The 72,089-nt window shown below is 45.2% G+C and overlaps 1 non-coding gene and 1 pseudogene across 1 annotated transcript; both read left to right on the forward strand.

Annotated features, from left to right (window-relative positions):
• The first annotated feature begins 14,242 nt into the window (after nucleotides 1-14,242).
• On the forward strand, nucleotides 14,243-14,646 carry LOC100966181 (annotated as a pseudogene).
• Nucleotides 14,647-67,722: 53,076 nt separating this feature from the next.
• Nucleotides 67,723-67,824, forward strand: LOC111724559. The gene has a single exon (XR_002772838.1). It is a non-coding gene; the product is annotated as a U6 spliceosomal RNA (small nuclear RNA).
• Nucleotides 67,825-72,089: the final 4,265 nt, after the last annotated feature.

Raw genomic sequence — 72,089 nt, forward strand, 5'->3', positions numbered from 1 at the left:
AAAAAAAAAAAAAAGAAGAAGAAGAAAAGAAAACCAGCCTTATGCAACCCCTCATGAATCAATGCATCTAACGACCATCGGTATTAAAAGGAGTAGATGTCAAGGAAACTATACAGCAGGGATATCAGCTGACCGACTGAAATCCACGGATCATCAGTCATGCTTGCCTCCTGGTATGATCAAAAAGGAAATGCTCAGTCCTACTTATAAAATTTTACACCCGAAACAACTGAATCTAAATTTAATCAAGAGTCCAGTTCTATTGAGGAGGTTAAAGGGAACTGGCAGAATAGAAAACATGTGAAATGATATTCTGAGTATACAATCAGCCAAATCCACACTGTGAGAAATTCTACAGGAAAACCCAGTTTTCATAATAAATTAATGAAAAATTAAAAGAAGAAAGGGAGATTAAACGACACTTAGGAGGCATATCAACCAGGTATGTACTTTATTTGGCTATCAATTCAAACAAACCAAAGAGAAGGAGAAAACCACATTTTTAGAACAATTAGGGAAGCTAGGAAACAGAATATTACAAGAGAGTGTTCTTTATGTTTTCAAAATATTTTTGCCTGATAGAAATACAGGGTCAAATACTATGGTGAAAAATATGATCTCTGGTATTTGCTGGATTATTTCAGAAAAGAAAATTTGGGGGCTGTAGGGAAAGAGGTAAATAAAACAAAATTGGCTCTTCCGCTTGTTTCTTGCCCGCTATGACATAAGGAAGTTGGGAGGGGTGAGGACAGGGATTCATTTGTTCAACACATTCCTGAGTCCACTGGCTGAGGAGCTAGAGGCGGAGAGATGAACAAGGAACACCCTGGGCCCTCACAGAGCTCACTGAGTAAGGAGCATGGAGGTGAGGGACAGGTGAGCAGAGAGATAATCACCACACAGCATGGGCGAGTGCTATGGCTTCCCTCGGAAAACAAACCAGGGCTCTAACCCAGACTCTGGAAGCCAGAGAGGCTGGGGCAGGTGATGGCTCAGTTGATATTTGAGGAACCAGTTGGAGTTTGTCAATGAAATGAGGGAGGGGTTAGAAATCTATAAGGGGGCCAATAAGTACAAGGTTCAGGGGAACAGACAGCACAAGCTGAGCTGAGAGGTGGACAGTGTGGTGAGAGGAGGCTGAGAGCTGGGTGGGCTGGCCCATGATGGGCTCCAGTGCCAGGGGATGGGGGGAAGCAGTTAGATTTGAGACATTTGGGTGAATGTCTAGACATCTAACCTCATTCATGTGCTGTGATTAATCTTTGGTGAACGATGACGGGGAAGGAGGAGCCGAGAATAACTCCCAGTTTTCCAGCTTGGGCATATGGAAAGGTGTGGATGGGTGGTGTGGAATAGGTCTTAGCAGGTGGAGGTAAGGGGGGGTGTGAAATTTGACTTGGAATGTGTGGAGTTGAGGTGTGTGTGGGGTCTTACCTGATGAGGGGACCGGGGAGCCATGGACAGGGATTCAGCTGCTCAAAGAAGAGCGAGGAGCATGAAGATAAGAGGATGGGGTTGCAGTGCTGCAGAAGACATGTTTAAACAGTAGACAGAAGAAGCGGGGTTCACAAAGACACAGAACAAAGCAGGAAAAAAGAAAGAAAAGGTGACATCATGGAAACCATAGTAGGGGCATGGGTTTCAGGACAAGGTGGCCACTTGGACTTAGCAAGTATGGCAATTTGTAAATATAACCTGGAGAAAGACGTGTCAGTGGGTGGTAGGAGTGAGTGGCTCTGACAGTGGCTTGAGGAGTGAGTGGCAAGTGGAAAGTTGGTGACAGCAAGTAATGAGAATTCATCTGAGGAGTTCGGTGTCATGGGGGTGGAGAATTGAGTGTAGCTGTAGAAGGATGAAGGACCGAGAAAGAGTCCTTTCGCCCACTGGAGAAGGTCCCAATATCTTAGCACCGCCCTGCACACCACCTCTTACCTTACAGCCTCATCTCCTGCCTCTCCCCTCCCCCGGCCTCACTGAACCACGCGAGGCTTCCTACACAGGCTGTGCTGCCCACACCACTCTCCCTTTGTACACGTTGTCCCTCCATCTCGAATGTCTGACCCTTCTTCCTATCCTTGCAAGAACCCCTATTTATTCTTTATGAATTAGTTCAAATATAACTCTTCTATAAATCCTTTCTCAAGTGTCCCAGCCATTTAGGGAGCCAATATTTATTCAACACCTACTGTGTGCCAGGCTCTGAGCAAGGTACATATTCACCTGTCCCTCCCCTGTCATCCCATCCACTCCTCCTGGGCCTGCCAGCAGAGCTGAGACGGGCTCAGTGGCAAGGCCCCTAGACTGGGCTTACTAATCACCAAACGTGAGAGTCGGGCTCCACCGGAATGTCGTCAACAGGAAGCACTGGGCAGGTTTCTTCCCATTTCCTCGCCTTAACCCCAACCTCAGCAGCTTCTGCAGCTATGAACAACAAAGGACACTCAGTGTGTGATCCTCACTGGTTCGCGAAGCATATTCTATTTTGTGATCAGCTGTTATTGTAGCACATGGTTCATATTTTGACTTCTGGGTAGCTGAGCACATGGTCCTGTCTCTATCTGGACACTGGATGATTTTCCACCAGGAGTCATTTGTTTTGCTATAAGCAGAATGGAAATAACTGAGAGAATCTCTTTGGGGACTTTCCTCTTGGGGTAGAGATTATGTATTAGTGGCATGAGCACCCAATTAGGGGCCAATATTTAGTAAACAAACGTTTCTTGAGATGAGCACTGTGGCAGGTTAGGAGCGAGGCACTGGAGTGCAAAGACGAACGTGGTCCCTGCCCTCTGGACTGTCAGAGCTTCTGTTTGACCAGCAACAGAGCTCTTTTCCTTGTCTTCATCTCAGACTTGCCACTCTCATTCATCTTTCTGTGTCAGCTAAGCTTCTTTTCTCTGGAAAGCCTCTGATGGGCCCCAGCAGGTACAGCAAGTTATTTTTTCAACACCATCTTTTCCTTCTTCTTTATGAATAAACTCTGGATATAGGGCACATTCTGGGTGGCATTATATACGTAGCTGATATATTTAATTTCTCAATCTTCTTTGCACTTAGGGGTGACCATTGAAATGTAAGAAGACGAAGTTGATCAAAGTTTTTGGTAAAGTGCCTTGAAAAGAGATGACTCAGCTGAGCAGTTCCCCCTATTTACTCTCACTCATTTTCTTACTTTTAATATATGATGGCTGGAGCTTTCACAGCTATCGTGAATCATGAGGCAATCTTGATGATGTAAGACACATCATCAGAGAAAAAAGAGAGAGGGAGGCTTTGGACCTTGAAACTACTTTAAAAGTCCTGCAATCTTGATGATGTAAGACACATCGCAGAGAAAAAAGAGAGAGGGAGGCTTTGGACCTTGAAACTACTTTAAAAGTCCTGACCTATCTACCTTTGGATTTCTCTGTGGCAGAGAAACAAACCTGACATTAAGTCACCTTTAGTTTACATTGCCTGTCCTATGCAATTGAAGCTAATCCTAACCAATATAACACAGAGTATTCTATCCCTCCACCTTGGGCCTTATCATGATTGATTTTTTTCATTGCACTTACCACTATCTAACATGTTTATTGGTCTGTGTCTCCCATTAGAATGTAAACTCCATGGGGATAGTGATTTCTCATGGCATGCAGTATAATGTCAGTAAAAACATAGCACGTGTTGTTATTGCTATACACACACAGCACATTTCTTCGCACGCCTTCCGTCACAATCCCAGTCATATGCATACCCACATGTTTAACCTCTGCCTTCCTAGCAGTCTCTATGCTCCACAGTGACAGGGAACGTGTATATCTCACTCTCTGTTGTATCACCAGCATCTAGCTAATGCCAGCACGTAAGTGACCGATAAAAATGCAACAAGGTCAGGGTGGGAGGTGAGAACTGGAATATGTCTCCCAGAGAGCTGGAGGAAATAAAGAGGTTCTCTTAGGGAGATTCTGGGTTGGAAACCAGCCAAGTTTCTGGAAGAGATGGAGTGAGAAAGATGGCAGATGCTTAATGGCATCTTTCCATGTATCCAGCTCCCCAGCTGGTGAAGTTGCTAACTGCATGAAATTCCCGAACTTATTGGATTAAATTTTGAAAATATTGAAGACACACACTTACGGGGGCCATGTGTTGGAACTAGAACAGCTTGTGGGAACACAGGAGAGGGACTAGATAGAAATGGGACTCTGGTCTCAGCCTCTTCATTCGTAAAATGAGGATAAAGATGACAACTAGTCACTGGCTTGTTGGAAGCATCAGGTGAATGCGTGAAGTGATCTGAGAAGTGCCCGTTACAGAGCATGTGCCACCTGACTGCTGTGACGTGTGTGAGAGGGCATCTGCACAGGGCTGCAGAGCTGCAGAGACCAGGGTCACTCATGCCCCCCAGAAGGATTTGGGAAAGGAGAGGAGATGGAACCTAAAAGGCACATGGGAGCCTGTCACATGACAAATAGGAGGAACGGCATTCCCAGCAAGGGGAACAGAGTGTGCTAAAGCTTGAAGAAATGAAGGCCGCTGCGTGTTAGGGGATGGTGAGGAGCTGAACCATCAGGTTTGCCTGGAAGAGGTGAAGATATAAGTGTGACAGTTGAGGACAAAAGCTAAAGATCTGAGAACTGAAGGAGTGGCAGCGTCACTGGATCCGACCCGTCAAGAGACAGCTGCGGTGAGCGTGTGTGGAGGAGGAAACCACGTGCAGAAAGACCCAGGAGAAGGGAAGCAATCAGCTGGGGCCAGGGCTAGGGCGGCATTTGTAAACACGGAGAGTGAGAAACAGATGTGAGCGGCGTTCCTGAGCTGGAATGGACAGAATCTGATGCCTGGATGTGGGAGGTGAGGAAATGAGAATTGAGGAGGAGTAAAAGACAACAAATACCGTTCATTTAGACAGGGTTCAGGGAGGGGAGTGGATTTAGACTTACAGGTTGTTTTTAGGCAAAAGGCCTAGAAGTGATTAGGCTTAAATTGGGCTTTGAGTATGCTGGATGAGAGATGCTTTTCAGCCGTCTAATGAGGCAGAAGTTTGCAGAAGCAGCTACAACAACGAGTCTGGAGTCTGGAAAGGGAAAGGGAAGCACGATACTGATTGGGGGACCAGAGACATGTAAATGGTGACTAAGCCTGCGGAATTGGGAGCCAGGAAGTGTGTACCACGAGAAGAGGAGGCCATGCCACGCCTCCCACACAGGGCTGGGTCTCTGAATTTGGCTCATTCACTGAAATCTACTTCCAGAATGGGAATGTGGAACTTGGCAAGAGGTTTTTTTTTTTTTTTTTTTTTTTTTACTTTCAGTATTTGAAGGGAAAGAACAGGTCTGCGTTTTGGGTATGAGAAGTCCAGGAACCAAGCTGCTTAGTACCTGGTAGGGGATGGTGAGGAGTTGAAGCATCAGGTTTGGGAAGGGAATGAAAGGGAAGGAAAAGCAATACATAATCATTATTATAATATATTTGAGAACTGAATATACTTATGAACACCTGGCATTTATGAACCATCCTTTCTCCACAAAACTGGAATCTCTGCCCAGACACCATGAATCTTCGCGGGAAGTTTGGAAGGTCTGTAAGAGGCAGAGAAAATTATACTAACTTGTGGCACACACAAACAACAGGGTCGTCAAAAGACTAGAATTCTCTCTGGGTACAGAGGACAGAGAGTCCCTCATTCTAAGCCCCCTCCTTGTGGCCAGCTGATCTGACAACACAATTATATGCAGTCCTGGTGCTGCCAAGTCCTCAAGCTCAAGTCCTATCCCAAATCAGCCCAGGTGTAGGGACTGTGTATGTTGCCAAAGAGGACTCAATCGCAACAAGGCATCCCTGATGGAGAAAGTATAAAATTTAAATCAGAAAAACCTAAGTTCAAGGGCTACAGCTGCTATGTGATAGCTGTGGGGTGCTGGCCTACTTGTTTTATATCTCTGGGCCTCAGTTTCCCCAACTTCAAAATGAAGATAATGTTACCTCCCTCAGGGTTCTATGAAGATGCATTTAGTCGACAAATTTTTATTGAGCATCTACTATGTGCCAAACATTGTCCTAATCTGTTGGGATATATTATGAAACAAAAACAGATATCCTTGCCTTCAGGCCCCTACCTTCCATGGAGGTAAGGATGGGAGGGAAGGAAAGATAGAAGATAAATATTGAAATAATGTACCAAACTGTCTGCTGTGTTAGAAGGATACGTGAGAGCACCAGGGCAAGGAGAGATCAGGGGTGTCTGGCACCAAGCCCCCGCCTTGCTGGCACACAGTAGGCACTCCCAGAATTGGTGCCACTGTTGCTGTAATTAAGGAGCGAATGAAGAGCCTGAGGCAGCATGACAGGCTGCAAATTTTTGTGAAAATGTGTCTATCTCTGAAACTTCAATCAGGAGTAAGCAGAAAAGTTGCCAGGGAAGGATAAGGGTAGAAGATTACAAAGTGAAAAAAATAGCCCTGAAATGCTTTTAAGTGATGTGTAATCAGCTGCATCTATTCTAATGACCACCAATTAAGCTGTCTCATGCAAGCTTCCAGAGAAAATCACTTGCCCAAACAGGTAGACTGTAAAATGCACATTATAAGACCTGCAGCATTAAACTGAGCTTTTTTTTTTTTTTTTTTTAAACCATAACTCAGGGAGCAGTTTAGCAAATTTAGCTTATTTTCTTCTAACAGGCATCCTCCACCAGGGGCCATTTATTTTTAGCTATATGTTTATTTACAGAGTGGGGATCGTGCTAATGACATTTCCTCTATGCTCCATTCATGGTGCTGTCTTCAGTCAGCATAAAGAGCTGTGCTCAGAGGTGTAGGTCATTCCTTTATTAGTTTGGCCAGTGAACACTTATCCAAGTAATGATAAAAAGGAAAGTTAGAACTTCCTCAGCGTAGACCTGTTACCATGTTGCTAATGACTAATTTAATTTTCTCAACAACCCCTAGAGGTAGATATCTTTTAAGCAGGGAAACTAAAGCTTAGAGAGATTAAGTAACTTCTTACATTCAAATAGGTCGTCGAGAGGTGAAGTCAAGGTTTGAACCCAGGTCTGACCGGCTGCTGAGCACTCCTATTTGACTATCGTCTATGACAGACCTCATTGTCATATATGAACAGAAGTAAAGATGTGGCTCTGGCCGTGGAGGGATGATGATATTCAATGGGGGACACATACAAGTAAACAAATAATTGTGACAATATGGCAAGTGCTAAACTATATATGATAGATATGCTCTGAGAACCCACAAAAAATAACCACCTGCTTAGATGGGCTGTGTTGGTGACTATTTTCCAGAAGTGATATTTAAGGTGGGTGTTGATGGATGAGTAGGAGTTTCTCTGGAAGCAAACGGCAGGTCATGAATGCAAGAGCGCATTGCGCAAGTTTCTCTGGTTCTAAAGCCCATGCTCTGAACACTGCACTAAACTACATTCATATCACGATTAGTCAGATGTTCCCTGAGTGTTCCTTTGTACACTCAGATATTTGAGGGAGACAAAAAGGTAAAAAAGGAAACTGACTTCAGAGCAATAATCAGCCCAGAGAATTCAGTCTTACCAACACATATTCTCCTGGGAGATTTTTCCCTTGAAGATTTCAAAATGAGTCATTTATCTGAACTGTGCCCAACGTGACAAAGCTGCTCGGATGGGCAGAGTGCACACAGCCCCAGGCACGTGGCTGTATACCCCAGGAACTGTTCACAAAGGGCTCCAACTCTGAAGCTTCTGAGCAGGTACCTGGTAAACTCTAGGCACAGAAAGTTAGCAAGCTTAAAGCAACGTTGATGCAGAAATCTTGGAACATGTGGTCAACGGGAACATGGTGAAATTCACCTTGTGATTGGACTTGGAGTTGCATGGGATAAAAATGATTGCAGTGGGGACTGTTTAGCCTTGTCTTCCTAAGGGGCTGACTTAGTACGGAAGAGTTTTTCTGTCTATGAGAAATGTATGTGTATTTGCATTCCCCTTGAATCTTACCCATCACCTAGCAGAAATAGGCTCCACCATGGACATTCCTGTACAAAGGGCTATAATCAAAATGAAAGTCTTACGTAAACCTTGTTGCAGTCGGCTTAGATTTGAAAGCTGAACAAGCAAAACATAACATCTAACATGGACTTGGAAACATGGTTAGGTTTCAATGAACGTTTGCTGAGTTAAATAAATTAAATATTAAATAAATAAAAAAAAAGAATAAATTCATTCAATTTTCCCTTGGTGTATATCTATGGCTTATCTCTGATTAATAGATTGACTTACCTTAGAATACTCCAAACCTTTAGACAAAGCTTCATGTCCTTAACCAGTAACAAATCAAAGAATCTTTAAACTATATTTCTCCCCCCTCTTTGAGATGCTCTCCTTTTGGGGGCCAAACCAATGTATGCCTTCCACATATGGATTTATGACTTTCTGTGTAATTCCTGTCTCTCTGAAATGTAGGAAACCAACGTGTAACCCAACTGCGGGGAGACCACTTGCTCAAGGCTCCTTGGGTGTGACTCTGGGCCGTGGTCACTCATACTCGCTCAGAATAAAACTCTTTAAATTATTTTACAGCCTTTGGGTTCTTTTCTGTGAACATCAGCAAAAATAGAACCTTGTATCCTACTATACATGTATATAGCATCCTGTTCTTTTGATTTAAACTATTTCTTGTACATATTTCTCTGATAAGCTGTATAGAATTCCCTCATTCTTATAAATGGCTGACTGTATTCCATGACATAAACACAGCATTTTTTATTGACATCTTAAAATTATGAAATATTTTTAAAAAACCCAGAAAAATACAGAATATATAGCATGCATCCATACACCTAACATTTGATGTTAACATTTTGACATGTGAGTCTTGGGTTTAATAGATGTTAGCATTTGACGTATTAATTTCAAATCTTTTTGTTTCGGATTTAAAGACAATGAATAGTTCAGATTCAGGTAAGCCCCTGCTCCCGTCTCTCTCCCTCTTTTCCTTATTCCTTCCATCCTTCTCCAGATCTTGAAAACTACCCTGAAGTTGCTGTGCATGGTTTCTGGGCGTGATTTTGTACTTTCTAATATGTGTTTGCTTCTGTAAAGAATAGTAATACAGCTTTATTCTAAAACTCCCATACGTTGCGTCACACAGTTCCATATCCTTTTGTAACCTGTTCTTTTCACTCAATATTACATTTTTGATGTTTATCCATCTTTCAAAGAAAAGAAGTCCTCTATCAATGACCACTTTAATTCCATTTTTAATCTGTAGTGTTTCAAAATGAACATAGGGTGGCTTAACATGAATACAACTTCAGGGCATAGCCTCTCTTTAACTATGTGCCATCCATGAACTTTGGCAGGAGAGACACGTGTTTATTTCCTGAGCTTACTACTAGAACACCGGCCTTGATATTACTCAGAGACACCTGCGGCAGCTGCCCCATGCAAGCAGGGGTTGTGTAATGCTGCATTCTGCTCAGAGTGCCCTAGAAGCTGCCTTGTCATCACATCAGCTCAGAAGAGGAACAAAGCTGTGAATGAGAAGCGCAGAGCAGGGCCTGGGCGGTTTCTTCTGGGCTGGGTGTTGATGGAGCTACTGGCAGGGGTTGCTCTACTCTTAATCTTTGCCCTTTTCTACTTAATTGCCCGACTCTGGAGCAGACCAGCCAGTTCCTACATCAAACACTTAACTCTCCGTCTTCAAGACCTTTCTTCTTCTTTTCCTCCTCCTCCTGGTTTTCTTTTCAATGTATACCCAGCACCTTTCAGCTTTAAAGAAAAACTTCTGAATGCTTTCAGTCTCAAACAAAGCTTTATAGATTTGTTGGCAGGAAATCCAGAATGGAATTTGCCATTAAATGGTAGGAAAGCAACTCTTCAAACATCACGTACCGAACAATCAAACACTTTTAAATGTCAATCTCCAAGAAAAGCATGCATTGTCCCTGGAGAGGCCACAGACGCACTAACCTTCTTAGAAGGAGAACTTTCCACAATCCGTCAAAATAAAGCATCCTGATAGCACATTTCAACTCAAGTAGCTTCTTAATGAGTTTTTCTCCTCTTAGAGAAAAGCACTAGAATTTTTATTATTAATTGCAAAAGAAGTTTGTCATGATGACAAAGTCAGGTAGAAAGTTCAGTTTTGTTCCAACACTCATACCCTCAGCTTCTGGAATGTAATAGCTATATTTATTGAGCACTTATCGTGTGTTGGAGACTGTTAACGCAATTATTGCCACTCTCTCTACCTCCCAGGTAAGGGAAGTGGGGCATAGCAAAGCTAATGAACATGTCAAGCTTCCAGGGCTTCCGAAAGAGGGAAACAGGTCTTAAGCTTAAAGGAGTAGAGCTTGGAAGCCCATATTCCAAAGTTACTGTATTGATTTAATGAATTCTAAAAAAGCTTCCAACTTTTCATGGTGATTGCACCCACGTGGGGTGCAGAGACTTAGTCTCTCAACACACTCATGAATGCGGTGTTAGCATCCCTGACTTAATTATGTACAGGCAGAGGCTTCCAGGGCTCACCTTGGACAGACAGTACGTGGTTTGTTTACGATCTGAGCCCAGGAGTAGATCTACTCTCAATCTTTGCCCTTTCCCTACTTCTCTTAGTTGCCCGACTCTGGAGCAGACCAGCCAATTCCTACATCAAACACTCTCCATCTACAAGACCTTTCTTGTAGGGCCCAATAATGAAAGAGGTGGAAAGAGGTAGCCCACCCTGCCCTAGAAAAGGATTGAGCTCGTAGTAATGTGATTTTCAGGTCTTCTCCCTCTTTCTAATGCAAGGGACATGCTTATGTTGAAGGGGACAAAGTCTGCCTCTGAGAGTTTGTAAACGTGTTTAAATAAGGAAAGTATTAATGTATGACCCAAATGTAAGAACCTGCAAATAAATCAAAATGTCTGGCTCGGCGCCTGTGGCTCAAGTGGCTGGGGCGCCAGCCACATACACCTAAGGTGGTGGGTTTGAATCCAGCCCCGGCCGCCAGGCAACAATGATGGCTACAACCAAAAAAAAAAAAAAAAATGGCCGGGCCTTGTGGGCGCCTGTGGTCCCAGCTACTTGGGAGGCGGAGGCAGGAGACTCGCTTGAGCCCAGGCATTGGAGGTTGCTGTGAGCTGCGATGCCACAGTACTCTACCCAGGGGGACAGCTTGAGGCTCTGTCTCAAGGAAAAAAAAAATCAAAATGTCTTGTTATGAAAGGTAATAAGAGACCCGCTGGCAGAGAAGACCCTGTGTGACCTGAGGATTTCCCCACTGCTCCAGGACTTAGCTCTGTCACTTAGCTCACAGAAGTGAGCATGGCACATTGGGGTAGAAAGAGGAGAGATCTACAAGGATATGCAAAAGACCCTGCTCCTGCCTGAAGCCCACTCTCCTAGCAAGGCTGGTCTTCGTTTCTCTGTTGTGGATATTCTTTAGAATTTTCTCACAAATCCCAAGCATTCAAGTTTGGAGTTCTCCCAGTGAGTTATCTGGTGCATGAGCCCAAGTTATGTAAGGTTGTGACAAAACAGAAGAAAGAGACTGCGGGAAACTAGGTGACTGGGTGTGACGCAACCTGCAACCGGTGTGGGAGCTGCTGGCCTTTGGTGGCGGGCTGGGCTCCCACGCAGGTGAGGAGGGCGGCAAAGTGCCCCCCTTTGTTTCCTTCAGGCTCCGGGGCAGTTGTCAAGGGAACTACATTCTGATCCACCCGACCTGTGGGGAAGGCCCTGACCCCTGGTAAGGACTGGGGTGAACTCTGCCAGGAGGAGGCTCCCGAGGCAGCGGGTGGGGCAGCAGAGGACAGGCCACAGCAGCCTCTGTCAACAAGCGAGGGGAGCGGATGTGTCATTTGTTGTTTCAGTCTCCAGGGCTGGCTCAGAATTCAGGAGGAGAAACTCAGAAGGAGGGGCGGTAGAGGAAAGAATTTGTTCCAGAGCTGGCTAGGAAACAGCGCTAGAAATGCAAACAGAGGGAGTTCTTGCAATCAAGAGTGCCTTCCTCCCTTTCAAAGGTGTATGCCATATATCCACAATACAAAGACTAGGAGAAAATCAGGCCCAGGCAGCTATCCCACCGGGGCCCCAAAGCCCTCAGGTGCACTCAGGTCTCTTCAACTCCAACACCAGTTCCTTGTTCCAGGCACCTGGGAGTAGAGAGCCTAGGAGTACACTCCACACGCACTCTCTGAGGTGCTGGCGCTAGCAGAGAGTTATACTCCATGTTTTTTTGTTTATCCCGCATGAAATCGTTGAATACAAACTACTCTTGAATTCAAGCAGAGAAGTCTCTGCGAGGGCTTGAAGCAGACTGAGAGCAAAAGCGAGGGGATTGGACAGCACACGAAAGCTGAGCCGACCCCTTTCTAAAATTCTAGCTTTGCCAAGTTAGATGTAAGTCTCCCTATTCCCACGGAGCTGCATGGTGGAAAGAGTTTTGAAACAAACTCATTCAAAACTCTTTCCTTCTTTGGGAGGTGAGGGTTTCTACTTGTAAAAATCTAACACATAAAGCAAAAAATCCAATTGCTATTCAATTATGAAGTCAAACTTTTCAGGAATTGAAGAGGTTTTTAACCTCGGTACTTGGTGGGTTTGGTTTGAGAAAACTCCCAGTTCTTATAAGGAGGACAGGAACGCTCTTAAGGAGACCCTTTTAGGACTCCAGAAGTGTCCAGCAAGACCATGTCTTGGAGACAGTGTTAGTGCTACCTGGCCCCAGGCTGTGTTTTGTAACTGTTTGCAGGGCTGTGAGCTTACAGAGGAGGAGGCCGTTCATGGGGTAAGGCCAGGACAGTTCACACTTTAATGCCACTATGCCAGTGAGTTCTATCAAGGGCAGGGAGAGCATTTTTTGCTTATCTCTCTATCTCCTTATCGCAAGAGGGTGCCTAGTTGGGACTTAGGTGATTGTTCCTAAGTGAGTGAAAAAATGTTCTTAATCTGACTTTCTTAATTTCACCAGCTTGGTTACTGTATCCTGCAAAGGATTGGGGCAACAGCTTGAGGGTCTCTCCACTTCAGTCTGTTTCAGCATGGTCAGGAGTGAGATGGTCCCCTGTGAAGCACACAGCATGGCCTTGAAGAACAATCAGGGCCAGAAAACCTGGAGCTGATCAAATGTGTAAAACCAACTTCTAGCTTGCAGGGGAGAGAGAACAAGTTAAATCTCACCTCAAGGAAACAAATACACTAACTCAGAACCGTGGGACCTTCTACAGGTCAGTGGCTCTGCTTCTCGCCGAAGCATTGGTATTAAAAAAAAAACAAGGAGGGGGCCTGGGAAGGAGAAATTGCACCGTGTAAAAAGACTTAAGGGACATAACAACCAAATGCAGGGTGTGGAACTGGAATGGTGATTCAAACATACCAACTCCTGAAGGAAGGAAGGAAGGGAGGGAGGGAGAGGAAAAGAAAAAAATAAGACCATCAGGGAAATTTGAATATGAATTTAGAATGAGGTGATACCAAGAGATGGCTGTCAACTTTGTCAGGTGTAAAAATGGTCCCATGCTTGGGTTTAAAAATACCCACGTTTATACACTATTGGTGGGACTGCAACCTAATATAGCCTCTTTGGAAAGAAGCATGGAGAATCCTCAAAGAACTCAAAAATAGACCTTCCATTTGAACCCTGTAATCTCATTACTAGGCATCTACTCAGAAAACAAAAATTATTTTATCATAAGGACATTTGCACTAGATTGTTTATTGCAGCCCAATTTATAATTGCCAAGATGTGGAAACAACCTAAGTGCCCACCAACCCAGGGATGGATTAACAAGCTGTGGTATATGTACACCATGAAATACTAGTCAGCCTCTAAAAAAGATGGAGACTTTACATCTTTTGTATTAACCTGGATGGAGTTAAAATATATTCTTAGTAAAGTATCACAAGAATGAAAAAGCAAGTATCCAATGTATGTAATGCTAATATGAAGCCAGTAGATGAATTAATTTATGCCCACACAAAAGAAAAACTCGATTCAATTCAAGTTGGGGGGAGAGGAGAGGAGGGAGGGGGATTGGTGTGCCCTCACTTAATGGGCACAATATAAGGGTATATGCCACACCACCTGGGTGTGGGACACAGCTACAACAGGGACTCTACCTAACAAATGCAAACATTGTAACCCAATTGTTCGTATCCTCACATTAATCTGAAATTTAAAAAAAGAGATGTTAAAAAAAATACCCATTTTTTAAAAGATGCAAATAGAAATGGGGAATGAAATGACCGGAAATTAGAGCATTGCATTAAAAAGAAATATAGATGGCTTTCCAATTTGGTCCCTGCAGAATGGCTCCCGCAAGAAGGGTGTCGAGAAGAAGAAGGGCCGGTCTGCTATCAACGAGGTGGTGACTAGAGAATACACTATCAATATTCACAAGCGCATCCATGGAGTGGGCTTCAAGAAGCGTGCCCCTCGAGTACTCAAAGAGATCCGGAAATTTGCCATGAAAGAGATGGGAACTCCAGATGTGCGCATTGATATCAGGCTTAACAAAGCTGTCTGGGCCAAAGGCATAAGGAATGTCCCACACCGTATCCGTGTGCGGTTATCTAGAAAACGCAATGAAGATGAAGATTCACCAAACAAGCTCTATACTTTGGTTACCTATGTACCTGTTACCACTTTCAAAAATCTACAGACAGTCAACGTGCATGAGAACTAACTGGTGATTGTCAGACACATAAAATAAAATTTTAAAATCACACACACACACAAAAAAGAAATATAGATGAAGTCAAAGTGGGAAAATCTTGCTAATTGTTGGATATATAGGTTTATTATAAATTTCTCTAGTATATTATCATTGACATTTTTCAGTATAAAAATTTTGAAAAAAAAGAAAGGATAGGAAATATAAAGCCAACAATTTGGTTGTTCCCCTGATCTGGGTTACTCTTCCTTTTCTCACCCCAATAAAATTTGGGCATCTCCAATGCCATTGCTATTGTACCCTAATGGGATGATGAATTTCATTTGCTTAGAGTGATAATTTATGAATCTTTAAGACCATCCCTCGATTGTTTTACATATAGTAGACTCTCCATAGTTGACCACCTCCCTACAATGACCACCTCCTTAAGTTGATCTAATTTTCAAAGACCAGACATGCACCTCATGTACAAATCAGTATAGCAGGCCTAGTTCCTTATGTTGACCACCTCCATATGGTGACCTGTGTGTTACACTCCTTTGGATGGTCAACTTACAGAGGTTCTACTATATTTTCAATCGGCTCTGAAAATACCCAAAAAACAGAGACGGAAATCTCCTAACTCAAGTCAGGGCAGATGGGAAGAGGAGGAAGAGGAGCAGTTTGGGGTGGAGGAAGGAGCAGAATGCCCCGCTCTTTACTCTGTGCGGCTTACAAAGGTTCCTCTGGGCAATGTCTTGAAGACTTGCATATAAACCAGTCTCAGAGAGGAGAAATAACAGCAACAATAACAAAAGACAAAACTCAGACCAGGTAGCTGTGAGGTAGTGAAAAGCCCCTGACTCTCAGTGAGCTACTGGCTTGGGGCTGTGCCCTGCCCGACAGCAGCTGGCTAACTTAACCTCCCCTGCTTCAGTTCCTTCCCCCACCAAGCTGAGATGACACCATCCACTTCCAGTGCCGCTGTGAGGCAGCAAGGCGATGACACAAGTGAAAACCCTCAACACCCGGCTGGATACTTACAGCTACTCTGAGAAGAATTGGATCTGAATTTAGAAAACAAATATTTATTGAGCATCTACTATGTGCCAGGCATTGGTATATGTAGAAAGAGCATAAGAATTGATAAAATAAGGTTATTGCCTTTAAATAGCTCTTTATGTTTACATGCACTTGGGTGTGGGAGCAGAACAAGCAAAGGTATAGAAATAAACTAAAAAATAAAGTAACATTCGTTGAGACCCTGAGGTGATAGGCACTCTGCTCCGTTTTACCTATGTTAGCTCATTCTGTCTTCACAAGAACACTGCAAGGCATCATCCACTTTATAGAGGAAGAAACAGGCTCAGAGCAGCTCACTCTACCTGCCAAAGTCATATAGCTAGCGTGGGGTAGACTTAGGCTATGAAATCTCCTCAGATCTCCCCTGCAGTTAGAGGCCAGCTGACACCACAGTCAAGGCATGGGTCTGTCCTCATCAGTGTCTATCCTGCTGCTATCCCTCTGATGAGACAGAGACAGTGTGCTTCTAGGAGTCTGGATCCCAAAAATTCTCTTGGGCCTTGCCATGTGGGTTTTTCTCTTAACTCCTGCATCTCCAGCTGGGCCTTTTCCAGGAAGTCCTTCTCATCAGCATTCAACACTCCAGCTCATCTACAGAGAAATCCTCCAGCCCCTCCAGACCTCTGTAGTGCTCATTCTATTTCCCTTCACGTGGAAGTGCCATGAAAGAGTTGCCCACACTATGGATATATCCTCCTACATCCTCACTTCCCTGGCCTCGGAGCCAGGCTGGTGTGTTTTCTGACTATCCTCCAATAAAATTGCTATGCCAAGGTTACAAGGTCACTTGTGCTTCCCCATCCATCTTCCTGTGTGTGTGTGTTTTATTTATTTTTTAAAATTGCTCTTTCTACAGATATATTCCATTGCTAAATATTGTTCCTACGCAAATATTTTAACTAAAGAACAGCAGACTTTAAAAACCATCTCGGGCTGGGTGTAGTGGCTCATCCCTTCCCAACCCTCATTTTAGGAAGCTGAGATGGGAAGATCACCTGAGGCTCGGCGTTCGAGACCAGTCAAGGCAACTTAGTGAGATCCGGTCTCTGTACAAAATAAAAAAATCAGCCAGATCCTGTCAAAATACAATACAATACAATACAATACAATACAATACAATACAATACCATCTTTACGGACATACAATTTACACACTATAAAATTCACCCATTTAAAATGTACAATTCAATAGCTTTTCATATATTCACAGAATTGTGTCACTGTCAACAAAATCTTAGTTTAGAATGTTTTTATCACCCCGTTTTAAACCCTTTTCCCACTAGCAATCACTCCCCTTCTCCCCTAGTCCTACATCAGCGCTAATCTACTTTCTTTGTTCCAAACATTTCATATAAATGGAATCGTATAACTTGTGGTCATTGGGGATGGGCTTCTTTCACTTAGCATAATGTTTTCAAGGGTCATTCATCTTGTAGCAGGTGTCAGTATCACGTTCTTTTCTGTGGTCAAATAATCCATACCCATGGCATGAATACCCCGAGCTTTGTTTATCCAGTTTTCAGTCAACAAACATTTGCCTATTATCCACTTTGGGGTTATTCTAAGTAATGCTGCTATGAATATTCTTGGACAAGTTTTTTGTGCATGAAAAAGCTTTCCATTTCTTGTGGGTATATATGTAGGAACAGAATCTCTGAGTCACACAGTAAGTCCATGTTTAAAAGTTGAACTGCCAGACTGTTTTGCAACATGGCCCAGCAGTGTATGAGGCTTTCGGTTTCTGCATATTTTCTCTAACACTTGTTATTCTCTGGTTTTGGTCTTTTGTCTTAATCCATAGTTTGTCTTTTTTTTTTTTTTTTTTTTTTGAGACAGAGCCTCAAGCTGTCCCCCTGGGCAGAGTGCCATGGCTTCACTGCTCACAGCAATCTCCATCTCCTGGGCTCAAGCGAGTCTCCTGCCTCAGCCTCCCAAGCAGCTGGGACCACAGGCGCCCGCCACAACACCTGGCTATTTTTTGGTTGCAGCCAGTACTGTTGTTTGGCGGGCCTGGGCTGGATTCGAACCCGCCAGCCTAGGTGTATGTGGCTGGCGCCTTAGCCGCTTGAGCCACAGGCGCCGAGCCCCATAGTTTGTCTTTTATGAAATTAACATTTTTGGAGAATACGACCCCTCTCCCCTTGGTGTTAATACATTAGATTTATCTGGTGCCTCTTCATGACTACATTTGGGTTGTACATTCCTGGCCAGTACACAGTACAGATTCTGCTCAGGAAGTCACATCTCAAGGTGCATGATGTCCATCTGTGCCTCTGGGGGATATAAATTTTCATCACCCAGTTGACGTGTTTTTCAATTTCTCCGTGGTCCGTAGGGAAACATTAAAGATGGTTCAAAATATATTGCTCTTAATCAAAATTTCTCCTTAGATGTAGCTTTCCATGATGGTTCCTGCTTAATTCTATCTTTACTGTGATGTTTGAAGAATGTACCTTTCCTACCTAGAGCCCTCCCTCCACACTTACCAGCTGGCCCTTGGCATTTTACTGTAAGCAAGAGCTCTTTCTTTTCCTTCATTTGTTTGTTTATTCATTATTGGAGAGGATTCATGATTTCCTGGGTTTTCCAATGATTTATAATTCATTACTGTACTTCATTGATTTGGCTGGTGGGAATCCCTTTAATTTGGCTTCCTGTTCTTGTGATCTGTCCCAATCTCTCTCTCTCTCTCTGTGTCCTTATTTTCAGACACACTAAAATATGTTATCATAGGTTCATCTTGACCCTACCTCACTTCAAGCATTTCTAAGAAGGCTGGTTCCTTTTAGTGGGGAATGGTATTAGAGACCAAGACCTGGGTGTAAGGTGTGCTCATTGCTGCTGGGTGGTTTTTCTTCTTTAGCCTGTCAGTAGACAGAGCTAGGGAATGTATAGATGTGTATAAACAGAGAAGCATACATTTTACACATAAGTATGCATATTCACACACATACATGTGCTTTTGAGTGGATGTTGATATCTCCATTTTTGCGCCCCTGGGATTCTTTCTCGCCTTCTTCCAATTTATATTTGCATGTCCCTTCTTCCATCGTGAAACCCTGGATCTCAGCATGATCAGTACGATTGCTCATTTCTCACTTCTATAAGACATACACAGTGGTTTCAGAATTCCTCCACCTGTACCATTGCAATAAACAAACTTAGTAAAATTAGTTCAGATTTGTTTACAACTCATAGTGGCTAATAGTGGGAAACCTGGAGAATATCCTAAGGACTCAGATATTCTTGATTACAAAATGTTATAAGCCTCAAGTACAATTGTAATTCACAGTTTAGAGTTAGGTCTTTAGATATTTTCTTTCTAGGATGGAAGGCAGCTATGGTTTCCTGAGAGCAGCTTTTAATTGAGGACATGCTTACAGATCCACTGTGTGATTCCAGAAGTCATTCAGACAGGCATTTACGTTCCATACGTCTTGGGTTTGGTCTTGTTGGAGCATGCCAGCAGACAGCAGAAGCACCAGCCATGCTTCATGAAGACAGATTGAGCCAAACCGATCACAGCAGTGAGTCTACCTGACAGCCCAGGGAAACAATTCAGGTTTCTCTCAGATGAGGCTGATCTCCACCTGACTTTTTTTTTCCCCCTCCCCCAAACAAACAAACAAACAAAAACCAAAGACATTAAAAATTGTCTTAAATTAGGTCCAGACCAATCTGGAGATAAACACAATCCCGCCCTACCCCCCAAATTATTCCATCATTTCTACTTCACGTTTTTGGACTCCTTTTGTTTATTGTACACCCCCCTACGTCTGTGGACTTAGCCTTGCTGCCTGGGATGATTAGTGATGCAGGAAGGACCCAGAGCTGTGGAATAGGAAAGGAGAGCCTCCCAGTTTGGATAACGGAGACTTTGATGGGGTTGGATGTTCAGGGCCCTGTTAACTTCTTTCCCCCTTTCCCCACTTGTGTCGTATATCGATTCAGATACAGGCACCAGGGCCCAGCCGTCAAGCAGACCCAGCCCCACACTTCTTTAACTGGAGTATGCGGTGGATTTTGTGTTGTACCACCCAAGCCCCTCTGGGGAATGAAGGCATCACACCCCTTCCCCACACGCACACACCCCCACCTCACCCCAATGCTGTGGGGAGTACTTCCAGAAGATACTCTTCAGCTGACAACTCTCTGTGGGGATTGTTTGGGCTGAAGAAAGCTGTCTCACCCAGGGTCAGGCCTTCCAGAGGCAGCCTGCATCCATCGGGTCATCACACTTGGGAGAATACAGGGCGGGGCCCCTCCATTGGAACTGCCCTGGGTTCAACCCCTCTCTCTGCTCAGTTTGTTTTCTCCTCCCTTCCATAGGCAGCAATCCCAGGAGCACTCTCCTGTACATTTCTCAGAATTTGTCTCCCAAGGGGTCCAGCCTGACCTGTGTCTTGTCAGGGAAAATGTTCTGAAGGGGGTAACATTCAGCTGAGTTGTGGAAGCTGAAAATGAAGGGGGCAAAGGTGACTCATTCCGCGGCTGGAGTGAAGGCCCACAAGTTCTACTTAGAGAGTCAGCTCTGGTACCCTGCACACCTGCTCTGTCCCATCTAGGACCCGGTGTACAGGTGGAGTCAGTCCTTTTGAATTGATTAACAATGATAAGTGAGCTTTTCCTACTTAATTCAGATTGTGGGTGGTGTTTGTCCTTTTAAAAAAAAAAGCATACGAACAGACCACAGTCAGCAGGGATAGTAACAGCTCTCACTTCTCCAGCTCTTACCACGTGCCAAGCATTTTAACTATATTGCCTTATTTATTTCTCATAATGATCCTATGAGGCAGACACTATTGTCATTCTAATTTTATAGATAAAAGAACTGGGGGCTTAGCCAAGGCAAGAAACTTGCATATGGTCAAAAAGCCTTCAAAATACTTGGCCACTTACTACAGACTCCCTGGGGACAAAGAACCTAGAGGAAGCACGGATGAAACTTCCTGGGGTACAGGGGGATTGTGACCACTCTCCCAGATGTCCTCCAGCACCTGGCCCCAGGCTGGTTCTGCCTCAGGCAGCTTGCGGCCAGGAGACCTGAGACTCGGCTGTGGGCTGTGGCTCTGTTTCTGCCCTTTTAGTTCAGGGAAGTAGGGTGAAGATCAAAGTGGCTGGGCTCCTGGAGAGAGAGCCATAGCTCCCAAGCTGTAGACAGTTGCCTCTACTCAAATAAAGAGAAACTTGATAGACGAGTTTTTCTTGCCTTTGGAAAAGAAGGTGCCAGCATAAGGGCAATGCTTAGAGATCTCACAGAGATTTTTTTTTTTTTCTGGAAGATAGCCTGTATTGGGGAAGAGTGTGGGGCTGCAAGGTGTAAGGAGCAGCTTTAAAAGAAAAGAAAGCCTGTGTGCAGGTTCTCTTGCAGGAGAGATTTTGTGCACAAAAGATGCATCATGCCTTTGGGTTCTTTGGCTCATCCCCCTGACCATGCATCTATAGGTGACTACTAGATGTCAGGCATGGTTCAAGGCAGTGAGGACACAGCAGTCAGCAAGGGATTCTAGAGCTCAGCTCTCATGGAGCTCCTATGCTAGTGGGGGGGAAGATAGGCCTGCCTGGGCCCCATCTGCATCTGTCCCTGTCAGCTCCTGTTAAGCCTGGTTCTTGGAACACAGATGGCCCCATTCCTTGCTCAAAGAATGGTGCCTGGGATTTGCATGATCATGACCATGGGCAGGGTAGGTGTGGGAATGTCCATCTGCCCCCAACACAGCCTCCCGATGTGGGAAGACTGGATGCCATATTACCTTCTTAATGTAAAGGGCTAAACCTGAAGCCATTGGCGTGGGCGTTGCAGGAAAAAGGTCCCCACCAAGCAAGCCCTATCCTGTCACTCCTGGCAGGAATGGCAAGGTGGGCCCAGATCACCCTGCCATATGCATCAGAAACTACTTTCTTTCTTTCTTTTTTTTGTGAGACAGAGCCTCAAGCTGGTCACCCTGGGTAGAGTGCCGTGGCATCACAGCTGACAGCAACCTCCAACTCCTGGGCTCAAATGAGTCTCCTGCCTTCACCTCCCAAGTAGCTGGGACTACAGGCGCCCACCACAAGGCCCAGCTATTTTTTGGTTGCAGCCGTCATTGTTGTTTGGCGCGCCCGGGCTGGATTCGAACCCGCCAGCTCATGTGTATGTGGCTGGCACCTTAGCCGCTTGAGCTATAGGCACCAAGCCGGAAACTACTTTCCTGGCCTTTTTTCTGATACTGTTAAAACCCTGGAACCTGCTGGACTGGTGCCTGTATTGGGCTGGTGTCTCCCAGTCCAGCCCCATAAGGCTGGAGTTCTGCCCTCCCCTGTGCTTTGGACAAGTCTGCTGGTCTCAAGACTCTTACTTATGTATTTATATGTTTATTTTTAAAATTGATAAATAAAAATTGTATAAATTTATTGTACACATTGCTTTGAAATAGGTATATATTATGAAATGGCTAAATAGAGCTAATTAACATGTGCATTACTTCATATACTTTTTTTTTCTGTGGTGAGAGCCTTTAAAATCTATTCTCTTGGCTCGGCGCCTATAGCTCAACCGGCTAAGGTGCCAGCCACGTACACCTAAGGTGGCGGGTTCAAATCCCCAGCCCGGACCCGCCAAACAACAATGATGGCTGCAACCAAAAAATGGCCGGGCGTTGTGGTGGGCGCCTGTAGTCCCAGCTACTTGGGAGGCTGAGGCAGGAGACTCGCTTGAGCCCAGGAGTTGGAGGTTGCTGTGAGCTGTGATGCCACGGCACTCTACCCAGGGGGACAGCTTGAGGCTCTGTCTCAAAAAAAAAAAAAAAAATCTATTCTCTTAGCAATTTTCCACAATACAATAAATTGTTATTATCTATGGTCACCATATGGTAAAATAGACCTCTTAAACGTATTCTTATGTCTAAAGTGCAAATTGGATTCTTTGGCCAACCTCTCCCCACCCCCTGGTAACTACTTTTCTAATCTCTACTTTTTCATATCTCTAATGTGAAGCCAGTAGATGATCTAACAGACATTCATATAAGAGAAAAACTTGATTCAATCCAATATGGGGGGAGGGGAAAAGAGGGATGAGGAGGATTGGTGTGTTCTCACTTAATGGGCATGATATAAGGGTATATGGCACACCCCTCGCATTAATCTGAAATAAAAAAGCAATAACAAAAAAAGAAAACAGCACTGCTCTCCAAAGAAGACTGTGACTTCTAATACTGTCACTAGCTAAGTGATTGGGCAAGCCACTTACCCTCTCTGAATCAGTGTTTTCTATAGAGTTGAAATTACACTGTAGTCCATAATTCCCAAGGTTTGTGGTAAAGACTAAATCAAGATAATTTATAAGCAACTCTCCCTGTTGGTTAATGGATTCAAAATTACAACTGGATACCAGAATAAGTTCTAATGTTTTAGTGGCCTGTAACACGTAGCTGATAGTAGTTAACTATAATATATTATCTGTTTTCAGACAGAAGAGATTTGGAATTTCCCAACTCAAAGAAATGATAAATGCTTGAGGTGACAGATTTGCTGATTACTCTGATCTGATCATTGTACATTGCACACAGTATGGAAATATCATCACACTCTACCCCATAAATATGTACAACTATTAGGGGTCAAGTAAAAATAGTTTTGTTTTTTTTTAAAAAGAAAGACCCCAGGCCTTTTATAAGTACTTAGTAAACACTGGTTAGACATCAAATATCAGTTGGATGTGAAATGACCTCAAATCGAAGTAGTAACTATGTAATTTGGCTTGGTATTTGAGGGAGTTGAAGGACTATAATGCAATATCCCGTTCCTCAGGAATTTTCCGGAGAGCTGGTTTGTCATCGTATAGAATTTTCTGATGATGCTATGGAGTGCTCAGAAGTGCAGTGATAAGCAGGGGGGTAAAATGTGCAAGCAAAACTGTGGGTTTTGCCAGGAATCCCAGCACTTTGGGAGACCACGGTAGGAGGTCTGCCTGAGGCTAGAAGTTTGAGATCAGCCTGAGCAATATACTGAGCCCTTGTCTCTACAATATAATAATAATAATAAATTAGCCACACCTGGTGGCACATATAGTCCTAGCTACTCAGGAGCCTGAGGTGGGAGGCTCATGTAAGCCCAGAGTTCAATGTTACAGTGGATTGATCCAGCCTCTGCACTACAGCCTGGGCAACAGAGCAAGACCCCCATCTCCAAAATAAAATAAAATAAAATAAAATAGAATGGGTTTCATTTATACATGCAGAGGGAATTACAAAACTGAGCAGCCAAATGCTTTGAGTACCCAAGTGGGTAATTTTAAATCTGCATGCTGCATCTGGTGGGACACTAACAACAGAGCCAGGCAGTGTTTAGGGGAAAGCCTTCCAAATCAGAGCATGGGGGAGCAAAGCCTCTGGCCTGAAATTACGCTATTTCCCCAATTGCTAAAAGGACTATAAAGCCCGTCCCTTTTAGCACGATGAGAAGTAGACGTTCACTCATCTCTGGCAGCAGGCACTTGGCTGAGTGGATTGTCACTGGAGGAGAACCATAGCTTGCTCATAAGTTTATTGTGCAATGAGAAGCAAGAACAGGCATGGTCAGGGTTACGGAAGATGAAGACTGCAGGTGGAAGGACCTAGAGCTTGCTGACTACTATGGTTTCAGTCCTGATGCAACGATAGGACACTCCTCATCGGCCAGCAGGGATCACAGTGACACGTGGCCCAGCACAGCACACAGGACATCCATGGGAGAGTCCCAAGGAAACCAAAGGAAGGAATCTGGAACAGAAACAGGGAAGAGGCTCAGTGCCTGTGGCTCAAGTGGCTAAGGCGCCAGCCACATACACCTAAGGTGGCGGGTTCGAATCCAGCCTGGGCCCACCAAACAACAATAATGGCTGCAACCAAAAAATGGCCAGGCATTGTGGCAGGCGCCTGTAGTCCCAGCTACTTGGGAGGCTGAGGCAGGAGACTCACTTGAGCCTAGGAGTTGGAGGTTGCTGTGAGCTGTGATGCCATAGCACTCTACCCAGGCGGATAGCTTGAGGCTCTGTCTCAAAAAAAAAAACAGGGAAGAGACTACCAAAGTCATTTTGACTTATGCAGGCAGGGAGGGACAGTTAGTGAACACCAGACCCATATGGTTGTTTTCACTATGTACTATACTTTTTCTAATATAGTTATATTCATTCTTAAGTTAACAGTTCTATTGGCTGGGTGTGGTGGCTTACAGGTGTAAGCTGCTGCACTTTGGTAGGTCAAGGCAGGAGGATTATTTGAGCTTACAAGTTCTGAGACCAGCCTGAGCAAGAGTGAGACCCATTTCTTAAAAATAGCTGGGAGTTGTGGTGGGTGGGCACCTGTAGTCCCAGCCACTTGGGAGGCTAAGGCAAGAGAATCACTTGAGCCCAGGGGTTTGAGGTTGCTGTGAGCTGTGATGCCACAGCACTCTACTGCCATAGAACACTGTCTCAAAAAGAAACAAACAAAAATTCTGTAATATGTGTGTGGTTCCTTACATATGTGGATTCAGTTATTTTAAACAATTGTTTTTGCTGACACATGCCTAGATGGGCAGACCAGCTGAGCTACTCCTTACATTAGTGTTTTTCAACCTTTTTTTTTTACCTCACAGCACACTTGAACCTATAGTAAATTCCACTCACACTTAAATTTGTTGATCCAAACAAAGGAGTTAAAAAAAGAATATACTTACTGTGCTTTGAACTTCTTTTGAAAATAATATTTATTTTTTTGAGACAGAGTTTCATTATGTCACCCTTGGTAGAGTGCTATGGCATCCCAGCTCACAGCAACCTCAAACTCTTGGGCTCAAGCACTTCTCTTGCCAAAGCCTCCCAAGTAGGTGGTGCCTACCACAATGCCTAGCTATTTTTTTTGTTGTTGTTGCAGCAGTTGTTATTGTTGTTTAGCTGGCCAAGGCCGGGTTTGAACCCACCAATTTCTGTGCATGTGGCTGATGCCATAACCACTATGCTACGGGCGCTGAGCCATTTTGAAAATAATTTAATTGATGATCTTTAAAAATTTTTACACATTTGGGCATGGTGGCTCACACCTGTAATCCCATCATTCTGGGAGACTGAGGTAGGTGGATTGCTTGAGTTCAGAAGCTAGAGACCAGCCTGAGCAAGAGTGATACTGTGTGTCTACTAAAAATAGCAAATTTAGCTGGGCATTGTGGTGGACGCCTATAGTCCCAACCACTCCGGAGGCTGAGACTTGAGCCCAAGAATTTGAGGTTGCTGTGAGCTATGATACCATAGTACTCCACCAGGGGCAACAGAGTAAGACTCTGTCTCAAAACAAACAAACAAAAAAAACCTCACAGCACACCTAAGATCCTCTCGTGGCACACCAATGTGCTGTGGGCACACTGGTTGAAAATCACTGCCTTAGAGGGTGGGTGTGATTGGGGGCTGAGCATGGGCCCCTGTCTGTGAGGAGGACAGAATCTACTGTCCTGGTTGACTCCTGGAATTTCCTTCTATAGTAGTGAGAGCCACAGTCAGCCCCTTTTAATGGGGCGGGGGGGGGGGGGCAGGGAGAGCTTTAGGAATGTGACCCATCGAACCCTGCGGCAACCAACTGCCTGGTTTTTCTAAACATTGCAGAGATTTTTGACAAGTCATTTTACGTTCCCTTTATTCCTGTGTGTCAGATGCACAATATCAACTTCACATTCTAACTTGGATGTGCAGAGAAAACATGCCTTGTTCTTTCTCCATTGAATACAGCCTTTCTCCCAAGCCCACACTCAACTGGTAAGCAAAGAGAAAATGTAAGTGTTCAAATTACAGGTTAACTCCAATTAAAGCTTAATGCAATTTTGAAGCTTAATGCAATATTAAAGCATATTTAGATTGATCTCTCTTGGAAAAAAAATTGTTCAGTCTCTCAGGTAATATTCTTCCCCCTTCTGTTTTATTTCCAAGGAAGTGTCCAGAGGTGTAGTATGTGAGGGCTGTTTTTGAAACCTCATGGCCACAGGGAAGATCTAGAGCCTTCGTGCCTGTGCCCTCTGCTTCCTCTGGTCTCTGCTGAAGTGTGAGTCGTGATCTCAGCTGGGTCAGGGCCTGGAGCACCCTCTGGTTGGCTCATCCTGACCTGGGCTCTCTCTGGCATCACAGACTCCTCTGATGAGATTCTCCTTTGGCCTTGGCTTGGGGGCGTCATTCAGCAGCTCCAGGTACTGAGATCCCTCATCCTCACCAAGTTGCTAACTCCCTCGCTGACTCTGGGGTATTTCCCAAAATTTCGGGATGCTGTCTATACATCCTGAAACCAAAGGTGTTTCAGCAAATTTAGGTCCTGCCTCCACCTGATGGTGCTGGGGTGTCTGCCAGTGGACAAGGGAATGAGCCTTCTCCTTCTGGTCTTTACTGGGTAGCAGAACAAAGTTCCCTCTGTGGTTTGCCAGGAGGCAGCTGACATGACCCACAGCTTTGGTCTCATGCCCCCTGCGTGTTCCTTCTGTCTCCCACTGTTTGTCCCCTGGGCTGGCAAGCAGAGGGCTTGTCTTTGACTGTGCCTGCTTCATTTTTCTTCTGGCATAAGGTGCTCCTGGCTCCCATAAGGGGAAAGTGTCTTCTCCCCATCACAGAAGCACCCTCTGAGCTAGGTTCTCTAGACTTGAACCCTGAGAGCTAAAAAGAAAGACAAAAGAATTTGGAAAACCATCTCTCAAGACAGCCTTGGGTGCAAAGCTATCATCCTGCTGCCTAAATTGTGACTGCCAGAGCTAACGACTAGCTTGGAAATTCTCTTTACATTCTTTCTGTCACAAAGTCTGATCTTCTGGCGTCATTCTATAATAGATGTCATGTACTTGGAGAAAAGGATAGTAATTTTTGAACGTGATATAGTCCTTCAGCTCCCTTCCAACTGTTCCCTTAGAAAGGTCCCTTGGATGGTAGCACTCACCCATAAGGGATGGAAGTAACCTCAGGTGCTAGTGGCAAGTTTGGGAGGTGTGGGGGAGGGGAAGTGGCAATGTGGAAGATTGAAGACGAATTTAAAACTGGGTGAGAGTTTTCCCTGGAAAATAACATTGCTAAACAGAATCTGCTGACAAGTTTAAGCAAATCTTTTGATCCAATCCAAGTTCACCAACTGAAATTGGGCCCTTATAATTATGAGCCACTCTGCCACTGGCTGGGACTGCCTCCTGCATCCCTTTGAGATGCTGATTTTTCCATGAATGTGTTCTCTTCCTTTGGCTTGTGAGTGCAAACTTTGGAGTTATCCTAAAGAAAATATCCAACATTAGGAAGAACGGTAGGCCTGATGTTATTATTCCCAGTTGGACTCTCTGGCCATTCATTCTCAGTCTCTGATTCTGTTCAGACGTGTCCTTTCCAGATAGCATATCCATCTGGCCTTCCAATAGCTTACTTATTGCTCATTTCTTTCTTTCTTTCTTTATTATTATTATTTTTTTATTGCTCATTTCTTATTTCAAAAAGGCCCTACTATATTTTCTTCAAAGTAATAGATGTTGGTAATACCAAAATGAATAATATGTGGACAATAATAATACATAGTACTAGCCTTTAAGGGCTTTATCTTCTAGGAGGGCAGTCAGTAAAAGTAGCAAATAATCCCAAAAGCAATGTAATAAGCATTGTTCTGTTCAGTCTTGGAAAACAGGTATCTCTTTAAGTGGAATTAGGAAGATTAAATAGTATAGATGAGAGTAACCATCACCAGAAGTAACCCAAGGCAACCCTACAAATGAAATATTTCAGAAAAATTTAGCTAACATACTTGAGGCTGGCATGCCTGAAATCAGTGGCAAATATGCCTGTAATCCTAGCACTTTGGGAGGATCCCTTGAGCTCAGGAGTTCAAGACCAGCTTGAACAAGAGCAAGACCCCATCCTTACTAAAATATAGAAAAATTGGCACAGTATTGTGGTGGGTGATTGTAGTTCTAGCACTCAAGAGGCTGAGGCAAGAGGGAGACTTGAGCCTAAGAGTTCAAGGTTGCTGCGAGATAGGATGGCGCCATGGCACTCTAGCCAAGGTGACAGAGTGAGACTCTATCTCAAACAAACAGATTAACAAACAACAACAAAAAAGCCAAAGCTAAACAACGAGATAGGATGGCGCCATGGTACTCTAGCCAAGGTGACAGACTGAGACTCTATCTCAAACAAACAAATTAACAAATAACAACAAAAAAGCCAAAGCTAAACAACTGTATTATGAGAAGATATAATAGATGATTTGAATGAGGTTTCAAAAAGGGAGGTATTACTGATGTTGCTCTGTCACACAAGATGTAGTGATTTCAATAGTCCTAGAAAAATATAGCCTGGGGAAACTGAGGCTCAGAGAGAACTATTGATTTGCCCCAGCTTTTGGAAAAAGTAAATGGCAATGTTGAGATTTCTCCTTGAGGCTGTCTCGCCTAAAAGTTTAATGCCCAGGCATGTTCCATGTTGCCATCTAAAGCTCCGTGAAAACCCTGATCCACTGTTCTGCAGCTGCACACGGGCCAGGAACATTGATGGTGTTTTCAGTGAAGACTTTGACCCCAGGTTCGTCAGACCCAGCTGCCACCTTGGGCTGTTTGAAACTAAGATTATATCAGTATCAAAGTCTTTCAAGCCACTGCTCTAAATAGCTGAAGATTAACATCATAGGCAAATTTTTGACTCTCCATTTATCAGTCTTTTGAAATCTCTCAATTTAGGGATGAATCCACTGGATTGTGTGCCCCTTTCAGGCCCCACCTTACCCTTCGCTCACCCTGTAGGATACAGAGAGAGGTGCTACATTGATGTTTCAACAGCTAGGATTGCAGAGCAGTTGGTCTTGCTAGAGTTTCTTTCTTTCTTTCTTTCTTTATTTTTGAGACAGAGTCTCACCCTGTCACCCTGGATAGAGTGCTGTGGCATCATTGTAGCTCACAGCAACCTCAAACTCTTGGGCTTAAGTGATCCTTTTGCCTCAGCCTCCTAAATAGCTGGGACTGCTTGGCAGGCACCTGCCCCAATGCCTGGCTAGTTTTTCTATTTTTATTAGAGATGGCATCTGGCTCTTGCTCAGGCTGGTCTTGAAATCCTGAGCTCAAGGGATCCACCTGTCCAGCCTCCCAGAGTGCTAAGATTATAGCATGAGCCACTATATGGCCTAGAGTTTTTTTTTTATTAATATAGTCATAGCTCCATTGGACTGAGTTTCTGGAGGTCAGTGGCCAACTGTTGTGTCTTTTAAAAATTCCTCAAGCTGGCTTGGCACCTACAGCATAGTGGTTATGGCACCAGCCACATACACTGAGGCTGGTGGGCTCAAATCTGGCCTGGGCCAGCTAAACAACAATGACAAATGCAACAAAAAATAGCCGGGTGTTGTGGAGAGCACCTGTAGTCCCAGCTACTGGGAGGCTGAGGCCTCAAACACCAAGAGTTTGAGGTTGCTGCGAGCTGTGACACCATGGCACTCTACCAAGGGCTACATAGTGAGACTCTGTTTCAAAAAAAAAAAAAAATTCCTCAAGCTTTCAAAAGAGCCAAGGAGTGTAGATTTTTAAAAATTAATATGCAATTATATTATTAAGGTGATCTGGGCCAATAGAGAGTAACAAGCTTTCGATAGCTTATGGAGTAATTTCTTTTTTTTTTTTTTTTTTTTGCAGTTTTTGGCCGGGACTGGGTTTGAACCTGCCACCTCTGGCATATGGGGCTGGCACCCTACCCCTTTTGAGCCACAGGTGCTGTCCTATGGAGTAATTTCTAAGTCATCTTACACAAATCACATTGTAGAGAAAGAGAAGAGGAAAAAATGGAGAGAGTCTCCACTTCAGATCAAGATGGGATAAAAGGAACCGGATTCACACTCCTGCCTGCAACTACTACGAAAAGACAAAATATATGTAAGAGACATCTTTAAAGACAAGGAAAATTGCTAAAAAACAGAGATCTTTAGAGCATCTTTTTCTAAGGTTTAAAGAGGATATGATTAGCATCTATGTGTGAGGAAACCACTAAGGTTTGGAGAAAGAACCATCCAGAAAGATTAGAGGAATAGTAATGAGCACACACAAAGGGCCAGAAATAGTCCCGTTTCCATCATTATACACAAAACAACTCACGATTCATGGGGCACGGGGCACAGTACTCAAGGATGTTTTGCCACAGTAGTGGAAAATAACTGTGCCTAGATTGGTGCCTTAGTCTGTTTAGTGCTGCTATAAAGGAATGCCTGTGGCTGGGCGATTTATCATGAGAAGATGTTTATTTGGCTCATGGTTCTGCGGACTGTACTAGTGTCCACTCCTGGTGAGGGCCTCAGGCTGCCCCACTCATGGCAGAAGGGGAAGCAAGGCCAACACGTGCAGTGGCCACGGGGCCAGGGAGGAAGCAAGAGAGCAAGGGGAGTGCTGGACTCTTTCTAACAACCAGCTCTCATGGGAACTAACCGGGAGAGCTCACCAACTTCCGAGGGAGGGCCGTAATCTATTCGCGAGGGCTGCCCTCATGATCCAAACCCCTCCCATTAAGGCCCCACTGCCAACGCTGGAGATCAAATTTCAACATGCGATTTGGAGGGGAAAACCATTCAAATGACGGCAACTGAGGATTGCTAGGAACACACCAAATAAATTATAACGGAAACACCTGAAAGGATTCAACTGTTTCCAAGTAACTTCACTGCATTAATATGTGATCTCGTCACACCGTGGAATACAACAGAATAGCACCACTTAAGAGTACAAAGGAGTTACTCTGCGACGCGGATGAAGCTCAAAATAATTACGCTTAGTGAAAGGAGCTAGACCAAAAGAAGGGTGCATACTCTTTTTGTCCACTTATGTAAAATTATAGAGAATACAAAGTAACGTACAGTGAACAGGAAACTTATTCATTCTAGCTCAGAGATGGGGAAGAGAGGCATACGGAGAAAGGAGGAGGGAGGGATTACAAAAGGGCGATAGGAAACAACTTTTGGATCACGTGTATTTTCATCATCCTGATTGTGATGACAATTTCACAGGTGCATATTTATGTCAAAAGTTGTATACTTGAAATATGTGCCGTTTATTGCATGACAATGGAGAGGAATACGTCCCATTATTTATCCAGGTAGGTACATACTTATACAGTCACCTACATTGATAACTACAGCTGGAGGTAGATGCTAGTCTGATTTCAATAGTTTTTCCCCCAAATATTTGTTGTCTGTTCTGGGAGGGTTGGTGGGTATAAAGAAACAAGACGTCTGTTTCACCCAAGTGCTTGCAATTCAGTTTTGGCCAGAGGGACAATGAATAGATGAGGATGTATGTCTATAAAACAACGTGCAACTATCTAAAGCACCGTATGAATCACTTGGAAAGAGCCAAGGCAGCGAAGCATTTTAACATTTAAAATTACCATTTATTCTCCTGTGGAATTATAAAATCCCTGCTCTTGCCTAACCGCCAACAATTGTCTGATTGTTCTAGCTTATGTTTGAAAGGAGGTATCGGCCTTCAGTTAAGTGGCTGTGGGACCTGTGGCTGTCACCCATCACTGAACCAATTTCCTGACCATCTTCTGTGCTCCAGGCACAGCACCGGGCCTCAGAATCAGGCTGGTGAGTAGAATGAGCCTGCGTTCTTTCCTCCCTGGAGTTGTGGAGTCAAGACTCTTTAAGTTTACTGAGAGGTTACCAAGTCGCCACCCCTCTGGGACCCTGCAGAGTGCGGAGCTGAAGGCACAAGGTACGGAGAAGGTTAGATGAGCTCTAACAGCTTTTTGGGGATGTTGTTCCCAACCCATCAGTGGGCTGTGAAATCAATATAGTGGGTTAGGTGTTGAGACCAGCATTAATAGGTATATAAACAGGATAGAATATATTAGAACATATTCCATACATCAAGAGCAAGTGAGACTTGTTTTAACTGTCTGTTTACTGAATTGTGAAAAAAATACATTCTTAATGTAGTTATGATTTGAAAGGTTATAGTAATATGGGCTAAATGAGTTCTTAGATTCCTTAGTTCTGTTGTTTCAAGGATTTCTGATAAAGATTCCTTCCTTTTAAGTATGTGGGAATTATATTTGGACTTAACTTCTTTCATTAATTTGATCCCAAATTTTCTTAACTTGGCCTTAGTTTTAGTCTTTTAGTGTATATTTCCAGTTTAATTTAACAATGTAAACTTCTTAGGGTGATTCTCGTGTCTTGTCTTTAAAAAAAAAAAAATCTCCCTTTTACCTAACCTGGAAGTTTGTTCACAGAAAGTTTTCAATAAATTATAGGTTTGATTTTTAAAAGAGAACTTTGGTTTATGTCTTCAGTGACGTATCTAGTGCCTACTGTAGGCAGGATAAGAACTGTGAATAGTGCTGGGCGTGAGAGGTGCTATGAGCATAAATAACTGTTCATTGTAGCTCTCCAATTGCACTTATATATAAAATGGAGCAACTGGGCAGTGTCTGTCATTTAGGCAGGAGACCCCTCCAATCCCCATCACCTACCCTCCTTGGCCTCTGGGGCAGTTACACTGCCTAGCTCCCTTTGTGCCTTGGCCCTCCTAACCCACCTTGGAATCTTCACCTGGACTCCCACCCTGAGTTCTCTGCATAGGCTTCTGCAAACTAAGGCCTCTGCATCAGCAGGAATCAAGAGTGCGCCCTGCAGCACTCTCTGGGAGAGCCCTTCTGCCACCACGCTGTCACCATCATGAGGATTCCAGACAGCAGTTGTGAGCTTCCCAGCCTGTCTAGCCCCAGCACACCAACTCTGTTGCCATTATCCATCTTGGACCACCAGAACTAATCTCATTCGTCTTCTTTATATGGGCCACTATAAGAGAACTGACACCCCCAGATTATTCTCATCCCCCAGATGATGTCACCGTGGTGGTGGGGACTTCCTAACCATACTAATTAAATTGGTAGCCCACTGCCCTCCACACCTCCTAGCCCGTCTCTATTTTTCTCCATAGCATTTACCACTATTGAACATACTATGTATTACTAATTTTACTAGACTAGAAGCTCCACATAGACAGGGAAGTTGTTCTGCTCGCTGCTATATGCCCAGTGTCTGGAACAGTGCTGGGCACAGAGTCAGCACCCAGTAATTATAGCGGAAGGAGAAATGCACTCTGTGTCAGTGTTAACTGCTGATGGATGTTTCTACGATCTCCTTCCTGAGAAAAGGTGGGAGCTGTAGATTGAGAGTGTTAGAAGGGCATTTCTGAGTGGCTCAAGGGACACTGTGGGGGGGGGGATTTTACAAAATCTCAGGGCTTGTGTGTGGGCCACCTCTGAGCACTAAGTACAACCACCCCCCCCCCGAGCCCCATCACAGCTTTCTGGAGACCCAAGAGGCTGCAAGGTCCCCTTCACCACAAATGTCCTCCAGAGCTGCCCTCCCATTCCCCATCTCAGTAAATGAACCGCTCTCCACCTAGGGGTCCTGTCCCACCCCCAGGAATTGTCTCTTCCACATCTAATCCATCTCCTTCCCTTCCCATCACCTTTGGACTCTGCCACCACTCCCACCCTAGTCCAAGCCAGCACGGTCACCCTGCAGCAATCATGGAGCAATTCCCATTTCTACTCCTGACCCTACAGTGCAGTCCCCACAAGACAGAGGTCCTTTTATTTACTTCTCATGTTTTCAAAGGATATTTTAGTGACATAGGAAATTGATGGGCTGAAATACCATTAATAGAGGAAAAGGGCCAGATACAAAGTGGAATAAATAGAACCATCCAAATATGAAAATAGATAAAGAAAAAAAGCCTAGAGGGAAATATGGATATTTTAAGAGCAGTGATCACTGAATGGTAGAATGATAGATGGCTTGGAAGTCTTCCTTTATACTATTTAGTATTTTATAGTAACTCTCCAATGAGAATGTACAGTTATTTTTAAAAGTTGTAAGAAAAATGTTGGGCCACCAAGGCCGTACTAATGATGATCAAATTTATTTAGTTGAGCAGATTTAATTTTTAAATTAAAAAATGAAATTAAAATTGAACTCAACTCACTCACCCTGATCCCCTCTTTCATCTCAGTGACTGTGTTAAGTGCTTTTCCCGTATTTTATTTCTTCAAGGAAGGATTTATTCTGATTTTACAGATGAGAAAACAAATTCCAAGAGATTAAATGGTCCGTGGCAGGCTCTTTCCGCTACCGGACCACTGCCTTCTCTTGCCTGCAGGGCTGGTGTCCAGGCAGACTGCTGCAGAATTGCTGGGGACAGGGGTCCTGAGCAAAGAGGAGAGGAATGAAGTTATTAGCTCCATTAAGGAGAGAAAATTGACACTCAGTATAAATCGAATGACTCAAGCATCGTTTCATAGACACATTTGAACTTGAAACGTACTAGCCATGTGAATTGAATCAGCACCAGTAAAACAGCATAAAGTTAAACCTTGACTTGTTCTGCTTCCTTGCCTTATAAAAACAAATCTCTGGGAGTTGGCGGATCTGGAAAGAGAGAAGTGGGAACATCCATAGAAAGCCTGACCCAACCAGGGGAGGCGGGGAGAGAGGAGGGAAAATGAGAAGGTGCTTGCAATTTCCTTTGGCACTCCTGGGAGACTAATCTTTTACAAACAAAACCCACTTCCCATTGTGCTTAGAATAACATCCACACGAAGTTGCACCCCCAAGGTCTGACCCTGCGGGCTGCTCCAACTCCTGTTTACATAGTCCCCACCTGCTCTCCTGGACCTGGTCTCTCTGCCTCTCCCGGCCTCCTTGCAGCGATCATTCCCTGCAGGGCCTTTGCCCTTGCTGTCCCTGCTGGCCCCATCCCTGAGGCCCTTCTTGCTCCATCCTCTGATCTGTACCTTGTGGGCTCCCTGTCGCCTTCCTGAATTCAGCTGAAATATACAAAGCCTTCTCCGATGACCTCATCTAAGATACTCCACACCCCATCACAGCATCTTCATAGACAGAATTTTTTATTACACAATATTATAGCCAAAGAATATATATGTAAAGAATAGGTACGTTAGAAAGCAGGACAACGAACCTGCCAACCAATTTAAGTTCTGGAATATTAACAACACCTGATTTACTTTTTGCAAAGCATGTATCACTGAAATTACAGTAATTTCTGAAATTATCCCTATATTGTATGTATTTATTTTCTGTCATCTCTACTGAAATGTAAGCTGTGTGTCTGTCTTGTTTACTGCTGAATCCTCCAAACCTGAGAATTGTGCCTAGAAAATAAATATGAGTGACAGACTAATGGAGGCCCAGGCAGAGGGTCAGAGGAGTGGGGTGGTAGACAGACCCTCCCTTATTTCTCCAAATCTAGTTGATGTATAATTGTGTGGTGTGAAGTACAACATCTAGTCGTGCAGATAAAAGCACACCAGGCAATTTATTTTGCCATTTGAAACTCTGTGCTCTGATACTTACTTGTAGGACGCCTGGATAGAGACACAACATTCCTACCCCCTTCACCCTGATGGAATCTGAACGGGACAGGCTCAATCTGAGTAGAGGCTGCTCCTGGCAGCAGGCAGCTTCAGGCCTGGAAAGAGAGACAGACCGACAGACAGAGTAGCTGTCCGAGTGCAGTGGACAGAGATCCAGGCCACCGTGGAAGCCATGGACAGCATCTCCTGCTCCCAGGGGCCCGCTGTGTGTGCTTTCAGCTTCAAACCAGGTGCCTGAGGCCAGGAGCAGGCCCTTCAAGATGGCTGTGGCCAGGCCGGGGCTCTGCCTATCTGGCAGAGGTGGGGAGAATGAGCACAGAGGCTCGGTGCATGGGTGGAGGGTGCCTCGTCACTGTGAGAGAACTGAAAACCGTCCTCTCTTTGGGGAAGCAGGAACCAACTTAAGTAGAGCTGAGGTTTTGTTCTCTAATCCAAGTGCCCTGATTGGTCGATCCCCAAATTGTCTAAACATTCTTCAGGGTCCCCCTAGCCTGACAGGTTAATTAATTGATTCAATCAACTTTCACCAGGCAACTAGTATGTGTCAGGATGCCTCATGCAGGCTTTGGGTTTCAGAGACAAGCAGAGGCATGGGAGGTTCCCGGGCTGGGGTGGCGAGGGGTGAATAACAGGTGCAGAGTGGTGTTCTCAGTGTTACCCAAAGGAGGGTGGCCAGAAGGGGCCAGCCACAGCCAGCTCTGCTGAGGCCCGGAAGGCTGAGGGAGATGGAGGGACAGTACAGGCCAAGGCATGGATGGTGAAAAGCAGGAAATGGGCGGGCATTGAGGGCAGAGGTGGGCAACCCTTTTGGACATGTGGGCCACTGTGAAGGCCTTGCTGACCATATCCAGAGGGCCACAGAGCAAGGGTCAGATTGGTGCTTCGGACAGTGGCTGTGGTGGACAACTCTTCCTTCTGCCCCCCTGCCTCCACCCGCCTTTGTCTGGTTGTGTCACTTCTATTTCCCTTTGGGGAGTCAGCCCTCTGGTTCCTGGTGGCCTGTGATTCAGGCCTGGCCAAGCAGTGTCTGTCAGGACTTCATCCCCCTGGCCGCAGGATGGTTCTGAAACGGGCCTGTGCCCTGGGAGTCCCCAGGATACGGAGTTTTTGGACCCAGTTAGAACGGCCCTGCAGGAAATAGGAATGGGTGTGAGCAGGACGGAGCATTCACTCTCAAGAGCACTGAGCCTGTTCCTCTAGGTCAGGAAGTTTCCAGTTTGAATTTTATTACTGTCATTTCAACACAATGCAGTTCTTTCTGCATGAAACATCTTTGCCTCTTAACCCTACCATGTCCCCTTGACTATTCAGATTCATACTTCATGATCTTCCTCCAGGAGGCCTTCCCAGGTCACCCCTGAGATCAGAAGAGCCTGTTTCTTCTCAGGGCCTCCTTAGGGCTCTGTAGGGCACTCCTGGCTGCATCGTGCTGATCTGTGGACCATATGTCTTGCCCCTGGGCTGGGAGATCCTGGAAAACAGGGGCACGGCCTGTTTATCCAGGTGTCCTTCACCCAGGGCCGTGCCTGACTCATCCTACGTGCTCCAAAGTTGTTTGTGGAAGTAAATGGAATGGGTGAGCTTAAAAAAAAAAAAAAAAAAAAAAACCCTCACGTTTTATAAAATAACACTGAGCCACACAGACTGGTTAAGAAAAATGTTGCAACCTTAGGAGGCATGTTCATCAGGGTGGAACTTGAACTGATTTTGCTGGAAATCTCCAGAAAGCAAAGTTGTTATCCCAAGTTCCCTTGCGGGTAAATTGCTTCCCTGTGACATAGAGGTGTGGATGAGATGGCATTGGGATGACAATGTTTCGGGGTTTTTTTTTTTTTTTTGGTGCCCCTCTGTAGAGTGCTATGGTATCATAGTTCATAGCAACCTCAAACTCTTGGGCTCAAGCAATTATCTTGCCTCAGCCTCTCAAGTAGCTGGGACTACAGGTGCCCGCCACAATGCCCAGCTATTTTTAGAGACCAATGCCTGGTTATTTTTTACAGATGAGTTCTTGCTCTTGCTCAGGCTGTTCTTGAACTCCTGAGCTCTAGCAATCCACCTGCCTTGGCTTCCCAGAGTGCTGGGATGACAGGTGGGAGCTACTGGCACCCGGCTCTAAATGGTCCCTTTTTACTTATTTACCTAGGAAGGCCGCTTGTCCCAAGAGAACAATTCAGTGATCAGTGGCTCTTGGCATGCCCCCTTCTTCTGAAGTGCTGACCTCAGGAGCCGCTGGGCTCCCAGGCTGCCTCTACTTGTCCCTGCCCAGCCAGCCTGGAGATCCTGTTTCTTCCTATGGCAGAGCAGATTGCGTTGTTGAAATCTACTAAGAGTGACCTTTTCTTTCTTCTTTCCTTTTTTTTTTTTTTAACTCTGTTACTCTGGTTCCATAAGGACCATGAAAACAAACTTCTCTGGAAACAAATCGGCCCCTCTGGGGAGATACTGCAGTCCTCGTGATTCTTCACTCATTCACTCCACACGTATTGACCGAGCATCTACCTTATGCCAGGCTTTGCCATAAGCACAGAATTGGGAGAACAGATGCAGACTCTAGTCTAGCGGGAGGTGTGGGGTTCAGGGGAAACGTTCCCAAGAAACTGACAAGCGAGGCAGGAGCTGAAGGACAGGTGCGAGCCAGCTGGGTGAAGGACTGGGGCGAGGGCGCAGCATGTGCAAAGGCCCTGGTGTCCTGCTCAGCCTCTCAAAGCCCTCACCCCCTCGGGTTCTCACAGGGGGTAAGTGGAGAGGGGAGGTGGTGGGGGCCAGGAACCCAATCTTGGTCCTCCTTGGCCTCAGAAGAAAGTGCAGGTAAACTAACAACCTTTCTGCTTTCCTCAGCATCTCAGCCCTGTTACTCACTCTTCCCCTCTCCCAGCAAGGCCTGTGCCGAGGACTTTATGTTGGAGATAGTGAGGGGGTGAGGGGGTAACCTCAATAGCCTACCCTGCCCAGCTTGAAAACTTCATCGGTTTCCCATTTCTTTCACAGCAGGAAGGCTTCAATTAGGTTTATTCAATTACATTTACCTTGTTTAAGGTTATAGTGATGACTCATTGATTTTTTTTTCCTGACTTGGATTTAAGCCAGATATTAATACCAAAGCTTTATGTAAATAATGGACACATGTGCTTTAAGGGGCAAAGCCCGTTTAAGAAGCAGACCTTACCTACCTCACCAAAGGCACAAGCAACAAAAGAAGAAATAGATAAGTCGACTTCATCAAAAGTTGAAACTTCCGTGCTGCAAATAATACCACAAAGAAAGTAGAAAGACAACTCTCAGGAGAAAATATTTGCAAATCAGGTAACCGAAAAGGGGATTTGCATCTAAAATATATAAAGAACTTTTACAATTCATAATAAGATAATGACTTAATCGAAACTGGGCAAAGGATTTAAATGGACGTTGTGTCAAAGAAGATATATGTATGGCCAAGAAGCACCTGAAAAGATGCTCAGTATCATTAGTCATTAGGGAGCTGCACCAAATCAACACCGTATTGAGATACCACTTCACACCCATGGGATCATTATAATCCAAAAGACAGGTAATAACAAGTGCTGGGGAGGGTGTGGGGACATCGAAACCTTCACGCACCGCTAGAGTGGATGTAAAAGTGTGTAGCTATTTTGATAAGCAGACTAATGTTTCCTCAAAATGTTAAACATAGAGCAACCACATCATCTAGTGATTTCACTCCTAGGCATACAGTTTACCTGAGAAAAATAAAAAGACCCATCTACATAGACGTTTATATAAAAATGTTCATAGTATCATTTTTCGTAATAGCACAATGTCTGTCAACTGAAGATTTGTTACGTGAAATGTTTTTTAATCCACAAAATGGAGTATTATTGGGCAATAAAAAACAAAGTGCTTATACATGTTATGACATGGGTGAACTCTGAAAACATGCTAAGTGGCCAGGCACGGTGGCTCACACCTGTAAGCCTAGCACTCTGAGAGGCCAAGACGAGTGGGTTGCCTGAGCACAGGAGTGGGAGACCAGCCTAAGAAGAGCAAGACCCTGTCTCTACTAAAAACAGAAAAACTAGCTGGGCCTGGTGGTGCACACCTGCAGCTTGAGAGGTGAGTAGCTTGATAGCTACTTGAGAGGCTGAGGCAGGAGGATTGCTTAAGCCCAAGAGTTTGAGGTTGTTGTGAGCTATGACGCCATGGCACTATACCCAGGGCAACAGAATGAGACTCCGTTTAAAAAAAAAAAAAGAAAAAGAAAAGAAAACATGCTAAGTGAAAGAAGCCTATCACGCAGTCATAAAAGACCCCATTTTTATATATTATGACTATATTATAACATGTATAACTATATACATGTTATTATGTATTATTATGTGTTGTATATATTATTATGTGATTTCATTTATGTAAAATGTCAGAACTGTGGACATTTGCCACTACAGGCAAAATGATTCCAGTTGCCTACAGTGGAGAGAGAGGGTTGAGGGGAGGGAGTGAAGGCTAAACTATTAGTGGGCATAGGTTTCTTTTAAGGCAGATAAATGTTCCAAAATTAGGTTGTGACAATGGTTATACAACCTTTGCATATTCTAAAAAACGTCAAATTGCATACTTTAAATGGGGAAATGCATAGTATGTGAATTATATCTTAATAAAGCCGTTAGAAAAGAAATCGAAGCCGGCTAATGGCCCAGAGTAGATCGTCCATACAGGAAGAACCTGCCAGGCAGTCAGTTTGACCCAGATGCTTGGCACAATCGGCAGGTCAGGCAGAGAAAACTTCCTGAATGGAAAAGTGTAGCAAATAGTAACAGCCACCTCACTAACAGCAATAACTAAGATCCACATGATCTTTACCGGTGGCAAACACTTCCACATTCACGGGATCAAATCCTTCTCCCTGGAATCCTCTGCTGCCTCCCTTCTGGTGTCATTATACGCATCTTACACCTGAGGGAAAGGAATTGAGGTTCAGGGAGTTGAGGGACTGGTGAGGTCGTCAGATGGCAAATGCTGGGCTGGGAGGACAGCCCCAGTCCTGTTGCCTCCAAATCTCGCGGCACCCATCTAAGCCTAAGAGGGCAGAGGCCATGTTCTGTCTTCTTCCCAGTGGTGTCCTCCGTGCCTGGCAGGATGAATGAATGGGTGACTGAGTAGTACATTGGCATGCTTTGAACTCTGCGACCAGCTAATGCAGTGGTTCTCAACCTTCCTAATGCAGCGGCCCTTTAATACAGTTCCTGTGGGTCGCTGAGAACCGCTGAGCTGATGCAGGGAGGGCTCCAGTCCCTTCTAGAGAAGGAGCAAGAGAAGGTCAAGTTGGAGAGAAGCTGCACCAGGGAAGTGCAGTATGGCGTGTGCTGGCTAGCAGCTCGGTCTCCAGGTGTCACACCCACCTGGTCCCTCTACAGCAGTAGTTCTCAACCTTCCTGATGCCGCAATGTATTTTCATTGTTCCAAAGGGATCGTGGCCCACAGGTTGAGAACTGCTGCTCGATAGGTAAAGGGAACAAGCCTAGAATATCTCAGAACAGAAGGCTTCCTGTTCTAGGGACCTTGTGCATTGGCCTCAGCTAGCCAGGGCCCTCCCAGGATCTAACTCGGGGCCTGCAGATCATCTAGGCCCTCTCTCTGCCATTCTGAAGTCTCTGTCAGTGTTTGCACACCAGAGAGCCCCGGGCAGCCCCTAGAGCTGAGGCCTTCCCATGGCCAGTCTGTGGGGAAACAGGTGCCATTGAAATGGAAATCCAATCTCACTCAGCCACAAACAAGTCTTTCCTGATGGAGCCCGAGGGGCACAGAGACGGCTTGTTTTCTGGCCTCATGTGATGAGCCGCCATGGGTGAGTGACCCTATGTTTCAGACCCAAGCAGGAAGAGCAGCAAAGGTGCTCTGTTTGTTGAGGTTTCCCTTTCTCCCGGGGCCACAAACTGAGGAGCCAAAAGTTCTTTGGGAAAGAGCCTTGGATTCAGAATCCCACAGACCATTTCTGCCTGTACCCTGGCACCTCTCTGAGCCAAAGTCTTCCTGGATCGAATGAAACTCTCCTAGGTAGCCCTGAGAGGAGTAGCTTACCCAAGGCTACAACAGTAAGTGGCAGAACTGAGATTTGAACCCAGGATTCTTGGCTCCACTTCCACAAGAGCATGATGGGAAGGAGATGTGTAAACTGCACTCAAGGGTGCTGGCCGTGATAACCATGGGTGTCTCCAGCCAAGGCCGAAGTAGGACTGTGTCTTCACTAGTCAGGGGAGAACGTGTGCTTACGACCTGGAAGAGCCCCTGCTTTGCAGCCCTGACCATGGAGAGGCCAGGCCAGGACTCTGGGTGCAGTGGAGATGCTGTTCAGGTCAGTGTAACGTTCAGAGAGTGTTCTGCCTCGGCACGTCCTTGGCCCAAAGCATTCTCCAGCCCTTCCATGTCATAACCATCACAGCACTTGAGCCACACCAAGAGGTCAAGGGAAGCAAACAGTGACTCTTTTCCCCCAGCATGGTCAGTCTGGATTATTTCGGTCTTAAATATACATTTGGCAATTCCATTTGGAAGGCCGTGTGGAACTGAACGACTCACTTTCCTTCTCTGGGCTGTTGGCCAAATGGGTAGACAAACCCGCACACCCAGCGCCAGGAGGCCTGATGAGACCATGGGGCTTAGAAGCCACGACCGGCCTTCTGAAGAGGATAGCCTCCCCATGTGATCCGGACTGGCCTCCCTGACTACTTTCAGTCAAGCAACTTCATCTCTCTACAGTTCATGTTCTATTTTCTGTAAAGTGAGGGTAATGATATCTCCTCTTTCCAGGGCTGTAAGGATTCCACCAGACAGTGTGCCGATGGGCCTGGTGCCGAGCAGCTCTTAAGAACTGTAAGCTCCTTCCTCCTTCCTGCCGCCCCCACGGTTTATTGAGGTGTACTTGACAAATAAACGGCATATAAGTTGAAGGTGTACAACATGATGTTTTGATGTGTGTCCATATCAGGAGACGTTACTGTGATCCAACTAGTTAGCATATTTGTCACTCATGTGATTATTTCCTTTCATGTGTGAGCATGTGTGAGATCAGAGCACTTGAGACCTACCCCCAGCACTTTTCAAGTGTGCACCAACTATAGTCACCAGGCTGTACTGGTCACGAGGTCTCTAGAACCTGCTCAGGCTGGGTGACTGAATTTGGACCTTTGATCCACATCTGCCCATTTCCTCATTGTATTTTGCTTTGCCTTATTGCACTTCACAGGTATTGCACCTTTTACAAATACAAATTGAAAATTTGTGGCAACACTCCAGTCTACTGGTGTCATTTTTCCAGCAGCATGGGCTGGCCCTGAGTCATATTTTTGAAATCCTTGTCATGCTCCAAACTTTTCCATCATTATTCTACCTTTGTGGTGATGTGATCCGTTATCTTTGATGTTGCTGACGTAATTGTTTGGAAGCACCAAGAACTGCGCCCATATAAGACAGAACATTTAGTCCGTTAATGTGTGTGTTCTGACTGCTCCATCGAGCAGCCTTTCCCCCATCCCTCTCCCTCTCCTTGGGCTCCCCTATCCCCTGAGACACCACAATATTGAGATTAGGCCACCTGATAACCTGACAATGGCCTGTGTGTGTTCAAATGAAAGAAGGAGTCACACGAATCTCCCTCTAAATCGAAGCTAGAAATGCTTCAGCTAAGGGAGGAAGGCATGGCAAAAATTGAGACTGGATGAAAGTTAGGGCTCTTCTGCCAAACAGTTAGCCAAGAAGAGAATGAAAAAAGAAAAATTCTTGAAGGAAATGAAAAGTGCTACTCCAGTGAACACATAAAGGGTGAGAAAGCATAACAGCTGCATTGCTGATATGGAGAAAGTTTTAGAGCTCTGGATAGGAGATCAAACCAGCCACAACATTCCCTTAAGCCAAAGCCTAATTCAGAGCAAGGACCTAACTCTCTTGAATTCTGAGAAGTTGAGAGAGGTAAGGGAAGGGCACGTGGGGTGGACTCATGCCTGTAATCCTAGCACTTTGAAAGGCTGAGGTGCATGGATTGCTTGAGCTCAGGAGTTTAAGGCCAACCTGAGCAAGGCAAAGGCTTGTCTCTACTAAAAATAGAAAAACTAGCCGAGCATTGTGGTGGTCACCTGTAGTCCCAGCTACTTGGGAGACTGAGGCAAGAGCATCACTTGAGCCCAAGAGTTTGAGGTTGCTGTGAGCTTTGACAGCACAACAGTCTACCTAGGGCAACAGAGACTCTGTCAAAAAAAGAAAGAAGAAAGAGAGAGAGAGGCAAGGAAGCTGCAGAAGAACAAGTCTCAAGATCACAGAGGTTGTTTCATGAGGTTTAAGGAAAGAAACTGTCTTCATAACGTAAAAGTGCCAGGTGAAGCAGTGAGTGCTAATTTAGAAGCTGCAGCAAGGTATCCCGAAGATCTAGATAAGATGATGATGGTGGCGGCTATACTGAACAACAGATTTTCAGTGTAGACCAAACAGCTTTCTCTTGGAAGAAGATGCCATCTCTAGGACTTTCATAGTGAGAGCAGAAGTCAATGCCTGACTCCAGAGCATCAGAGGGTGGGCTAACTCTTGTCAGGGGCTGTTAAGTTGAAGCCAATGCTCATTCACCGTTTCAAAAATCCCAGGGCCTGAAGAATTATGCTGAATCTACTCTGCCTGTGCTTTAGAAATGAAGTTACAAAACCTTGATGACAGCACATCTATGGTTTGCTGAATATTTTAAATCCACTGTGGAGATCCACTGCTCAGTAAAAAAGATTTTTGTAGAAGATATTACTGCTTATTGACAATGCTCTTGGTTACCCAAGAGCTCTGATGGAGACATACAGGGAGAGCAAAGTTGTTTGTATAGCTGCTAACAGAATGCCCATTCTGTAGCCCATGGATCAGAGAGTAATTTTGACTTTCAAGTCTTAATATTTAAAAAATACGTTTCGTGTGGCTTTGGTGGCCATAGATAGTCCTCTGATAGATCTGGACAAATAAATTGAAAGCCTCCTGGAAAGGATTTACGATTTCAGGTGCGTTTAAGAATATTTGTGATTCGTGGGAGGAGGTCAAAATATCAACATGAACAGGAGTTTGGAAGAAGTTGATTCTAGTCCTCAGGGATGACTTTGAGGGGTTCAAGACTTCGATGGAGGAAGTAACTGCATATGTGGAGGGAAATAGCAAGAGAACTAGAATTAGACGTGGAGCCAGATGATGTGACTGAGTTGCTGCAATCTCCTGATAGAACAAATGAAGAGTTGAGCAGAGAAAATGGGTTGTTGAAATGCATAGAACCTACTCCTGGTGACAATGTCGTTAACCATGCTGCCATGACAACCCAGGATTTAGAATATTGCCTACACTTAATTGACAAAGCAGTAGCAGGGCTTGGGAGAGTTGACTCCAGTTTTCAAAAAAGTTCTACTGTGAATAAAATGTTATCAATTAGCCTTGCATGCTATGAGAAATCTTTCATGAAAGGAAGGGTCAAACAAAGGCAAACTTCATTTTCATCCTGTTTTAAGAAATTGCCAACCACGAGCGACCACCACCCTGCCCAGTCAGCAGCCATCGACATTGAGGCAAGATCTTCCACCAGCAAAACGATGATCATTAACTGAAAGTTAGCACTTTTTAGCAAAGAAGTATTTTTTAATGAAAGTATGTACAGTGTTTTAAAAATACTGAACAGAATAAAGTATGGCATAAACATACCTTGTATATGCACCGGGAAATCAAAAAGTGTGACTTTGTGTGACTTGCTTTACTGTGGTGGTCTGGAATCAAACCTGCAATATCTCTGACCTGTAGCTGTGTGAGTGAGATCATGGAGATTTGTCATTCTGTGCCTGGCTTATCTAACTTAGCATAATGTCCTTCAAGTCTATACATGTCGCTGCAAAGGGCAGGATTTCTTTCTTTTTAAAGGATAAATGATAGTCTACTTTCTTTCTCTCTCTCTCTATACACACACACACACAGAGTAGCAGAACCTTTGTAAGTTGACCACCCAAAGGACTATAACAAACTAGTCAACACATGGAGGTGGTCAACATAAGGAACTAGGCCTACTGTTCTGATACATACATGGGTGTCTGGTCCTATGAAAATAAGGTCTACTTAAGGAGGTGGTCAATGTAGGGAGGTAGTCAACTATGGAGGCCCTAATGTGTGTGTATGTGTCTCTATATATCACATTTTCTGTGTTGATTCATCCCTTGATGAATCCTTAGGTTGATTCCTAATCTCGGCGATTGCGAAAAATGCGGCAACGAACATGGAGCGGCAGATAAGCCTTTGGAGATACTGATTTCATTTCTTTTGAACATATACCCAGAATTGGGATTGTTGGCTCATGTAGTAGTTCTACTTTTAACTCTTTGGACAGCCTCCAAACTGTTTTCCCTAACGGCTATACTAATTTACGTTCCCAGCAACAATGCACAAGGGTTCCCTTTTCTCCACATCCTCATCAACATTTATCTTCCATCTTTCTGCTGAGAGCTATCCCAACAGGTGTGAGATGATATCTTCTTGTGGTTTTAATTTGCATTTCTCTGCTGCTTAGTGATGTCGAGCACCTTTTTATAGACTTGTTGGCCATTTTATGTTTTTGTTTTCCAAGAAATGTCTATTCAGGTCCTTTATCCATTTTTTAATTGGGTTGTTAGCGTGTCGTTTTTTTGCCATTGAGATGTTTGAGTGGCTTATATGTTTTGGATATTGACCCTCTCGTCGGGTGTGTATCCTTTGCAAATATTTTCTCCCTTTCTGTATGTTGTCTCTTCACTCTGCTGATTGTTTCTTTGGCTGTACAGAAGCTTTTGAGTTTGATGCAATCGTTCTCGTCTGTTTTTGTTCTGACTCCTTTCTTGATGGTAGAGTAGATCCACTCACAGAAGGAAGCAACTTCAAACACCGTGAGCCTGGGATGATTTGTTCAGACCTGCACTAAGTTCTCAGGGGCATGTGGGGGAGGATTAACTGTGTCTTGGATTAGTCTTAGAGAGAGGAGGAGGTCTAGGAAGTGTTGGAGGTATCACATAGTAAAGGCAAAAGAAAAGAGCCAGATGAGGGGTGCAATAAAAAATATAATAGTAATATAATGATAATCAAAAATGCCTTATTTGGCTTGGCACCCACAGCACAGTGGTTATGGCGCTAGCCGCATACACTGAGGCTGGAGGGTTCGAACCCAGCCTGGGCCAGCTAAACAATGACAACTGCAACCACAACAACAACAACAAAAATGCCTTATTTAACTGAACACTTACTCTGTGCTAGGCACTGCGCTCAGGGCTTTATATATGTTACTAACTTATTTCTTCTCTTATCGTCATCTCCATTTTACAGATGAATCAACCAACCAACCAATTAAGCCAGTAACTGAGATTTGAACCTACCTGTCACTTGAGTGCTCTGGGGGAGGGTCGAGGAGCAAAGAGATGGAATCTTGGGCTAACTTGTCCTGGAGCCCCACCCCTACCCCAGAGGAATTTGGGGTCCTTTGTGGTTCTTAACTGAGTCTGGCCCGCCTCCCCCACTCAGGCATGAGCTCCCCTATGGGAGGGTCACATCTTCTAGCTCTCTGCACCTGCCAGCCCAGCTCCTAGCACAGGCACAATCGCTTGTCAACGGTAGTGGGGAACACCACTGTGCTGTCCTTTGACACTTTGACACATGCAGAGCTCATTGCGGTTGACAGAGCCCTTTGCCATCCTAAACCACACTGTGACTCCTTGGTGCCACCCTAGACTCCACTGCTCTTTGCTTCTGACACCTAAGTGGCCACCAAGTGCAGCCAATTCCACCCTTAGAGTTGGACTCACCTGGTCCTTCTCTGCCTCCCCACTGACCCCTCCCCAGGTTGCCTTGTCTTCCTTCCACAACCGCCCTGTGAGTTTCCCCTCACTTCCCATCCTGCCCTGCACTAAGCCTTGCTGCCCACCCAGCAGCCAAAGAGATCTTTCTGGAATAGAAAGCTGCCTGGGACTCTCCCCCCTGCTCTTAGGAGCAAGTCTAGCCTTGTCCACAGGGAATGCCCCCTCTGCTCCCTGGACCCCAGCTCCTGGCTCTACCTCTCTTTCTCTCACCATGTCCCAATCCTCCACACCCCCTGTCTGCCCACCGTTCCCACAGCCACCCATGATGCCACAGGCCTGAGTCACAGGGAGGTGCTGTGTGCACATCAAAGAGCAGGGAGAGTAGGGACCCAGGGGCACTTTGCAGCCCTCCCTTCACGTCACCCACTCGCCTGCACCAGCACTTCCCTCTGGCCTGTAGGCACCTGAGCCAAAGAAACTGGCTTGAACCAGGGCTCCAGGAGGCAGGGGAAGGGGAGAGGGCAACACAGCAAGTCTCAAAGCTTGTGTGTTCAGCCCTCTTATTCCCAGGATGTTATAAGGCCTCCAAGTATTTCATTTGTTAATAAAATATTTATATGGTATGTTCTTTATGCCGGACATCATTGTAAGCAGCCCACATAAATTTATATGATTTAATCCTTATGATAACTGCATGGGAAAGGTTACTATTTTGATTCCCATTTTACAGAGAGGAAAACTGAGGTAGAAAGAGGTTAAGTAACTTACCTACAGCAACACAGCTAGTAAGTAGCAAAGCCAAGAATTGTCTCGTGTGTCTGTGCGCTTGACTTCTAGGCTACATTGCCAGTTTCCTGGAGTCAGAACTGCCACCCTGCCAGAGGGAGTGTTCTCCTGAGACCCACACTAACTAGAGCTTGAGGAGCATCTGCAGAACAGAGGTCCCGCAGGGTGGGCCCTCCTGGCCTCGTCTCGCATGAGCTGTTATTTAATATTTCCTCACTTTGAGTCCTCCTCCTACTTCTCAGTCAGGTTTCGTTATTCCCATTTCATGGGTGAGCAGACTGGAACCCAGGGCAGGTTGCAACCAGGCGATCCACAGTGTTGCTGGGATTTAGAATCGAGTCCATCCGTAGAACGTTTTCCACTCCTCTGGAGGGAAGATGTGGTTTGAGGGCAAGCTGAGGCCTTCTGTCCATCATCTGTCCATCCCACATCCATCCTGGACGTGTTGGATCTGAAGAGCCACTGAGGTGCACCAGCAGCCAGGGTGGTTTGCAGCTCCAGAGAGCGCGGGCTGGAGGTGGAGTTGGAGGAGTCCCCGGCTGAGGGTGATGGCTGAGTTGGCAGGAGAAGAGAACCCGAGGGAAGGAGGGTCAGGAACTGAAGGGGGTAAAAGGCAAGCCCTGGGGAGGGTCCTGCAGAGGGACTGAGTAAAGAATGGGAGGGGCAGGAAGAGCGGAGCCGAGTAATAAGCCCCTTCGAATGTCTTCCCTTAATTCATAGTGTGCGCCTGTGTCCCTTACCCTAGTCACACATAAACGCAGGCCTCCCAGAAAACCCCAGAACCCAGTGTGGGAAGCAGGCTGAGGACCATGTCCTCTCAACACCCGCCATCAGATGGGAAAGCAGGGCCAAGGCAGCAGGGAGGAAGCGGCAGGGCTGCTGTGGAAACTCCGTGTCCTGGGGTGCTGCAGGGAGGGGGGGTGCGTCCAGCATCACCCCTGGCTTGATTGAAGGGGGGTCACTCCCGAGGAAAGGCCACACGCCTGGCCCACAGAAGGGGCAGAGTCAGCAGGACTATGGGGCCAAACTGAGGGTCAGCAGGGGACGGGGGAGGCGAGGAGGTGGGAGAAGCCGGAGGGAGGGCCGCCTTCTCGGAGAAACTGGTGAGTGAGGAAAAGGGGAGCCCAGAGGTCTGGGCAGCCATGCCCTCTGCCCTCTCCCCGCTGGCTCCCTCCCTGCTTGGCGTCTCTGGCCCCCCTCCCTCAGCACCCGGCTCCTCCGCCTCTGTTTCTGCCTCTCCCCTGTGTCCAGGGGTTCCCTCTGCTGCGGGCCCTTCCTGGGCCCTGCCTCTTTTCCTTCCGCTCTTTCCCCTCTTTCTTCCTCTGCCCCCAACTGTCTCCATCTTGGACGTTGCAGACATGTTTATGGTTAGGTCTGCTTCCTGCATAAAGCGCTATGCTATTTGTTTTCATTTGAAAACCAGGGGACACAGAAAGCTGAAATGCCCTTTCTGTCTCAGTCAAAAATCATCTTTCCCCCCAAAGGAGGTGTGTTTTAATTATCAACTTTGGTGAGCTTTATGGGTGAACTAGTGGCTGTCCAGAGAAAAAAGGCAAGCCTGGATCTCTGGGTTAAGTGCCAGAGAGAGGACGGCTTCCTGTGGACAGGAGAGAGCAGGCTGCTGGCCTCTCTTTCCTTCCAGGTGAGACCCACACTCCGGGCCTCTTCCCTCCCAGTAGATCACCCAGCACGCTCAGTGAGGCGCTGAAGAATAATCGCCCTCGATGAAGACATGCAAATAAATCACTCTGCTTGGCAGAGAGAATTTGAGTGTGCTTGTGAACCGTGCAGGCGAAGTCTCCCTCCAGCTGCAGAGCCCTGAGGACAGCCAAGCCTTGAACCACTCGCCCCCCAGGTCCCAACCTCAGTCTTGGAGCAGAAATGGGAGTCGCCCTACAATTCCGGGGTGCAGTCGCCACAGTCAGGGTGCTACAGGGGACAGGAGGTGCACATCCAGTATGAGACCTGGCCTGGATCAAAGGGGGGATGCTCCCTAGGAAAGGCCCACAGAAGAGGCAGGGTCAGCGGGACTGAGGGCCCTGTGCCGTGGATACTACTGCCTTGATGGGGAGTCGCACAGGGGGACACTGTCAGAGGCCCCCTCAACCCTTCCTCCCCCACCCTCTTATCCTGTACCCTAAGGGCTGTGATGCCACCCTGCCAGTAACAGTGGCTCTTGACGGCTGTGATTTTGCTGCAGGGACAAGCCCCTCAGGCCACCTCCATCCCCAGAGGACATATTAAGAAGCCTTGTGAGGTTTCTGGGTAACCTGAGTGTAAGGGAGCGACCCTGCGTGATCCAGACGTGTTTGTGGGCAGGATGGGGCAATCCCATCTCTCTCCGTCACTGCCGCAGTGAACACGTTGCCTGGCCTCCTCTGAAGTCCTTAAACCACTTTTGCCAATATTAAATAATGAATCAGTCACCTTCCTAAAACAGCTGACAGAGGCAAGAGGTGTCCTGTCATCCAATAGGAGAAAAAAGAGTATGTAGGTTTGCTGGACTTTAGATTTATTTCCTAGGACCAGATTCTTTTATCAGTGAATCATTTTGCTGTCTTCCTAAGACAATGAATGGCTGGCACCTTGAGGGGTGCCCACAGATGGTGGCCTGTGGCAGGGAGGACAGATGGCCACATTACAGAGCCTGAGGCTGCACTCCAAAGGTGGGAACGGGGAGAAGAGGGGAGCAGGGGAGAGACTAGGAAAGGGGGGAGGGGGAGGAGGAACAGAGGGAGGGAGTTTTATTTCTCACCCTTTCCCTGGGGGCTGCTTGGAGGTGGTTCTCTCTCTTGCAGATTGCCCGTCTCTATGCAGCGCTGCATGCCAGGATGTGACATCTCTATGCAGCGCTGATGCGGGGATGTGATGCAGGCTCAGCATGTCGCCCAGGAAGGTTACTCAGTCCTGGCTCAGAGTTCATTGGTCCTGTCAATCTGTCCATGATATTTTCATTTCTAGTTTGAACTTTTCTTAGTTTTGAGTCGCCTAGAATATGATCCTGAGAGGGTAGACTGAGTGCTGGGGGTGGGGGGGACAGGGAGATGGGGGAGGGAAGGCAGTAGTAAGAGGGGCGCGAGGTGGTGTGGATGTGTGCTCTGGGGTTGTCCTGCCTGAGGGGCTGGGGACACAGAGTCTTCAGCCAGCAGCTCCCGTCATGTGTCCTTGAGCTGCCCCGGGGAAAGGGCAAGGTTGGTTCCCACACCTCGTCTGTTCCAGATGTGCCTCAGTGTTGACAGCAGATGTCCACCAGCTCAGCCCTGCCTGTGAGGCTTGAAGGGGCAGAACAGAGGGTGATGGGGCACCCGGCCACAGAGAGCCTCCTGGTTTGCGTCTTTGATTGTTTGCTGGGAGTTCCCACCCTTATTTCCGGGCCTCTGCCTCCCACTCTCATTCTGTCCCTACCTTCTCTGCATGGGTCATGCTCACGTGACAGCTTTTAGGCTGGAGTCCTGCTCCTGCTGGCTGCTCGGGATGAATTTGGAAATTATCCCTTCGCTGTCACCCTCAGGGCTGGCTGTTGACTGAAGCTGAAGTCTTCGCATCAGGACAGCTTCTCCAGTGCCCCACTGACCCAATCCAGACGGGTGGGCTTTAGGGAGCCAGCACTCTTGTGATGTGACCTTGGGCAAGTTACTTAAAATTCCTAGGCTCTGATTTCTCAGGTGTAAAATGGGATGATAAGACCTACCTCGTGGGCTATTACTGTCAGGACTCAGTAAGGTAATACAGGTAACCAAGCACATGGCAAGCTGTCAACAAAAGGCGACTTTCACTAAGCAATGAGACAACAAGATGTTCGTTCTTTTTCGAGCACCTCAGTTTTGTGCTCTGTACTTCTCATCGCCCCTCCTCCAGCTCCCCCTGTCCCCACCTAGCACAGAGCCCAAGTAGGGGTCTGACAGGCTCTGAGGTGAAGGGGAATAGAGCCGGTGCTCCCAGGGCCCAGGCAGAGTGGCCCAGGGCTCCAGCCACCTCTGGGTCACCCAAGGGGCAGAACCTGCTCAGGCCTCCACCATGTAATGCAGTGTTTTTCAACATTTTTTTATCTCACAGCACATTTGAACCTATATTTAAACTTCTGCACACACTTAAGTTATGTCGATCAAAATAGAAAGGGGGGGTGAAAAAAAGAATATACTTACGGTGCTTTGAATTTCTTTAGAAAATAATTTAATTAATGATCTTTAACAATTTTCACAGCACACCAAAGATTCTCTCGCAGCATGCCAGTTGAAAATGACTACCCTCTGCAGAAGCTGCAAGCCTCAGGCCAGGGTCTCCTACACAGCAGGTCACTGAAATTACATACTGAATAAATGAATGAGTGGATAGATGGATACATGTACTTTCCCAAAGAGCATTATGCAGACTCGGAGGCTCAGGCAGGCCCAGGGTAATGCAGTTAAAATGAAACCTGAATGTTGAGCCCGTAAGTCACATCAGAATTCACTGGAGCATGTCCCCGAGGAAGTTCACAGCCACACACCTGCCACCTGCAAATGAAATGAGGAACCAGCCACTCCATGCCCTTTCTCCTCAGAGAACAGGTACAGATTATTCTCAAAGTATCAGTGTTATACTCGTGATGTTTCAAGTCTTGTCTTCATTATTCTACATTATTACATGCAAATGCTTAAACCAAAAGCCCCTGCCAGAGCTTTAGAAGAGAGATTCTGGTTCCAGGATAGGCAACTCAGGGAACACCTCCCTTGATAAACTTAGGCCTGAAGGGGACTTTCTCTTTCTAGACGTGAAATTCTACACACACACACGGCATTTGCGAAATGGCCAGCACCCAGAAGCCCATGGGGATTCAGAACACAGTGGATCAGGTAGTGGCTGGAAGCCAAGGAGGTGGAAATCAGGACCCAGCCCTGAGAAAAGGATGGCTGAGCACATGCAGGGTCTGGACTACCAGGCCCTGGGATTGATCCAGGACTGGAGGAAGGAGGCAGATGAAGGCTGATCTCGTGGACTGCTATGACGCGGCTGCCTGCTGGGAGAGAAGGGCTTTGATAGGCCTAATATTTGGAAGAGGAGAGTGGTCCTCAGGATGGGGTCCAATCGTCCTTGAGCCACAGGTTCATGGGCCAGGAGGTCAAAGACAATGTAGCATCTGGGTGAGGATTATTGCAGGGCCTGGAGCAGCTGCCTTTCCTGGCGGGGCCTGAGGCAGATGGGAGGAGGGGTCACCCTCTCTGTGTGCCCCTCACTGCTCTCGACTCACTTAATCTGGAGGGTGTGCCATGGACAATCCTGGCTTTAAAAAATGGAGACTTTATGTCTTTTATATTAACCTGGATGGAGGTGGAACACTTTCTTCTTAGTAAAGCATCACAAGAATGGAGAAGCAAGAATCCAGTGTACTCAATTCTAATATGAAGGCAGTAGATGAGCTAATATAAGGGGGGGCATAGGGAAATGGGGGTGCAGAGAGAAGGGAGAGGACGGGGGTCAAGGTGCATGGCACATCCTTTAGGGGTGGGACACAATTATAAGAGGGACTTTATATAACAAATGCAGCCAGTTTAACCTGATTCTTTGTATCCTCAATGAATCCCAAACACTAAATATAAACAAACAAAATAAAATAAAAACTGAGTCCTGCTGAAGCAGTGTTAATTGTTGTCTGTTACACTCAGCACTGCTGTGCGATGCTGCCTCTCTCCAGCTCTCTGAGGGCTCTGGGTTTTCATTCTCTCTGGAGACTCCATGTTGTGGGACAGGTGATGGCAATGGGCTGAGAAAGGAAGTGACCCTCCGCCTTAACTGGGGAGAGTCGCCTCTTTTTTGATGCTAGAGCTGAAAATGGCTTCTCCTGCTATACAGAAAGTGGCCCCAATGCTTCTTGTGCAGGTTCTAGATGGTTCCTCAACCTCCAGAACTGACAGCCAGCACCTCCTGTGCCTGACTTTCCTCCCGGGACTGCGTAGGTCTCAGGGCATGGCCCAGCTGCTTTCCTCTGGCTGCTCCAGAGGGCAGGTTGCCTCTTTGGTTGGACTCTCTGCTTTCTTTGCCAGGCAGTCTAGACTTACCCCGCCCTCCAACCTCTCCCTGCTGCCAAGGACTCAGATGCTTCAAGTTCTGTGCAGGATGGTAAGTATCAGAGAAAACCCCAAAGACCCTCTCAGTGTCCTAGCACCCGACCTTTCAGGATCCATCCCCTTTCTTTCTCTGTTTTCATCCTTTTATGCTGATTGAAGACTCAGTTTCCTCACAATATGCAGATTATGTGTTCAGAAACATAACATCTGGTTCTACCCTTCTCCTCTTTCACCTCCCTCTCCACTTCCTCCTCCTGGTTTTCTGATCACCCACACAAGAGTCTTCTCTCTAGGTTGGATGGGGTGTGGGGGGGGGGGAAGGCAGGTCGCACAGTCGGGGCAGGCAACTGTGGGTGTGAAAGCTATAATAAGGTGCTAAAGAATTTGCAAGCCCAAGATTTTTGTTTTGTTTTGTCTTACAACTGATGGTCATATAACTTGATTAGCTGATTTGCTAATTTCAAAACAATCAGGGTGGTTAATTACACACTAAGCTATTCAGGTCAGAACACAAGAAGGTAATCAAGGTGTTGGGGTAATTGCTCTGAGAGCTGCTTCCAATTCCAAACAATCCCAGAGTTTGTTCCATAATATTCTACTGGGCTATAGACTTCCTGCCTGGTCTTGGGCAGGTGGGAGTGGGGTTGTCCCTTTCTCTTTCTGAGTCAGTTTTCAACCAGAGAAGCATCAGTGGCCTTGATGGGATCCAGAATGCCCAGAAGAAGGCCTAACACATCCTGAGACTCTGGGGAGACTTGACCCCATTGGCTCCATGGCTGGACGAGCTTTCTCTTTGCAAGAGTATCTCTGTAGGAGGCAGTGGGGATCTCTCACCAAGCAGGATGTGGTTAAAGGACACACAACTTGGGAAACAAGGCCTCGTTGATCTCAATGGCCTGGGCAGGACAGGCGCCTTGATTTTATCTCAGCAGTGAAAAGATTCCTGGCTGCCTCCTGTCAGCCTGGTTCTTTCCCTGACCCAGTTTGAAGGTTCCCTGATTGTGTCCCCATTTTAAGGTGGAGAAGCCAAAACTCGAAAAAAGTTCCAAAGTTCAGGTTGCTTCCCCTGCCCCCCACAGCAGCCTTCACTCTCTCCCTGGGCCTGTTCCACTCCTGGGCATCCTGGCACCGGCTCTGCCTGAGTCTAGGGCACTCTCAAGTGAGGGCGCCTTCATGCTTCAGCAGAAGTAGATGGAGCACCCACTACATGCTGGTCTCCCCTCCCTCCCAGGCTTTTTCTCATTGGATGCTTAAAGCATCCCATGCTGAACCCAGTCCAGCTGGGCTTTTTAAACAAGGTGTGTGGTGGTGCACAGAAGGTACGTGATGGGCTCCCACAGAGGAGACATCCTACAATTTTCCTAGCCTGCCAATTCTATTTAAATATTCTTTTATACAATTATTTAATTATATTTAATTACTTACGAAGTGCTCCCAAGGCTCCCCAGAAGGATGATTTATAATTAAATAATTAAATTACTAATTTGGGAACTAGTTTCTTCCACACATGTAAACAAAGCCGCATGGCGTAAGCAGTTCACAGGTGCAGCACCTTTACTGAACGGCTGGTCTCCTGGATAGATAGAGAAGCATCTTGCAGAGAGACACAAGACCACGAAGAATCGAAAGACCCAGAGCCAAGAAAGTGTAGGACAAAAGGGTTGGGTTTGCTAAGCTAGGAGAGCAAGACCCTGACATTGAGTGGTTGACAAAGGTATACCATGCGGTTAGAGAGAGTATCAGCTGCCACAGGCTAATTAGCTCCCCCCCCAAAAAAAAAGAAAGAGAGAGAAAATCTGTGCAAACAACCCTAGGTACCTTTTTCTTTTTCTTTCTTTCTTTCTTTTTTTTTTTTTTTGCAGTTTTTGGCCGGGGCTGGGTGTGAACCCACCACCTCCAGTATATGGGGCCGGTGCCCTACTCCTTTGAGCCACAGGCACCACCCCCTAGATACCTTTTTCAAGAAGCCAACTCCAGTGGTAAGCTCCCCAACTCTAGTGACAGAATTTAATCCTGATTCTCCAGCACCCACTCTGTCCTCTCCAGCACCATCCCCATCACCATCTTCTGGTTAATGTCAGCCTGCTTTCTTGTCTCAGAAATGCTCCTTAGTGTAAGCAAGACATCAATGTAACCTTAGATGAGCACTAACTTTTTTTTTTTTTTTTGAGACTAGGTCGCCCTTGGTAGAGTGCTGGGGCATCACAGCTCACAGCAACCTCAAACTCTTGGGCTTAAGCAATTCTCTTGTCTCATTCTCCCAAGTAGTGGGGACTACAAGCACCCCTCACAGTGCCCAGCTATTTTTTGCTGTAGTTGTCATTGTTGTTTAGCTGATTCCCCCCAGCCTCAGTGTATGTGACTAGCGCCTTAACTACTGTGCTACAGGTGCCAAGCCAATGCGCATTAACTTTTTTTTTTTTTTTGAGACAGAGTCTCACTTTGTCACCCTTGGTAGAGTGCTATGGCATCACAGTTCACAGCAACCTCCAACTCCTGAGCTTAGGCAATTCTCTTGCATTAGCCTCCCAAGTAGCTGGGACTACAAGTGCCTGCCACAACGCCCAGCTATTTTTTTGTTGCAGTTTGGCCGGGGCTGGGTTTGAACCCGCCACCCTTGGTATATGGGGCCGGCGCCCTACCCACTGAGCCACAGGCACCACCTGAGCACTAACTTTTAATATTCTTTTTTGAATATCTCCCATCTAAACTTTTTTTTTTAGAAACAGAGTCTTACTTTATTGCCCTCGGTAGAGTGCTGTGGTGTCATAGCTCACAGTAACCTCCAGCTCTTGGGCTTAGGTGATTCTCTGCCTCAGTGTCCCGAGTAGCTGGGACTACAGGTGCCCACCACAATGCCTGGCTATTTTTTTGTTGTAGTTTGTCCAGGGCCGGGTTCGAACCTGCCACCCTAGGTATATGGGGCCGGGATCCTACTCACTGAGCCACAGGTGCCACCCTATCTAAACTTTTTGTATGAGTTTGTTTTTCTGTTCTGTTTGTTTGAATTAAAAGGAAGAGCATGATCATTTCTGTAACTTACTATTATAGTTATTATTACACATATGAGCCATTACTGTGGTGGTGTTGTTCTCATTATTATTACAGTATATGGGCTGTTCATCAGGGATCTGGGTTACACACAAATCTGACCAAAGACATTTTTAGGAACAGGTCTTGTTGGTAACCTGAGGATTGCCTGTATTATATTATTTACATATAAATACAAATATACACCTTTAAACAAATAAAAATACAATAAAGTAGATATAAAAATGAACTTGAGTGTGGTAAGCAGAATTCTAAGATGTCCTCTGAGATTTCCCGGCCCTGATATATGGGCCTTGAATAATCCCTGGAACTGTGGGTAGGATAGGAGTTCACTCCTGGGTTTAGGTTATATTATAGGGCTCACTAGACCTTAAGATGAGGAATTATCTAGGTAGGTAATATGTTTACCTGGGCCCTTTGAAAGCAAAGCTGATTGCAGAGAGCAAAGTGCAAGATTCAAAGTAAGAGAGGGTTTCTTTTTTTTTTTTTTAAGACAGAGTTTCACTCTGTAGCCCTGAGTACAGTGCCATGGCGTCACAGCTCACAGCAACTTCCAACTTTTGGGCTCAAGTTATTCTCTTGCCTCAGCGTCCTGAACAGCTGAGACTACAGACGCCCACCACAACACCCAGCTATTTTTTGTTGCAGTTGCCACTGCTATTTTTAGCTGGCCGGGGCCAGTTTGGAACCCACCAACCTTGGCATATGGGGCCGGCTCCCGACCCACTGAGCCACAGTATGAGAAGGTTTCTATGCACAGAAGTTTCTCTATTATGGAGAGTGAGGGTAACACATGTGGGGACCTAAGAATGGGCTCTGGGAGACAAGAGCCATCACCAGTCAACAGCCAGCAACATAGCAGGGATCTGAGTCCTAAAACCATAAGAAATAGAATTCTGTCAACAACCAGAGCTTAGAAACACATCTTTCCCTAGTCAAGCCTCCAGGTAAGGACACAGCACACTGGACCCTGAGCAGAAGACTTAGATACGACACCCTGAACTCTCAACCCATGGAAAGAGTGAGATGTACATTTGCGTTGTTTTAAGCATTAAGTTTCCTGTAACTTGTTACACAGCAACAAAAGAATAAAACACTGACTTTTTAGAATAAAAAATATTTTAGATTAATTTCTGGCTTGCTATAGGCTGTTTGGATGCATGTTCAATGACACTGTGAGGTTGTTTGCTGTTTGGACCTCCTACAGAGAGAAAGCTAAGGAAGAAAGCTTGAGAAAGGCCGGATTACAGGTCCACATTTTATTCCCTTAACAAATCTTTAATGAATGTCTGTTATCTTCCAGCCATTGGACTGAGGGCTATAACAAATAATTTAGGTAAAGTTCTCTGCTCTAATAAGTGGTTTATTCTAGGCAAGGGGAAACTAATCATAAGTAAAGGAATAAATAATTTTAGGAGTATTAAGAGCTGTGAAGATGGCTTGGTGCCTGTAGCACAGTGGTTACAGCACCAGCCACATACACCGAAGTTGGCAGGTTAGAAACTGGCCTGGGCCAGCTAAGCAACAGTGACAACTGTCACAAAAAGTAGCTGGGTGTTGTGGTGGGTGCCTGTAGTCCCAGCTACTTGGGAGGCTGAGGCAAGAGAATCGTTTAAGCCCAAGAGTTGGAGGTTGCTATGAGCTGTGACGCCATGGCACTCTACTGAGGGCAATGTAATAAGACTCTGTCTCAAAAAAAAAAAAAAAAAGAGCTGTGAAGATGACAACAAAAGGTGAAGACATGACTAGGGTGGGGAGGGGGTTGCAGGCTTTAGGGTTCACTGGGGTGGTTTGGGAGGCTCATGGGCAGGTGGCATTTGAGCTGAGAGCAATGAAAAGGAGCCAGCCCTTCGAAGAGTTAGCAATGTCAGTGCTGCTAGCAGGTGCCAGTACTGGGACTGGGCCAGCACGAGCCCCCATGGGGACTTTGAGGTCTTCCTTAGGCCAGGAGTTAGCCCAGTTCTCAGCTCTGTGATTCTGCAAGGAAGCTGCCTGGTCTCACCCTGGGGATGAGGTTACTTGCTAGTCCCACCCCAATCCTATCTGAGGCTATTGGGTAAGGCTGGAAGGACTGGAACTCCACCTCCAAAGAGTCTCTCGGATAATCTGCACTGCTGTGGGTTTGGGGATTACATCCTTGCCAGACAGAAAGTGCTGTTTTCCCTCTGTGACCTGTCCTCTCTTGTGAAAGGTTTTCTTGGAAAGTGTTTGTTTTCTCTGGGGGGCCTTCTGAGTTATCTCCGTCCCCCCGGGTCCAGTTCAGGTTCCTTTCAAACTTCCCAGATCATCCTAGGGCTCTTGCTGAACAACAGAGAATCGCTTAAGCCCAAGAGTTGGAGGTTGCTGTCAGCTGTGATGCCACGGCACTCTACCAAAGGTGACATAGTGAGAGTCTGTCTCAAAAAAAAAAAAAAAAGACTTCTCTTACTCAACCACAGCAGCACAATGATTAAAATCAGGAAATTGAACATTAAGAGAATATGATTATACAGTTCATATTCGGATTTTGCCCATTTGTCCTAAGAATGTTACAGTATTTTTTAAGTGTGGTATTTTGTTGTTATGTCTCCTTGAACTCATTTAGTCTACAACTGTTTCTTATTTTTCATTGTCTTATATGATGCTGACATATGTGGAGATCACAGGCCAGGGTTTTGTAGACTGTCCTTTAATTTGGGTTTGTCTGATGTTTCCTCCTGATTAGATTCAGCTCGTATATTTTGGTGAGGAATACTTCCTGACCGGTGTCTGCTTGCCCCATTATCACTTTACATGCTGATTTGCTGAAATATTAAACCATCAAACATCCTGCCACAAAACATTATTTGAAAGCATACTTTCTCCCATTTTGTAATTTTTATCAAGAACAATATGGTCAGGGCAGCGCCTGTGGCTCAGTGGGTAGGGCGCTGGCTTCATGTACCGAGGGTGGCGGGTTTGAACCTGGCCCTGACCAAACTGCAACAAAAAAATAGCCGGGCACTGTGACGAGCACCTGTAGTCCCAGCTCCTCGGGAGGCTGAGGCAAGAGAATCGCCTAAGCCTAGGAGCTGGAGGTTGCTGTGAGCTGTGTGACACCACAGCACTCTACCGAGGGTGACAAAATGAGACTGTCTCTACAAAACAAGGAACAATATTGTCCTATAGATACCTACTGTAAGTCATATTTTAATTTCCCCCCAAACTGCATTTACAAAATAAGAAAAATCAGGTCAAATAAATTTTAACAATGTGTTTTATTTAACCCACATACCCAGAATATTATCATTTCAATGTGTAATCAATATGAAAAATTGCTTCTAGGATATTTTCCATGCTTTATTTTCTTTTAAGACTTCAAAAATCAAGCGCATACTTTATACTAACCGCACGTGTAAAGTGCTGAGTAGCCACTCTTGTCTACCCAACTGGACTGCATGGATCTGGCACGTGTTTTTCCATATTCTATAGCTGTAGCATAATTTATTTAACCAACCTCTCTTTTTGAAAAAAAAAAGTTGCCATCATAAATAATAATGCCACGAAGCTTCTCGTGCATAAATCTTTCTGTGCATCTCTGATGGTTTCACTAGGATACATTCCTAGGGATGGAACTTATTTATCAAGGCTATCAAAGTTACAACAGTTTCGAAGCTCTTAATACTGCCAAATTCCTTTCCAAAACGATTGCATCAGCAGATGGCTCCGTCAACACTGAGAGTGACTAAAAAGTCCCTCTCTTGTACCCCCAAACTCCTAGTTTTCTATTGTTTCAACTTCCAGTGTAAACAGCTACCTAAGGATCACTGCTGTGCCTGGCACCTTCTGCCTGTCTCTCTGGATCCACTCTCTGTCCTTTTCCTTCCTGCCCTGTGCCCAGGAGTCTAGCAGGTGTGCACCACACCAATGGCCTTTCTTGCCTCCAGCTTCCTGTTGAATAATGTCCATGGAAAGTACTGGTGGGAGAGGGGAGGAAGCAGGAAGAGTGAGGTCAGCATATTTGTTTCCCTGGGTTGATCCCTTCTGAGCTGCTGTGGGCTGGCTATGTCCCCCTAAGAGAGGCGACAGCCCCTGTCACACAGCTTTCCCAATGCAGCACCTTTTGTGGCTTCCTGGAATGCCTCCCTCTTCCTGCTCTTTTTTTACTTTTTTTTTTTTAGAGACAGTCTCATTTTGTCGCCCTTGGTGGAATGCTGTGGCATCACAGCTTATGGCAAGCTCCAGCTCTTGGGCTTAGGCGATTCTCTTGCCTCAGCTTCCTGAGTAGCTGGGACTACAGGTGCCCGCCACAATGCCTGGCTATTTTTTGTTGCGGTTTGGCTGGGGCCAGGTTTGAACCCGCCACCCTCGGTATATGGAGCCGGTTGCCCTATCCACTGAGCCACAGATGCTGCCCCCTGCTCTTGCTGGCCTAAGGAAGGGTCCAGCAATTGCTAGCCCTAAGGTGCTGCATTATCCCTTACTGGTTTCCCTCAATCTTTCTCCCACCTTTATCTCTTTGTTAAATCTCTTTGAGTCCTCAGCTTGACTTTGTCACCCGTTTCCAGGGAGCATGGTGAAGGATGCAGCCAGACATTAAGGAACCTGAAGTGAAAAAGTAAAGGCCAGGATTTACCAATAAACTGACTTCAAAGGAAACACATACTTAACCAGAGAAACACTTCTTTTGAAACGAAAATTCGAATTAGTCTTCAGGAAAAAATTGAGACAATACTATAAAATAGTTAAGAACAACATTATGCAAAAGGCAACCGGAGAGAGTGAGATTTTAGACATGAAAAGAGTGGATTGGCATAATAAAAACCTCAAAAAAAAGTTAGATGATTAATATCTAGAAAATCTCTTAAAATGTAACAAATATTAACATTACAGCAAATATGAATGAAAACAGAGGAAACATAGAGAATTGATCCAAACGGGCCAATGCCTGACCAGGAGGAGTGCCAGAAAGAGAACAGAAAAAAGTAAGGGGGGGAGAAGTAATAAAGAAATAGTCCATAATAATAGTCCATAATAGTCCATAATAAAGAAATAGTCCAAAGGGGTGGTACCTGTGGCTCAAAGGAGTAGGGCATCAGTCCTATACGCCAGAGGTGGCGGCTTCAAACCCAGCCCCAGCCAAGAAAACTGCAAAAGAAAAGAAAAGAAAAGAAATAGTTCAAGAGCATTTTCCATAGAAGAAGGAAGACATGAGGCTTAGAATGTGAATCATCCTTTACTGGTTTCCCTCAACCTTTCTCCCACCTTTATAAGCAATCTCATTGTTAAACTTTCCTTGAGTACTCTAAACAAGAGTGATCTCCAAACCAGGCAAAACCCAAAATTTACACCTAGAGACATTATTAAAAACTTTTGAAGAAATGAAACAGTCGTGGACAAAGGAATAAAAATCAGACCAGCGTAAGGCTTCTTTCTTATCAGCAACAATGGATGCTAGAAGGATCCTCTCTACCAAGTCATCGGTTACCCTGCAGCCAGAGTGACCTTTTTTTTTTTTTTTTTGAGACAGAGCCTCAAGCTATCCCCCTGGGTAGAGTGCCATGGCATCACAGCTCACAGCAACCTCCAACTCCTGGGCTCAAGCGAGTCTCCTGCCTCCACCTCCTAAGTAGCTGGGACCACAGGTGCCCGCCACAGCACCCAGCTATTTTTTGGTTGCAGCGTCATTGTTGTTTTGGTGGGCCCAGGCTGGATTCGAACCCACCACTTTAGGTGTATGTGGCTGGCGCCTTAACCACTTGAGCCACAGGCACTGAGCCCAGAGTGACCTTTCTTAAATTCACACATCACCGTGCTACTCCCCTGCTTACACACAGTCAGTGGCTCTCTTTGCTTCAAGGTGGAAGCTGGGAGTCTTCGGTTAGCTCCTGTGGCCGTGACCTGCCCAGACCAGCCTGTCTGCCACTTTCTGCTTCATCAGCCTCTGCACCTCCTTAACGGGGCTCCTTCTAGTCTCCTGGACACATCTCACTATTCCATGCCTGGGTGCACTTGCAAATCCTGCTTTCTCTTCCCAGCAAGTTCATCCTCCCTTTTTATCTAACTGATTACCTCCTGTCTTTCAAAATTCAGCTAGAGTAGCATCTTTTCTGTGAAGCTTTCTTTGTTTTGCCTTGCTTTGATCCCTGCCGTAGGCAAAGCTCACCATTTGCCTGGTAAGAAAATTTGGGCCAAAAAAAAAAAAAGCCTTATTCAGTGTCGTCTACTATATGACAAGAGCTGTGCTGTCCCACAGAGCTCACACAGCTTCTCTTAAAACTTAGAGACTGGAAGGCAAACAGACAATTTCTCTCAATTGGGGGTTGTTGCAACACATATTTAGTGCTATTGAGATACAGAAGTAGAAGCCTGGATCAGTCCACAGACAGGGAAGATTAGGGCTGAATTCACTCTGAAGGAGGCTTTGGTAAATTTGGATTAGAAGGACACTGAAGAGGGTGACAGGAGCCACGTGACAGAAGAATGAAGACTCTGTGCTGTAGCCAATCATCCCCAAGGCCTGGCACTTCGGCAATACTTCTCTTCCATGCACACACGTCTCCCTCAAATGGTGACATGAACCCAGATGCAGACTCTGGACTGACCTTCACAGAGTGCTCCAGGCAGTGACATGGACCCATCACAGTTCATTCACTAGATGAAACTCCCTCATATCCCTGGTCAGACTTGCATTTTAAACTGGATCCCTCGGTAGCCATAAGGAGAGTGGATTCCCTATATAGGGAGTCCTATGGCTGGCTCAGTCTTACTACCTTAGACATCTGGGATGTAAATTATAAAAAACACCTGTGACAGTCACTGCAGAGAGACCCTGAGCCATGGAGGCCTACGGTCCTCTTATTAGTCCTACTCCCAGGGCCAAGCTCAACCAGTCTATCATGAGAATCTTGTGTTACGTTACTCCAAGATGTGGATTTTTTTTTTTTTTTTTTTTTTTTGGAGACAGAGTCTCACTTTGTTACCCTCAGTAGAGTGTCATGACATCATAGCTCACAGCAACCTCAAACTCTTGGGCACAAGTGATCCTCTTGCCTCAGCCTCCCAAGTAACTGGAACTACAGGTGCCCGTCACAATGCTTGGCTGATTTTTTTAGAGGCAAGGTCTCATTCTAGCTCAGGCTGGTCTCAAGTTCCTGAGCTCAGGCAATCCATCTGCCTTGGGTTCCCAGAGTGTGAGGATTATAGGTGTGAACCACTGCACCTGGCCCTGGATTTGTTTTTCTTATTCAGGATTGAGGAAGATCCCCAACATTCATTCCAGGTTACTGGGGCTGATTTTTCACAGTCAAGGCAAATCAAGGTTATGACACAGTGAGATTGTTATAGGGATTCCTATCTAAAATACCAGCGGCCACTAGGCCTTATTCAAAAGCTCAGAGCCACCTTCCCCCGGATCCTGTGGTCTCCTTTTCAGCCGCTACCACACATTCTCTCGGATATGATGAGAACTATTTCCTCTTGGTGTAACTTGCAAGGCAGTGTTACCTTTCCCTTTCACTGCGGGGTGAGGACAGAGAACAGAGGCCACTTCACACAGCCTTCTCATCTTACTGCTTTTCCCCTGAAGAACCCAAGAAAGAACCTATGAAACCTGAGATCTCTTGTCCGTCCTAATGAACAGAAAATGATGAGAAAATAATCAGTTGGAAGATTAAACCATTGCCCTTCAGATATCAGGGCTGGTGCAAAGCAGGGCCTGGAAACTGTATAAAAATGTAATTATTCTAGTAAATTCCTTTTTAATTGGGTTCTTTTGATGTTTTTGTTTTATCGTTTAACACTTGCCATTTTCTTTGTGGGATGTGTACATTTAGACATCTTGCTCTTCTCAAGGCGGGAGGCATTCCTCAGGGTTACTGGCCTACATAGCAGACTTTTTTTTCCTACTTACCTAGATGCCTTTTCCTACCCTTTCCTCCTCTGTTACATTAGGATTTTGTAGCTTTTTTCTGTAAAGGGCCAGAATAGTGAATATTTTGGGCTTCTGGCCATATAGTCTCTTTAGCACCTACCCAATTCTGCTATTGTAGCAAAAGCAGGCATAGACCATGTGTAAATGAATGTGTATAGCTGTGTTCTAATAAAACTTTATTTACAAAGACAGACATCAGGCAAGATTTGGCCATTCTTTGCCAAACCCTGCTTCAGAATATTCCATGCCACAGTGCACCCTGATAGAAATTCTCACCTTCTTTGCACCTAGGGGTAGTCATAGCCATTGAGACATTAATAGGTTACCAAGATAGAACCATTTCTGGAAAAACATCTGCCTTGCTAACAAAGGTGTCACCACTTCCTCAATCCTTTCGTTTTTTCTTTCTTTCTGTAACATGGGGATGAGTTTGGAGGACCGGCAGCCTTCCTGTGACAATGAGGCTACAGGGATGAGGATGACGGCCTCTATCCTAAGGGTGGCAGAGCAGTAGGACTGAAATTGTGGGTCCCTGATGGTGTCATAGCACTGGCTCAGCCCTGGGCTCTCTACCCAATGACTTCTTGTTCTTGGGAGACAAATGAATCCTACTTTGTGTCAGCCCCCAACTTGTCTGCTATTGTAGCTGAGCACACTTCTAATACAAGCAACACATGTGCACCATAAAACATTTAGAGAATGTAGGAAAGCTGAAAGTAGAGGGGGAAACCACAGTCTCACCACCCATGAATGTACAATGTCACAGAATGAGGAGGACATCCTCAGGTACTCTCAGAGCCACTTGGACTATTGCAGGGCAGCTACAATTATACTTGTGTGTACAAAGCGCCAAAAAGATGACTTTAACTCCATACATCATCTCCTTGTGAGAAATCTGGATGTTGCAAACCAAGGTTGGTACGGTATGGGAGCAACAGCACTCCTGAAATTTTAGAGCCATTGAACACTTCCTGGAATTTGCTGAGTATGATTGTTTTGCTTCCCAATTCTTGGCCCATATGACCCTTCTCATAGATCTCCTTTAAAAGAATCAGGCTTTTGATAGTCAAGAAAATCTTTCCTACCTGCCATTCTACCTTAGAACCAACCCCAGTCCTGTCCACCACACACACACACACACACACCTGTGTGTATGGACCCACCATCTACCCTGCAATGGGGAAAGTGGTCTCTAGATGTATGAAGAGACCGATAGATTGGTGGAACAGAGTAGAGAGCCTGGAAACTGAAACACAGATAGAAAGAAACTTGGTATACAACCGAAGTAACAGGACCAATAAGTGCAGAAAGGACAGGATATCAACAGATGGTGTTGGGACGCCTGGATTTCTAAATGGAAAATGAAATGAAATGAAATTCCTACTTCATCCTTTATCCAAAGTAATCTCTAGAAGGATTCGAGACTCAAATGTAAAATGCAAACCTTTGCTAAAACTATTAAAAGAAAATATATAACAATATATTTATGTCCTTGGGATAGGGAAGAATTTCTTGACAAGTCACCCCATGAGGAAAAGAGTTAAATAAGGCTACATTAAAATAAAAAACTTTGGCATGTCAAAAGACATTATCTTTTAATTTTTATTTATTTATTTTTTTGAGACAGAGTCTTACTCTATTGCCCAGTCTAGAATGCCTTGGCATCAGCCTAGCTCAGAATAACCTCAAAGTCCTAGGCTTAAGTGATCCTCCTGCCTCAGCCTCCTGAGTAGTTGGGACTACTGGTGCTCACTACAATGCCTGGCTAATTTTTCTATCTTTAGTAGAGGTAGGGTCTCGCTCTTTCTCAGGCTGGTCTCAATTTCCTGAGCTCAAGCAATCCTACATGACTCAGCCTCCCAGAGTGCTAGGATTACAGGCATGAGCCTCTACACCCAGCCAAGCTATTTTTTAGATAAGTCACAGGCTGGGAGAGTATTTGCACATATATAACTTACAAAATAACTGTGTCTTGAATATGTAAAGAAGTCTACAAATTAACAAGGAAAAGACAGCAACTTAGTGGAGAAATGGGAAAGAGAAGAACTGAATGGACATTAACATGAGAGAGGTGCTGTGCTCACTCTGGCCGCACAAAAACTGGAATGGTAAAGAGAAAATTAGCATGGCTCCTTACTCAAGGGTGCTACACAAATGTGTGAAGCACTCCATTTTTTTGAATGTTTATTGCAGCCCAATTCACAATTACAAAGATGTAGAAACAACCTAAGTGCCCATCAACACATGAGTGGATTAATAAAATGTCAGATATGTACACCCTGGAATACTAGTCAGCCCTAAAAAAGTGATGAACTGATACTTCTCGTATTAACTTCTGGAGACCATTCTTGAAGTGAAGTATCACAAGAATGGAGATGCAAACATCATGTGTGCTCACTATTAAATTGGAAATATCCTAGTTTCTCTTCAGATCATATAAATCTTTCGCCTTTTACTATTAAAATGGAAATCATCAGTCAACACTTCTGTGCTCATTTGGAAATAACACTCATCAGAAATCCAGTAGGTGGAGGGGATGGGTAAATTCATACCTAAGGGGTACAACGGACAGTATCTGGGTGACGGGCACTTCTAACTTTGACTCAAACTGTACCAAAGCAATTTGTGTAAGCAAAACATTCGCATCCCTATGATACTCTGAAATAAAAATCAATCAATCAATAAAATACAAAAAACATGGGACATGACTGGGGAAAAAATAGAAACCAATTATTTGCAGAAAAAAAAAAGAAAAGAAAGGAAGGCTGGCTCTGACTAGTCAATCAGGGCAATGCAAAGATGAATGAGCCCCAGGTTTTTGTGCATGTGGATGGCAAAGAGTTTAGAAATGAAAGAGATGACAAGGAGAGTGAAAAACAGAAACTCTGCCAGTAGAAAGGTACATCGGTACAGCCGTCTTGGAGAAGAAATCCATAATCCAACTTTTATTGAATAAACTGTACTTACTAGGGTGCAAGCAGAGATCCATTTTTATTCCTCCCCATGGCTCCTGTTGACCCTCTTTGCCAAACAGTTCTTTATTTGCTCCCAGTAGCTTCAAACCCTATGAAATATGTGGCCCAGTGGTAAACCTAATGCTCTGGGTGGAAATGTATTCCCCCCAAATTGATGCTGAAACCTAATCCCCAGTGTGATGGTTTTTGGAGGTGGCACCTTTGAGAGGTGGAGCTCTCATAAATGGGATTAGTACCCGTGTACTAATTAGTATTTAAAAGCATTAGTACTTAAAAGAGGCCCCACAGAGGGCTTTTGCCCCTTCTACTATTTGAAGACACAGTGAGAAGACAGCCATCTATGACCCAGGAAGTGGGCCCTCACCAAACACTGAATCTGCTGGCGCCTTGGTTTTAGACTCCTTAATCTGCCCTGTTGGGATACTTTGTTATGGTCATGCAAGCAGGTTAATACACCTAGTAACAAACATGTATGGCCTGATATGAAGAAGATGATAAATCTGTCTGAGAGATATTAAAAAAAAAGTCCTGAATTGGGGGATTGGATATTGTGAAGGTAGTAATTCTCTCACAAAGTAATAGCTATATAATGGAACCTTATTGAAAATTATAAAAAATTATTCTTTTATCCTGACAAGCTCATTTAATAAATAGGAAACATCATATGATAATAACAAATATTCTTAAAAAGCAAAAACAATAAATGTGGTTGGGCCATCTTCCCACATAGCCAAACACAGTAGAGCTGATGACTTTCGTACAGACGTAGACACAGAGTGACCCGGAAGACAGATCCGAGAGCCACATGGGTACGCCTGTGTGTGTATATATAAGGTGGCTTCTCAAATCAATAGCAAAACAATGGCATAGTCAATAAAGAGTATTGAAATAATTAAATCGGCATCAAAGTTAGATTCTTACCTAGCATCACATGCAAATACATTTCAGCTAAATAGTTAGACACCGAAAATTTAACAAAGTTTCCTTGGTGATCCCTATCCTTGGCCTTCCCTCCTTCCCTCCAACATCTAATCACTCCAAAGGATTAATCTAAGGCAATCATGATAATCACATTTTCCTAGGAAGTAACTGGGCCCAGACAAGAGAAGTATATCAGAGCTTTTGGAAAAGATTTTCTCGTTTCCAAGGAGGAGCTCAGAGGAAAAAGCAGTCCTTTTTTGTTCCTCTGGATTTGCTGTGAAGTCTGCTGATAGACAGATGATGGAAGACTGAAAGAGTCAACACCAAGATGTGAGCGGTGGTTACCTTCACTATTTAATTCCCTATCCTCTGAACTTCTTACATGGGAATGTATTCGTTAACTAGTGGTGTAAACATTAAGAACATTTTAATTACTCTGTTTAATCCTTATCACCTTAAATCCTTCCTTGCTTTCCTTTTGTTTCTATTTGCCCCCTCCCTGGATTTTCAGTCTTTAACCTTCATGAAGTCGTCCTGGGTGAGCAGTCCTTGGATTGCTTTGTTGTTTTGACTGCAACTGAGAGTCTGCTTGTTACGAAAGTGGCTTTACAAAAGTGTTGACGTTTGTTGACAAAACTGTTAGGCCTGGGATGGCTTCTGTCACCTTACTTTAGGCCTTATTAAGTTGTTTGCTTTCTGTTTTGTCTTTTGCTATGTATTTTGTTGGCTTCTTAACGCCTCCTGTGATTTGTAAACTAGACTTCCTTTAAAGTCTATGAATGGTGACTACATTATGAACTAATTCTTAAATTCAGATGTGTCAGCCAAGATTCAACCAGGAAATGGGGGTTCAGGTATTTCAGGAATGGAAGGTTTAGTACACGAACTAGGGGCTGGCTCGGCGCCCATAGCTCAGTGAGTAGGACACTGGCCACATACACTGAGGCTGGCGGGTTTGAGCCCAGCCTGGGCTGCGAAGCAACAATGACAACAACAACAATAACAACAAAAAATAGCTGGGTGTTGTGGTGGGCACTTGTAGTCCCAGCTACTTGGGAGGCTGAGGCAAGAGAATCGCTTAAGCCCAAGAGTTTGGGTTGGAGGCTGCTATGAGCTGTGATGCCACAGCACTCTACGCAGGGCGACATGGTGAAACTCTGTCTCCAAAAAACAAAAACAAAAACAAAAAAACCCAAACAATTAGGGGCTGGCATAAACTTTGAAAAATCAGGGATGCTAAGGCCAGCAAGTCTGCCATCAAGATCTGGGCCAGAATGCCTGAAGCAGGTGATTCTTGGGACTCAGGGGGAAGCCACCGTGAAATTGCAGCCTGGGCACTTTTCTGATCACAGGTTATCTCAGGAGAACAATGACTTCCCCTTCCAGACTTCTCCAGAGTGTCTCTTCTGGGCAAAAGCTAACCCCAAACCATATGGGGAAGGCAGTTCTAGAAACGGCAGTCCCAGGCTTCTCTGCAGCAATGCAGAGTGCTAGCTAGTTGATAGGTGACAGCTAGCAGAGCATACTTATCACTTTATTTACAAATGTACATTAACTTCTTACTCCTCTTTATAGGAAACAAAGAGCCAAATCTTCTCGCTTCCTCAACTGCCCTCATTTCTAGTAATTTTAGCTGAACGACATAACAGATCGTTTTTCCTTTCGGTTTATTTTTATATTGTGTCCCTGTACCCACATTTACAGTAATTGTGTGTGTGTAGTTTAGTGCTTATTTCCAGTTCTTTTCTCCTACTTGTCCTGAGATCTAACCTTGGGCTCGTTTTATGATCTTCTAGTAGACATTCTCACAGAAACTTCAGGAGGAATAGAGACATATGTTCTTTTAGTTCCTGCGTTTCTGAGAATATTCTTCCATTTCTATGGCACACAAATGCATAATTTTCCTGAATTTATTGGCGATGACCTCGTCTCTACAGAACTCTGTAGACATTTCTTATCACTTTTACCATTCATTACTGTGAAGAGTATTGGTGTAAGAAATGCCAATCTTGGCTCGGCGCCTGTGGCTCAAGTGGCTAAGGCGCCAGCCACATACACCTAAGGTGGCAGGTTTGAATCCAGCCTGGGCCCCGCCAAACAACAATGACGGCTGCAACCAAAAAATAGCCAGGTGTTGTGGTGGGCACCTGTGGTCCCAGCTACTTGGGAGGCTGAGGCAGGAGACTTGCTTGAGCTCAGGAGTTGGAGGTTGTTGTGAGGTGTGATGCCATAGCACTCTACCCAGGAGGATAGCTTGAGGCTCTGTCTCAAAAAAAATAATAATGATAAAAAATAAAATATATATATATAAAAAGAAATGCCAATCTTTTGCTTTTGTTAATTGCCTCTTTATTTTTTTAAGACTAAATAATTCTGTATGTTGAAATTTACTTTTAGTTGTCAGGACTTTTGTAGCTATTAATTTTTTTTTTTTAAGACAGAGACTCACTATGTGACCTTGGGTAGAGTGCCGTGGTGTCACAGCTCATAGCAACCTCAAACTCTTGGGCTCAAGTATTCTCCTGCCTCAGCCTCCCAAGTAGCTGG

Source organism: Otolemur garnettii, unplaced genomic scaffold, assembly GCF_000181295.1.
Source record: "Otolemur garnettii isolate 467f Iridium unplaced genomic scaffold, OtoGar3 scaffold00001, whole genome shotgun sequence".
NCBI classification, from domain to species: domain Eukaryota; kingdom Metazoa; phylum Chordata; class Mammalia; order Primates; family Galagidae; genus Otolemur; species Otolemur garnettii.